Source organism: Phaenicophaeus curvirostris, chromosome 1 (assembly GCF_032191515.1).
Source record: "Phaenicophaeus curvirostris isolate KB17595 chromosome 1, BPBGC_Pcur_1.0, whole genome shotgun sequence".
NCBI lineage: Eukaryota > Metazoa > Chordata > Aves > Cuculiformes > Cuculidae > Phaenicophaeus > Phaenicophaeus curvirostris.
The window spans coordinates 194,820,176-194,892,264 of record NC_091392.1 but is presented as its reverse complement, the minus strand read 5'-3'; the positions used below and the strand labels follow the sequence as shown (position 1 = coordinate 194,892,264).

At 39.2% G+C, this 72,089-nt stretch overlaps 1 long non-coding RNA gene across 1 annotated transcript; it reads right to left on the bottom strand.

Annotated features, from left to right (window-relative positions):
* Positions 1 to 14,280: 14,280 nt before the first annotated feature.
* Positions 14,281 to 33,447, bottom strand: LOC138716860 (uncharacterized). Its single transcript, XR_011336755.1, has 3 exons — positions 33,275 to 33,447; positions 20,194 to 20,305; positions 14,281 to 14,322 (listed from the first exon to the last, which is right to left on the bottom strand). It is a non-coding gene; the product is annotated as an uncharacterized lncRNA (long non-coding RNA).
* Positions 33,448 to 72,089: the final 38,642 nt, after the last annotated feature.

The window sequence follows — 72,089 nt, the reverse complement described above, 5'->3', positions numbered from 1 at the left end:
TAGCAGCTCAGGAGAAAGCCATCCCCATGTTCCAGAAAAAAAGCCGGCAGGGGAGAAAACCAGCTTGGTTGAATAGAGAGATCTTGAGGGATATCAAGAGGAAGAGAAACGTTTATGGGCTCTGGAAGAGGGGAGAGGCCTCTTGGGTGGACTACAGGAGGGAAGTGAGATCGTATAGAGAAAAAATCAGGAGGGCTAAGGCTCAACTACAAATCAAATTGGCCAAGTCTGTGAAAGATAACAAAAAATCTTTCTATAAATATATAAATAATAAAAGGCGGACTAGGGAGACCATACAGTCCCTATTGGACACAGAAGGAACAACAGTGACAGGGGATGAGGAAAAGGCTGAGGTACTTAATGCCTTCTTTGCCTCAGTCTTTAGTTGTAAGGAGGGTCGTTCTGTCTGTGTACTAACCCAGGAGCTAGAGGAGCATAATGAGGCTCCCGTGATCCAAGAGGAGGTAGTCAGAGCCTTGCTAGCCCGACTAGACACACACAAGTCTGTGGGGCCGGATGGGATCCATCCAAGGGTATTGAAGGAGCTGGCGGATGTGCTGGCCAAACCCCTTTCCGTCATCTTCCAACAGTCCTGGAAGACTGGGGAAGTCCCACTGGACTGGAGGCTGGCTGATGTTGTGCCCATCTACAAGAAGGGTCGCAGGAAGGATCCAGGGAACTACAGGCCTGTCAGTCTGACCTCAGTGCCAGGGAAAGTCATGGAGCAGGTGATCTTGAGTGCTATCATCAAGCACATGCAAGAGAACCAGGTGATCAGGCCCAGTCAACACGGGTTTACAGAAGGCAGGTCTTGCCAAACTAACCTGATCGCCTTCTATGACAAAGTGACTCGGCTGCTGGATGAGGGAAAGGCTGTGGATGTGGTCTTCCTGGACTTCAGCAAAGCCTTTGACACAGTTTCTCACAGCATTCTGCTTGAGAAACTGTCAGCCTCTGGCCTGGACAGGCGCACACTCTCCTGGGTGGAAAACTGGTTGGATGGCTGGGCCCAGAGAGTGGTGGGAAATGGTGTGAAATCCAGCTGGAGGCCAGTGACAAGTGGGGTTCCCCAGGGCTCAGTGCTGGGTCCAGCCCTGTTCCATGTCTTTATCAATGAAGATGATGAAGGCATCGAGTGCACCCTTAGCAAGTTTGCGGACAACACTAAGCTGGGTGGAAGTGTCGATCTGCTGGAGGGTCGGGAGGCTCTGCAAAGGGATCTGAACAGGCTGGACAGCTGGGCTGAGGCCAATGGCATGAGGTTTAACAAGGCCAAATGCCGGGTCCTGCACTTGGGGCACAACAACCCTATGCAGTGCTACAGACTAGGAGAAGTCTGTCTAGAAAGCTGCCTGGAGGAGAGGGACCTGGGGGTGTTGGTTGACAACCGACTGAATATGAGCCAGCAGTGTGCCCAGGTGGCCAAGAAGGCCAATGGCATCTTGGCTTGAATCAGAAACGGCATGACCAGCAGGTCCAGGGAGGTTATTCTCCCTCTGTACTCGGCACTGGTGAGACCGCTCCTCGAATCCTGTGTTCAGTTCTGGGCCCCTCACCATAAGAAGGATGTTGAGGCTCTGGAGCGAGTCCAGAGAAGAGCAATGAAGCTGGTGAGGGGGCTGGAGAACAGGCCTTATGAGGAATGCCTGAGAGAGCTGGGGTTGTTTAGCCTGGAGAAGAGGAGGCTGAGGGGAGACCTCATTGCTCTCTACAACTACCTGAAAGGAGGTTGTGGAGAGGAGGGTGCTGGCCTCTTCTCCCAAGTGACAGGAGACAGGACAAAAGGGAATGGCCTCAAGCTCCACCAGGGGAGGTTCAGGCTGGACATTAGGAAAAAATTTTTCACAGAAAGGGTCATTGGGCACTGGAACAGGCTGCTCAGGGAGGTGATTGATTCACCTTCCCTGGAGGTGTTTAAGGCATGGGTGGACGATGTGCTAAGGGGCATGGTTTAGTGTTTGCTAGGAATGGTTGAACTCGATGATCCGGTGGGTCTCTTCCAACCTGGTTATTCTATGATTCTATGATTCTCCTTCACTGATACCCCTGGTAAGCAGCAGACCTCTCTGTGGAGCGGGTCTGGTCTGCAAATGGTTCCCTCTATTCCTTTTAGGAGGGAGTCCCCTACAACAATCACCCTCCTCTTCTTCTTAATGGAGGATGTTTTTATCTTTTTCTGTGGATAGTTATATGGAGATATCAATCCAGTCTGTCCATATTCCACTGAAAAAACTTCCTTCCCTCAAGCAGATCAGCACTCCTGCACAACTTGGTGTCATCAGCAAACTCATTGAGGATGTGCTCAATCCCTTTATCCAGATCACTGATGAAGGTATTAAACACAAACAGCCCTAGCACCAGTCCCTGGGGAACACCTCTTGTGACTTTTGTTATATTATTTGGAGCTACATAAAAGATGGATTTCATCCATTTTATGGTATTTCTTGTCAATATGCAAGGTAAAACATCCAACATAAACATTTGCAATTTAAGTTATGTAATACTTAAATATAAAATCTGTAAATATTTAAAGCTATGAATTTCTGGATTAATAAAATGTGGCAAAATGAGATGTTGCAAAATGAGTCAGGTTTTTTTCCTATACAAAATAGAGTATCAAAACATTATTGAGTTTTGCAATAGAAAATTAATGAAACATAATTAGCTTATTTGAACCTCTCAAGTCTCTCTCCTGGAACTTTTCCATTTCTTAATTTTACAGAAACACATTAATGGAATCACAGAATCACTAGGTTGGAAAAGACCCACTGGATCATTGAGTCCAACCATTCCTATCAATCACTAAACCATGGACTGCCAGCCTGAAAAGGAAAATTGGAAAGTGAAGTAAAAGGAGCTTGTGTGCTTCACCTTTCCTAGAAAGAGGAGTCTCAAACATGGCACTGTCTGAAAAGCCACCTTGACAAACACTCACAGGGAAACAGAATTCCAGCTGGAGTGTCTAATTCTGTGGGCAGAGCTGGTGAGAAAGCACAGGTAGCTCTGGACATAACAACCTTCTGGGAGTGCAGAGAGCTGTGAAATCCTTATAGGAAAGCACTGGCTTGCTCACACTATCAAGCACCACAGATGAAATTGCTGTTTGCCATAATCCACAGAGCCAAATATCTTCACTTCTAACTTGATGCAAATACTACGTGCACAAGAGAGAGGCACAACATTTGAGACTTGCAATAGATTGGTGGAAGCAGACATCCAAATCCCACTGGAAATGACAAATAATGGCTGTAGTGGCCCACAAGGGCACACTTTTTAACATACCAAGTCTGGCACCTTCTATCAAAGCTGATGCAAAGAGCAAGAGGCTGAGCAAGGCAGGGAAAGGCAAGACAGCATCAAACTCACTTGTATTCTCTACTACAGGAGAGTGTCCATTTCTTTAAATAAGGTTACCAAGCCCAATCATTCTTGACATGAGAGAAATACCTTAACCTTGACATCCAGGAAATTTCATAAACCAAGGGGGCACAGGGCTGGAAAACAGAAAAAATGCAGAAGTAAAAATGCCAGTAAAAATGCCCTTTGTGAGTTGAAAACCACACTTTATTAAAAAAAAAACAAAAAAGAAAAAACAAAAAAAAACAAAAAACCCAGGACCTGTCAAGGTCGCCTTCATCAAGAAACAGTGAAAAGTCTCTTTATTATAAACAAGTCCAAGAACCTGCTTGAACTGTTATCACATTTGAAAGTTCAACCTGACTTGTCCTCGCCATCGATTTACAAGAAGTTATTATTGACAACCTGAGAGAAGAACACTCTTCTCTTTTTTTCCTAGCATAGCTTCTCCTGTTGCCTTGATTATGATCTTGAGGGCAACTACCAGCCCTGGCAGGAAACTCTAAAGTTAAAATATTAACCAATTTCAAACTGGAGTTTTAAAATAGCCCCAGAAATTCAGTCTCAGAAGAGTTGTTGAACAAGAATAGAACTATAGCTCTCCAAGGCAGGTATTCTGCAACTTGTTTGTCCACAAACATGATGAATGCGATGAGAACAAACTTAGAAAATTTAGTTTGAAGATCACTCTTTTCAAAGCACCTGAGGAATGGAAACATAACTTTCACTTGAGAAAGCTTCGTTATGACTATGTTATTGCTACATGAAAATTACCATACATTTTTCGTCTTGTTGGATTTATATTTTGAAACAGCTTGCCAGGATTAATACTGATTCAGGGATAAATGGATTGTACATTATGTAGCATCTTGCCGAAAAAAGAAGTCATTAGAGGTCTTCAGCAGAGATGGCCATCATTATTCAGTGCTCACCCTTCATTACAAGTGTTCTGTTGCTGTTCTAGCATAAACTTTATTTATAAATAACCCACTGGAGTTTCACATGTACAACCACATTACATCTCATTAAAGTCAAAACACTGACAATACTGCATGCCAGTCCCTAGAAGGGACCAGGCAGAAAATGGGAATTGACAGGACATTTCTGTACATCCCTCTTTTTGCCCTCCCTTCTTGGGAGAGTTCAAGGCACTGTGCTCATTAAACGTCTGTCTTACAGTAAACAATATATTTTATTAATGTTACAAACACTTCACATCATTCACAAATAAGGAACAGATTATTTTTTTATGGATTCACCATGCTAAGGAATTTTTTTTGTGTTGTTCAGGCTCCTACTCATGTCTTTTCTCTCCTCTGACAAGGTCTGTTTGACAAAGGCAGAAAGCTGTCCTTCAAGCTAATAAGTCACACAATTATAAGCACAGGGAATAAGCATGTGTTCTCTGTTAGATATTTCTAATCAGCATGACACTTCAAATAAGTTACTTCATGCAGCACAAAAATGACCTTGGATTATTACTTTGACTCATACTTTATGTTGTCAGCCTGCAAAATTTTAATTAGAATTGAGGGTTCAGGAAATCATGATATTTGATCCATTGACCTATTACAACCCGGTATATTATTGTAATTTAAGTAATATCAGAACAGGAAGAGGGCTTTTGAAGTATCATTTTAGGAAACTATGTCCAGGATATTTATAATAGGCAAAGGGATACTTGAAATTCATTTTCCTCTCAAAGTATTCACATCTGATTGGAGTCTTTCTGATTCTGAAATGGTTCATACACCTGTCACAGCAGAAACTGTCTACAAAGAATTAACTGGGCTAATACTCTGTCCTTTCTTCTGTCCACAGGGCTGAATGTGCTACTCCCAATCATTCCTGATTCAGGAGTAAAATCTGCACCTAGTTGAAGATGCAGTTTTGTAGAGGTTGGGAAGGTGATGGAAGTAGTTTTTTTCCTTGGGAAGGTGATGGAAGTAGTTTTTTTCCTTGATATAATTGTTTTCAGATTGGCAATAAAGCATCCCATTAAACTCCTGCCCCCTCAGTAGGAGTTTGGTATGACTTTTGCATATCAGGATTTTTTACCTCTTCCATTACATACCACAGAATTTCAAGCATTGTCATCAGAGTGGTTATGTTGCTGGTCCAATATCCTCTGTTTTACAGAAGCTGTGGCCAGCTGTGGCAAGATACTCTGCAGGCAACCAGCAGTGGAGAGCACAGGGACGCTAAACACTCTAAACTTAAAAATGGGCCTCTTTTAGCATCCATGTGCTTATTCTCAGGTTGTCTTTTCCCTGCAGAACCCTTCCTTTGAAAAGCCCCTGAATGCTCTTGATGTTAATGTTCATTACTATAATTTTGAATAACTTTGTAATCCTGAAAAAGGGTGGGTGTTTTAAACCACACTACTATTCCCTGGCTTTTAGCTTCAGCAATATCATATGATTGTGAGTTCTACTAATGGAGTACAAGTTGTGTTAGAAATTGAGTTGGCTTTTTAGTTTTTCATCAGCTTCTTAAATGGCATGATGCTAGGACTGGCATCAACCATCTGTACCAAAGGCATGTTTCTGAGGCTACAAAATGTAAGGTTTAGTTTCCTCTCCTTTGCTCTTAGACTCATAATCTTTCTTTCTTTTTTTCAAGCATGAATAAACTCAAACCTTCCTGCAATATGAAATTAAGTTAAAAAATATCCTCCTCTGAACCTTCTAAGAACTTGTATTTCCAGTCTAAAGGTACTCCTTTTCAAAGAACGTGAGGTAATTTTCAAAATAATAATAATAAATGTGGCACTGTAAAAGACTATTGTCTATAGCTTCTGACAGAAAGTCTTTCCCTATCCTGCACTCAAGTCTAACAAGACCCACCACTTTTGTTTATCAGTAAAGACAAGCAAATGAAGAGGAAAATGTTTCTACTTTCTTAAAGGTACAGACTACCAGTCAAAATCAGGTAAGTATTTCTATGCAATCTCCTCAAGACGTTGTCTGAAACCAAATTTTTTGATCTTTCCTTGTGTATGTGTACTGTTGTGTGCTGTTGTAACACAGAAAAAGATTTTAGTCAAGGCATAATTTCATTGATCTTAGAGTTTCAAGCTATTGTTTAATTTCCCAAGAAAAAGGAACTTTGCTTTCATCTTGTACCAGCTTTCTTACAGCCATTACAAAAATATAGAAAATTAATTTGCTTTTCCATTGATTTAGGAATTAGATAAGTATCTTTAAAGTCTCAGTTCTGTCTAAGCCTAGAAAGTGTGTAAGGTTCAGCAGATGTGGACAGGCAAGATATTACAGCCCACTGACCGTTATTATGAAAGGCTTTAAGAAATGGTGGGAAAATAGAAAGCAGTCATTTTGACATTAATTGACATCAATTGGAAAACATTGAGATCAAAAGGAAATACTTGAAAAGCAATCCTAAGAACAGCCAGTGTGGTTGTTTCTTCTGCAAAATAAAGCCAATCTAATTTGTTCCAATTATTCAAATCCATATTAGAGGTGGGCAAATCTTCTGGATTTGTGAACTTCTGAAACTACTTTGTAGGTTTATAAAAACCAGTTGAGGCCCATGAATGGGTTTGTTAATATCTAAATAAAGCTGAAGCAGTTTTACTTGTAGACTACGGCCAAATGGTAATGTGACTATGGGGGGCTACAATCTTCAGCCACTGACACTTGTAGATTTTTCTTGTGCTTCATACTCAAGGTATGTGTTTAAGACACCACAGGCCATTAAGCCATCCTTATATTCCCTCTGTAGTGGCAGGTGAAGAGCCCTTGGTTTTCCACCCAATCCAAATTGCTCTGTCCCCTCCAAATTTTGTGAAGTTACCAGACTGTTCAGAAAAGAAATGCTGCAAGTCACTATCTATGGATGATATTATCACTTATTGAGCCAATACCAGAGCACTATAAGCACAGAGCCCCATAAACAGCGAGTCAGAATCCCCCTTGGTCCCAAACCTTTATACAGTTTTCTCTTGGTCTTCCTCACACAAAATTTGGTAATCATCTCAGTCTGTTCCCAAGAGATTTTATCAGTTTTTATTTAGCAAATCTGTTCTGGGTCTGAATGTCTCTCACAGTCTACACATCTCAGCATACGTGTGTCTTCCTCAGCCATTTCCCTACATCTGATACTGGCTTGTGCTTTATTTATCATGCTCAGTGTCTTTTTCCAAATAGTTGAACCTTTGTCAACATAGCTGTTCTTCTCTGAAAGCTAAGAAAACAGATCTTTATCTGCAACAGGGAAGGACCACGGTGGGGAATGTTCTTCGTAACCTCCAATGAAACCTCTCACTACTAAGTTTACCACTAAACCATGTCTATACATCTTCTGAATATCTCCGGGGTGGTGACTTCACACATCTTCAAAACCACATCTACTTTTAAAATATATTCTAGTTGTTATATTTAATTTCTAAAATTCACTTATCGTCTTTTTTTCTCGTGTTCTGAATCCAGAATTGGAAAGGCCTGGTGATGCTATCATTGTTATGATTTACAATCATCTTTCTTTTTTCCCCATTACTCAAATAATAGTGCAGAAAAAATGAGAGCAGTTCAGGACTCTTGCAAGCATTGTTTTCATGAAATATTCACCCAGAGCTAAATCCATTAAGGATTCAAATGCCCATGTCCTAACTAAGAACCTTTGTGTGTAACAAAGCCCAAAACGAATTTTGTCAGACTTCAGTCACTCAGCTGCTAGCTCATGCTGCGGCATCAACAGGCCAGGAACAAAATTTCCTGCAGTTCTGCTTCAGCCTGGGATTGTCAATGCCTGAGGGTGCTGGAGAGCCAACCCTACTGAGCCATAACCAAGGCAGTGACTGTTTTTGGCTTTTGGTCATATCTGGAGAAGCAAAATAGTCATCAGCAGACAAATGGGCTAACACTATTTCCACAAGTTGCTGCTGTTATCTTCTTACCTGTACCTCATGAACTTGGGCCAGATTCCCGTTGCATGCAACACAATCAAGTCTGAAATAAACTTTCAGGAGCTAACATTTTATTGATGAAAGCAAAGTTGTAAGGTGTTTGAATACACAGTGTTTGTGAACAGTTTTGATACTTCACATCTTTCTGTGAATGCCAGCTGCAATTCATGCTAAATCTAATTCAGATATGCAATAAGCCAAATGAAAGTCATGTGATTTACCTACAACAATGAAAGCCAACTTGAGTGATAACCTTGAATCCAAGAAGCAATCTGTTATAGACAAGATGTTTTTATTGTTGTAAATTTTCATAAGTGTATAATTGGCTTATTTTCCAAGTACATTTTCCCATTTTGTCTAAATATGACGTAAGTCTAGATTTGTGCTGCCTAATTTAGGTGTCTAAATTGACAACAATATTTCATGTTTGAGTTCAGAGGGATTATTTGTGATTTAGAACTAATTTCCAGACTGTCTGACCTTCACTCCTACGATGGCGGGAATGGACTGAAATAATTGCAATGCAGGAATTAGGCAGACTGACAATTTAAAGTCCCTACATCATCTGTCAAAGCTGCTGCTTTCAGGTCGTGTTGTGTCAATTGAATCAATTTTTTTCTTCTTTTTTAAGACAGAACTTTATTAAATTAAGTCTTCCTTTTCATCTAACTTTGTCAAATATACCTCATCAGTACAAGTTAATAGTCTTAAATTACATTTTGAAGATTAAACTACAGTTTATGTGTTCATCCTGAGAAGTATATATGTGTACTGGTTTTCACTGAGATAAGAGTTAATTTTCTTCAGAGTTTGTATAGTGGCAAGTTTTGAATTTGTGACGAAAACAATGTTGATAACACAGGAATGTTTTAGTTATTACTGAACAGTTTGTATTTTTCACACCACCCTGTCAGTGAGCAGTCTGGGGTTGCACAAGAAGCTGGAGTGGTACACAGCTGGGACAGGTACCCTGACCGATCAAATTAATATTCCATACCACATGGCATCATGCTCAGTAACAAAAGCTGTGGAACAGAAAGAGGAAGAGGGGTTGTTTGGAGTTGTGTTGTTTGTCTTCCCAGGTAACTGTTAAGTGTGATTGAGCCCTGCTTTCCTGGAAATGGTTGAACACCCGCCTGCCAATGAGAATCAGCAAATAAATTCATTATTTTGCTTTGCTTGCACATGCAGCTTTTGCTTTACCTCAGCTTATGACTATTCATCTCAACCCATGAGTACTTTTACCCTTCCAGTTCTCTCCCCCATCCCATATGGGGTGGTCATGGGATGAGCAGGCAGCTGCATGGTGCTTAGCCACCTACTAGGATTATACAACAATATAGAATTTACAGAAACTAGATGAAGGTCAAGTTATGAGTTTCTTCACAAGCTTTTGGTGTGAAATTGTGCTTCGCTATTCTAATATGAGTTTCAGCTTCTGCTCATTGTGGTTAGAGTGACACAATGGCCACTGGCCGCAAAAGCCAATAAACTGAACATATTCTAGAGCTTTGAGTTTCTCATGCATATGGAGATTTTTCTTCCTTTGACTTCCTTCGAATTACTTCTGATGAGCTGTGCCCTGGTCAAGCTCAAGTGCTTGTCTATAAGAGCTTTCAAATGCTTTTATAGAACTGCAAATCAGCACAGCTTGGACAGCCAGTTTGAGAGCACCAGTTCTCTCCCTTGCCAATAACGAAAACTGAGGAAAGTTAAAATCCTAAATCAGGAGACAAAATTCTGCGGGGGAAGATGAGGAAGCCATTTCAGACTAAGTTTCTTCCTCTTCTGCCTGTATTGTACCTCATACTTTTGAATGTCCAAGTACAAATGGTTGTAACAGCTTTTTTCATGGAGCTGAAAACGAAACAATCTCACACAAAAGAGACATGAGTTGTTATAAGTAAATAAGAATGGGGATAAATTTTACAGAGCCATTTAGCATTTTCTTATGTAATGGAAATTATCCAAGAAACTTCATAGGGCTGTGCCAACCATCACTTTATTACCTGTGTAAGTTTAAAATTCTACTATTTAACATAAGCCAATAAATTCACAGTATGTTATTCCTCATATTTCACAATTGAAGTCATAATGTCAGGCTGCTTTAGGTGCTACAGAGGAAAGTCCACTCCATGCACACATTAACTAAGGAAAAATTCCAACCATTTTTGTAAGTCTAAAGATAAATGTACAGTAAAGCCACATCAATCCCTTTTTTCCTGATGCCTTGTCCTGTCCTCTGTCACTTGGGAGAAGAGGCCAGCACCCTCCTCTCCACAACCTCCTTTCAGGTAGTGGTAGAGAGCAATAAGGTCTCCCCTCAGCCTCCTCTTTATTGCTTTTCTCTGTACATGCTCCAGAGCCTCAACATCCTTCTTGTGGTGAGGGGCCCAGAACTGAACACTGAGCCCTGGGGAACCCCACTTGTCACTGGCCTCCAGCTGGATTTCACACCATTTCCCACCACTCTCTGGGCCCGGCCAGCCAACCAGGTTTCCACCCAGGAGAGTGTGCGCCTGTCCAGGCCAGAGGCTGACAGTTTCTCAAGCAGAATGCTGTGAGAAGCTGTGTCAAAGGCTTTGCTGAAGTCCAGGAAAACCACATCCACAGCCTTTTCCTCATCCAAGATTCTAGTCACTTTGTCATAGAAGGCGATCAGGTTAGTCTGGCAAGACCTGCCTTTCGTGAACCCGTGTTGACTGGGCCTGATCACTCAATTCTCTTGCATGTGCTTGATGATAGCACTCAAGATCACCTGCTCCATGACTTTCCCTGGCACTGAGGTCAGACTGACAGGCCTGTAGTTCCCTGGATCCTCCCTGCGGCCCTTTTTGTAGATGGGCACAACATCAGCCAGCCTCCAGTCCAGTGGGACTTCCCCAGTCTTCCAGGACTGTTGGAAGATGATGGAAAGGGGTTTGGCCAGCACATCCGCCAGCTCCTTCAATACCCTTGGATGGATCCCATCTGGCCCCATAGACTTATGGGTGTCTAGCTGGGCAAGTGAGTTTCTAACCACCTCCTCTTGGATCATGGGAGCCTCATCCTGCTCTCCTTACTCCTGGGTTGTCATTTCCTTTGAGCTTGTTTCCTCTGTTTTTAATGTATTTGGCTATGGTGTATTTTCCAAACAGCAGCCATCTCAACCTGAAGACTTCAAAGGATAAAGAGTAAAACACTCCCTGGGCAGTTTTCTTTGGTGCTTAACTGTCGTCATTAAAAATATGTACCTAGTTTGAACATAAACATTTCTGTCTTCATCTGGCGTTGGAACGGTTTCTCATGACACATTTCTCTCTTACACAGAAAAGTCCTTTCATAGAAGGCATTTTTCCTGCTTCATTTACTTATTTACTATAGTTCAATCACTCCTTCCATCTTCTTTTTGATGCATGAAACAGGCTGAGCTCTTTTGATATTTCACAAGAAAGCTACTATGCTTTTGCATAATTTTAAGGACTCTGTAAATACCCCTTCCCATGACCAGTCAGACAGGTTGTGAATCCTCACTCTTTCTGGTCTGCCTTTCCTATTTCCTCGAGCTGGATGACATGGATGAAGAGTGGTTCTGCAGTTACTCCTAGCTTCACATTCAGTGTGAAACCTGGCTTACAGTATGCTTTTTCTTATTTCCTGCTTGTTTTTCCTTCAAGTCAGGCTTAAGAGTTGAACTCCAAAGGATGCTACTGTTTTTTTTTTGCAGAAGCAAAGGCAGTAGTTGCCAAGCAACAAGAGACATAGGGACTTTTTTTTCTGAATATATCTTCCTCCCTCTCATATTACTTTCCAGTCTGGAAGCTTACAGGTACAGAGTATTTGCATGGAAAAGCAGTCACCTAGTAATGTCTTTTGAACCAAAGCAACGATCAAAGACTTAAAGGGTGTATCATTAGAGTTCAGAAACATCTGGAATTCAGTGCTGTCAGATTTGGCTTGTTGGCAGTCAGAATATTCTGAATTTTTAATGCTGTTTTTCCCATCTCAACATTAGCCGGAAAATGAGACTGAATTATTGGGACCTTACTGGTAATATCCAGCATTTTTTCTTACTTGAAAGAATCCACAGTGCTAAAGTAGTTACATTGCTACAGAACCTCCATGAATACCTAAAAATGGAAAAGGTCTGTTAACCACATTGTACAGATGGTCAACAAAAAGATGATAACTTCTTTGAACCCTATGATTTTCAGTGCTTCCAAGTTTGCCAGATCACGGAATTTTATTGCTGTATGTGGATGGAAACATTACTTGACTCCTTGACCTAGGTTCATGACCAACTACATCCTGACTCCAGGTTAGGCATAGACCTAACCATGTACTGTCATCTCCTCCACACCCTGACTTCTACAGAAAGGGAGCCAAATGTAAAGATCAGGGTGGATCCTCAGTGATCTGGTCAAGTCTGCAGGCTGGATCCATGGGAGACCAACAGAGTCCAATTAGATAGTGGTTAGTGATGGGTACAGGTTCAGTGCAGGCAGAAAATCAAGTTCCTTTTTGAACCTATTTCCTATACCTGCCCACTACAGAGAGATTTCTGTGAGATGCCATAGGTGTTTTATCTGCATCTACATTTTAGATGCCTGGACTTCACTCACATTAATAAATCAAAGGCAATTCAATTATTTATATTATTAAACACTTATGTTTGTTCCCATGCCATTTAGTATTTTCCAAGAGAGACTCAGATCTAATCTTGACATGAACACATGCCAGGCATTATTCCCATTAATTGATTTGGATGCCTGTTTTGGAGAGCGTGAGAGTTTAACAAGATGGATACAAACCACTTCAGTGAAATGCCAGTTGGCCTCAGATCCAGGAAATATTCCCAAGAAAATTTAATTTACTAGTATACTGAACCCTATGATTTAGTCATATTGTGCACAGCTCATACAAATGAAATTTCCTGTAATACCTGTCTGTGCTTTTTAAACAGTTGATGGGGAGACATAGAACACTGATTTATTTTAAACACCTAAACTTGGTGGAAAGAGATGCCTCTTCACCTTTTGCTTTCAGTTTAGATGTCTGGATTTCTCCATTGATCTTCCAGACAGAATACACATTTATTCACTCCTAAGCTACCTCTGGAGTGAATGTTCTCAGCTGTTCCCAAGGTGCAGTCCAGAAAATTTTGCTCAGGTAATTTCTCATCGAAGAAATTTATTTCAGGCAAAATGGATCTGATCACACCAGTTTTGGCTCCTACATTCCCGTGCAGTTCTCAGTCCCAAGAGACCCAGCAGGCTTTGCTCCCTCCAGTATCTCCACTTTCACTGACAGTGTGTGACCTCAGTTCATGCAACAGTTTTGCTGGATGGGTTATGAAAATATTTTACTGCAGCAAATTATATATTTTCAGTCTAAACAAGCAAACAAATGAATAAAAAACTTTAATACTTAAAGGCTCAAAAAGGATGTCAGTCAGTCCCTACAAAGTGCAGTCATGGCCAATTTGCTGTACCAAGCAAAGTCTTGAAAAAAGTAGATATAAGCCACTCAGTATTACTGTACTGACCACTATCACTTGCTTTTGAAAGACTGTTTCACTAGATAACTGAAATGTCAGTGAAAGTGGGAAGATGAATGTTAGTTCTTGGGATCATCAGTGCTAAATGGTTTGTTGAATGCCATCCTATACACTTCTCAGAGGCACGGCAGGCATTCTGAGCCCCAATGTAATGAAATAGCACCTGTTTGCTATCCCTTGTTAAGCCTTGGTGAACCTTGAAGGCCTATATGGACAGACAGTTTTGTATGCGACTCTCCTTGCTAGTCCCATTCAAACTGATGAGGGGACCAACCCAGTTAAACATACCTTCAGAATAACCCAAACAATCATACTTCATTCTATAGAGAGTTCTTCTCTCCCCAAGGGACCATCAGCTCTTGTAGGACATAATTTCCTTTCTGCACCTATAGATAAGTTTCATTAGTTCTGGGGAACAAGGGCCCTCCTGAAGTTCGTACCCCTTCAAGTTACTTTGTAAACAATCCTGGAAGTAGTCAGATTTTTGACTTCAACACTGACTGCGCTGAATGTCAGTTTGAAAGAGAGTAACTCTACTTATTTAAACAGCAAGAAGAAAACTACCATGTCACAATGTGAAAATGATTTTGTGGAAAGAATGTCTTTAGGAGAAGGTTTATCTTTTTAGAACCCCAGGTGAATTAGCTGGAAAGAGTGGACAGTCTTCATCCAGTGTGATAAGAAGCAACAAAATCCAAGACTGATGGAATACAACTGCTGTTAGTCCAGCCTCATTATGTTAATCAGTTACACAAAAGAGGATGGTTAGTAGCTCTGGGTTATTGTCAGGGGAAGAGAGAACAGGAACAGTGAGAAAAAAAAAACATCATTAGGGATTGTGAAACAGCAAGGGAGCAGAGAAAAAGACTGTAATGAACTCCATAACTGGTGTTTCTGCTGAGACCATAATTCCTATAGTCAAAGTCGTTATGAATTCCTTTTCTAAGCTTGTCTTTAGAAGTTATTTTTTAGGCTTGTGTTGCACTAGGAAGTGGTTATTTTGTGGAAAATGTTTTTCCATTGATGTTCTTTCTGATGTATAATGGTTGTTAAGTGTCACCCACACAATTTCCAGGAGGACATTTTGTGCACTGCATGATGCATATCAAATTCTGGGGTAAAAGTATATGAATGATGGATTTTGCTGGTTGTATTGTAGGAGTACTAATTGCAATGGCCGTGAAGATGCCTTGGCAAATGTAACATTTGTTTTTGTATGTGCTGGATTACAGTAGGATTGCTGCTCCTAGTGAGTATGGCAGACTGGAATATTGCATGAAAGTTGGTGCTAAGAGATTTAGGAAAAAAATGTTTCAATCTTCTTTTGAAATAGACTTCTACTTCTTTGTACTTTTTTGAGTGTAGATTCTGGTAGGAGCAAACAGAGACAAAGGAGAATAATGATGACAGCACAATTTTTAACCCCTCTTCCACAAACCAAATGGTCAGTTTGGATTTCACTGAACAGACATACTTATTATCCACCCACAAAAACAAGATGCAGTCACACAGTTATGGAACATGCATAAATGTGTGTGGTAAACTGCCTGTGTATGTGCCTCCCAGACTGGATGCATCTGAACCAGGAGTCTGGTATTCTGAATGATAAGTGCACTCCTGTGAGAAAAAGACTGAGATAGCAATGTCTTTTATTTCTAAGCTTCTTAAAGAAGTACCATATTATTACAGAAGTTCTTCAAATCCAGTCCTCCACAGATAGATAAGGAAAAAAAAGGGGTGAGAGACAACAAAGCTAACTCAATAGAAATGTAGGAATGAAAAATACACTAGTATTTTAGTGTTTAGCTTCCATTGTCGGTGTTGGGAAGCATAGTGGAATAATACAAGCCTGATACCAGCAAAAAGATATTGTGAAGCTATATATTTCCAAAAGCAGTCTCATACTTTAAAATCCTGCCTTTCAAAGAAGGACGTGGATGAGTTAGAGCACGTCCAGAGGAGGGCTACAAAGATGATCAAAGAGCTGGAGCACCTCCTGTATGAGGACAGGCTGAGAGAGTTAGGATTGTTCAGCCTAAAGAAGGGGAGACTCCAGGGGAGACCTTATAGCAGCCTTCCAGTATTTAAAAGGTGCCTACAGAAAAGATGGGGAGGGGCTCCTTATCAGGGAGTGGAGTGATAGAATGAGGGGTAACAGTTTTAAGATGAAAGAATGTAGATTTAGTTTAGATACTAGAAAGAAATTCTTTTACTGTGAACTTGGTGAGGCTCTGGAACAGGTTGCCCAGAGAAGTTGTGGATGTCCCAGTCCTGGAGGTGTTCTAGACTAGATTCGATGAGGTTTTGAGCAACCTGATCTAGTGAAATCTATCCCTTCCCATCACAGGGGTGTTTGTAACTAGATAATCTTTAAGGCCCCTTCTGAGTTAAACCATTCTAAGATTTTCAGAAACGGGGGTTCATGGGTTGTTCCATTTTACATTGCCAATCTGGGTACAGTTCACTGTTTTCATTTAAATATTCCTGAAAACATCTCAGTTTATTCATCTGAAGTTAAAAAGTGCAATTCAGTTATTATTGTTACCTTATTTAAAGTATCTAATAAAACTGCAGTTATTCAAAACAGTGTAATATTTATCCAGCTATATGGACCAGTGATCTATTTGCTATTACTGTCCATTGATGATGGAGAATTTCTAGAAGGGCATGCAATGAAAAGAGAGAACATCATTAGCTAAAGGAAACATACACTCATGGTGCCTTCTTTGGGTATCTTAGTGTGACACTGCCTATCATAAAGCTGTTCCAGTTGCAATAAAGTTCTATCTTAAACCTGATTTTCTTTATCAACATGGAACAGAATCACAAATTATTGTTCTGAAAGTACTAAAACTAACTGAAAGTAGTCAAAGTAACTTCTGAGTTACTCAGATAGAATACACATAATACAAACCTTTTGGAAAGTGATACAAGGAAAGAAAATTAAAACCCAGCTTATATCTGCCTCTTATATATACTGGCATAAATGCTTACGTATATACACTCCCCACTCTCAGTTTGTTCTTAATAGAATTGCACAGCTCAAAATCTGATAACTGAGTATGACCTCTGTTGATGTCAGTCTTCTTAGATGATGATGTGATCTGAGGACTCACAACTTTGTATTGTAACAGATCTTGCGGTTCCATTCAGATTTAGATTCTTCAGATCCTCCTGCCTAGAAAGGATTCATTCATGAATAAATGAATGTCAAAGTAGTTTTAATCCTTCTACCGCCAAATTAATGGTTGTTCATATCTTGAAAATACATTAGTCTTTCAATACGATCTTTTGCTATCGTCTGTGTTGGCATTCTGATCAAATATGGTTACTTATAAATTGAGATGTCCTTGTGTTGCCTGTTAGTCTCCTTTTATAGACAGTGGGGAGTATTTGGCATTTCAGAGTGAGCCCTCTCATAAAAACATATGTGGGAAAAAAATGGTTAAACAAATAACACCCAAAGGTACCTTCATTTTCCTTTAACTGTACATTGACCTACAGCTGCAAGGCCATCTAGCTCAGGTGTAGATATTTAGAAGCAGAATTAAAGCCATAGGGTAAGACTATGTTGAAACTCTACATTTACATATATGTACATAGGAGTCCATGTGCTGAGATAGGTGTCTTGTTTCCCATAACAGGAACTGAAGACCTACAGCTCAACATGTCTGGTATCTCCTGTTCCAGAAGGGCACAGGTGTTTAACAAATCCTTTGTATTCATATGTGTACAGATACATCATGTACTTCAGAGTATCTCGAATAATGCTAGCTGTTTACATTTAAGCAACTGAATTGATCTCTGTATTAGATTCCTTCTTTGAATCTAAGGGAACCCTAACCATATAGCATATATACAGATCCCTACTTTTAGGTTCCTTAATCTGGAGTCCCCTCTCAGTTCTACCGATAGACACTAGGAAGGGTTAAAACCTCCCTCCCTTAGGTCCTGGTGATGAATAGATTCTGTGAACAACTGTGCCAGCTCTTAACTATATTGTAATCAGGTCATTAAGTTCTTTTCTGTTTGGCATACCAACACTCATATCTCAGCAAGTCCTTTGTCATGTTCAGAAATATATATATCATAAAAACACACCATTAGGTGAATACATTTTATATAATCATGTTCAATGCACAAAGGAATTATGCACAAGGCTTAGTATTATTTCTTGATTGCAATTTAACACAATGACAATCAACTGCTCTGGGAGGATAATGACTTTGGGGTTACTGAGGACATTTTCAACTTTGAGTAACACAGTAACACTGCACCTGCAAGTCATCTACCACATTTGAGGACTAGCCCCAGACTCATCTGTCCTAACTTTGGATTCACGACGGGGAAACATAAGCATGGACCTGAGCCAGTCTAAGCTTCTTCAGATCATACCTACACCTAGGGACTGTCTATTGCCATTTCTCGACTACTGGACACTAGTACTGTAGACTACGTTTAGTTGCTTAGCATAGGTAAGCGAAGTCTTGCCTTTAAAGTTTGAGTTCTCTGCATTTGGGATATATCCATATCTTTGGACTGCCTAACAACACAGGGTTGCTTGTATTGGGGCTACTACTGAGGCTGTTCATCATTACTGCAGTAAAATATTTAAGAACTAAGTTGCAAATTTTACACAGACTACATCCCATTAAAATGAACTAGGAGCTTGGCTTTGGGGGTACAAGGTAGCAGATTAATTCTGACTCTTGACTTGTCCAAGCATAAAAAATACCTGGTGCACTGGAAATGCATATTCTGGTTTTCAGGACATGGAAAAAAATAACTTGATATAACACCAAGAAATGGATGATCCTGCTGTACAATATTTACTAAGGTATTGAAACACTAATATTTCCTAGGAGATAAAGTATCAACTGTTTAAATCTGAGACATGTGCCCTGTGTAATTCCCTGGATATTTCTAAGATCAGTTAGTTCCCTGGAGTAGGACGTGAAGATACAGCTGCATTTGTTTTACTGGTTTTCTGTTCTCTGTTTTTTGATACTTTATAAAACAGTAGATTCGCCTAAATCACAGCTTTCCTGTGGAAAAAAAAAACTGCAAATAGTCTTATACTGTATTTAATCTGATAGTCATACATATTAAAATTATTTTAATCAGCGCTCATTTCTGATTGCTGCCTAAAAAAGAAAGAAAAATTTAAGTATAAAATCTAACAGGCACTTAACAATACCTCAGCTATATATATTCTTAGCTCTCATATTGGCTTACTTGGTGACTCAATTAAATTCATTATTTCTTGATTTTCAGAAGTGTTGAAAGCTATTGTTTCTATTGACTTCATCTTTATAAAGCAACAGCTTAATACCATGGAAACTTAAGCTACTAATATCTCCCTATCTCTGCTTCCCTTTTTTAAACTGGAGATATTTAGTATTTACTCAGCCTCCAAGGGTATTTGGAATACCCCTTAGTGATTGAGAGGCAATCAGACAGTTTGATTAATTCAATGCACAAGTCTATAAATAAAATAAATAACAATAGATTGTCAGATTTCTGACATGCAGAAATTCCTTCCGATATCAGCCTTTTTTAAAATTATGTCACTCCTAATAGTTCAGGAAAAAACGGTGAACACACAAACCCTAATAAAGCTCTGAGAGATCATAGAATATAATCAGTCCCTGATCTATAGATGCTGGATGTCTTAGAAACAGGCTTATAGCAGTTAATGGGGAAAATAGGAATGCTGATGTTTCCTCTGATAACCCCATTTCTTGGAAAAAAATTATTCCACTTCCAATTATTATTACATATTCACTAAGCATTAGCAAATACATATTCCTACTTTTTTAAAGCATCTAATGCAACTTTCTCTACCTTCAAAATTGTGACTATTGAGTTACCTTTTTCCATCCTTTCTTTATTTTATGTGCAAACCTATAATGCTACTAACATCCTCCTTTTGTACAAAGACACTTAGATTTTGCATTACAATGAAGAGTATCTTTGGTATTTTCTATTTTGCATGGTATCCTGGCGAAATATACAGACACAATGGCAACTCAGGGGAGATGATAGTTGTTATTCAGTGTGAGAATGTGGTTCAGTTGGCTTCTAGGAATTTCCATTAAGAACTCATGGGAATTTCCATCAAGCAGAGGATGCAGATAAAGAGAGAAGTGAACCTGAGAGACTAAATAGCATTTATTGCCCAAATTCCATGGGCTCAAAAGCATACTTAATGCATTTTGACTAGTATGAATGAATAGGTGCTGCTGACTGAGAATAGATAGTTTTCTTTATTTGAAGTTCACTTTATCTGACTGCAAATCTGGGAATGTAAAGCAACAGCGTAGAAAAAGAAAAACAAGAAACTTGAGAATTACAGTTTTAGGCATCTTTCTTTTACCTTCTCTGCCTGGGTGGATGACTCCAATCTTATCAGGCTAATAAGCAGGAAAAGAAAAATTTCTAGCATGTTGCATAACTTCTCTTCAAAAAGATGTTGGTGTAGTAGACAGCTGGAGGAGAGAGAAAGTGATCTGACAGCTAGTTTTGGTGGAAAAGAGAATAAAAACGTACAAATAAACATTTGATTTTCCATTAACTTCTCCGTTGTTGCAGAGTTTGTCTGAGTGTTTCTGCAGGAGAAATATAGTGAAGTTCTACTCCATAAAATTTATGGTCTTCACATGAATAGTGCAAATATGCTAATACATTTTTATTAATACATTAAAGCAAGAGAGAATGTGATGATAACTGTATCACAGCCATAAGCCAACTCCTTCAGACAAAACCACTATACAGTCTATCCTAGCCTCAGCAGAGCAACCACGGTGCATCGGTAAGCAGGAGAAATACAGGTCTGGGTTAAGAATGCTGGAAGTGAAGAAAAATTATTTACCTGGGGAGAACAGATCAAGAGCACTCAGATCCCAAGCTTCTACCTAACAAAACTGCTATTGGCTTGGGTAGTTCAGGATACAGACACATAGTCAAGAGACAGCATGTGGATTCCTGCAAGGTTCTGACTGTCTCCTGGCACAAGCTGTTGAAATCAGTGGAAAGATGTGAGTGATCTGCCTTCTCTGGTCATCAAGAACCCTCGAATTGTAGAGAAAATAACCCTCTTCAGTGAATGAACGTTAGACATTCATCCCTCCATTCACCTATCATTCCATCCACCCATCTCTCCATCTGCCTGTCCACACACCATCTGCTGTTAACCTCTCAACTGGCCGTGCTCAAGGCAGAACAGCCTTCCAGCATTTGCCATTCCCATCCACTTGCTGACAAAACAGCACCCTGGATGAAAAGCTCTCTTACAGAAAAATTAGCTTAGCCCTTACCGAGCCCTTGTGTTTACCTTGGGTGAGGTAATCAGCCACCTTTTATAACTGGCCAATATTTTAAAATATAAATATTTTATAGAATATATTCCTCATTTTTCTGAAGGTCAGCTAATAGCTAGTTATGGCAGATGTAAGCCATTAGAGAAACAGTACAAACTCCGTGACATTTGCTTAGATTCCATTTATTTGTTACTGTTAAATATTTGACAGACAAAGCCTCCATTAATTAACTAATTATGTATTTCACATCCTTCCTGGTTTTGTAACAATGGGAGATGTTATTAAGAAAAACTATGCCTGGAAATAGAAGCAGCTTGGAGAGGAAAAATCACGTTCTAAATATAAAAAGAGTACAATGAAATAATAAAAAGGAAGTTAAAGAAGCAAGGACACCATAAAGAACTCCTGGACAAGCTTGAGAAATGCGCCCACGTGAACTTCATGAGGTTCAACAAGGCTAAGTGCAATGTCCTGCACGTGGATTGGGGAAAACCACAGTATCAATACAGGCTGGGGGATGAAAGAGTGGAGAGAAGGACTACTACCTACATACTACCTACCCTGCCGAAAAGGACATGAGGTTACTGGTGGATGAAAAGCTGGACGTCAGCCAGCAATGTGAACCTGCAGTCCTGAAGGCTAATTGTATTCTGTGCATCAAAAGAAGTATGGCCAGCAGGTTGAGGGAGGTGATTCTGTCCCTCTAATCTAGAGCACAAGTCTTATGACGAGCAGTGCAGGAAACCGTGGCTCTTTAGTCTGGAGAAAAGGAGTCAGACAGGAAACCTTATCACTGTCTACAAGTTCTGGGGCCCTCACCACAAGAAGGATGTCAAGGCTCTGAAGCGAGTCCAGAGAAGAGCAACAAAGCTGGTGAGGGGGCTGGAGAACAGGCCTTATGAGGAGTGGCTGAGAGAGCTGGGGTTGTTTAGCCTGGAGAAGAGGAGGCTGAGGGGAGACCTCATTGCTTTCTATAACTACCTGAAAGGAGGTTGTAGAGAGGAGGGTGCTGGCCTCTTCTCCCAAGTGACAGGGGACAGGACAAGAGGAAATGGCCTCAAGCTCTGCCAGGGGAGGTTTAGTCTGAACATTAGGAAAAAATTCTTCACAGAAAGGGTCATTGGGAACTGGAACAGGCTGCCCAGGGAGGTGGTTGAGTCACCTTCCCTGGAGGTGTTTAAGGCATGGGTGGACGAGGTGCTGAGGGATATGGTTTAGTGTTTGATAGGAACGGTTGGACTCGATGATCCGGTGGGTCTCTTCCAACCTGGTTATTCTATGATTCTAAGTACTTCAACAAAAGTTCTAGATAGGTGGGTGTTGGTCTCTTCCCCCAAGTAAAAAGTGATGGGACAAGAGGAAGTGACTTCAAGTTGTGCCACAAGAGAGTTAGAATGGATATTATCAAAAGTTTCTTCACAGGAATGGTGAAGCATTGGAACATGCTGCCCAGGGTAGTTGTTGAGTCGCCATCCCTGGAGGTATTTGGGAGATGTATAGATGTGGTATGTAGGGACATGGTTTAGTGGTGAGCTTGGCAGTGTCACGTTAACTGTTGGATTTGATGATATTAAAGATTTTTTCCAAAATAAATGATTCTATAATTCTATGGTTTGATGATTCTATGATTCAATGATTCGATGATTCTATTCTGCTCTGCTAAGACTCCATCTGGAGTACTGTGTCCAGCTCTGGAGCCCTCAGCACAAGACATGGACCTGTTGGAATGGGTCCAGATGAGGGCCACAAAAATGATCAGAGGGATGAAACACCTCTTCTGGAAGTTGGAACAAGATGATCTTTAAGGTCCCTTTCAACCCAAACTATTTTCTGTGAGGAAAGGCTGAGAGATTTGAGGTTCTTCAGTCTGGAAAAGAGAGGCCTATGGGGAGACCTTATTGTGGCCTTTCAGTATTTAAAGGGGGCTTGTAAGAGACACAGGGGCAGACTTTTTAGTACGGCATGTTGTGATAGGAGAAGGGGTAATTGTTTTCCAATAATAGGGACTAGATTTAGACTACATATAGGAACAATTTTTCTTTTACAATGGTGGTGGTGAAACAGTGGCACAGGTTGCCCACAGAGGTGGTAGATGCTTCATCCCTGGAGACATTCAAGCTCAGGCTGGACTGGGTTCCAAGCAACCCGATACAGTTGAAGATGTCCCTTCTCATTATAGAGGGGTGGACTAGATGACCTTTAATGATGTCTTCTAACCCAAACTATTCCACAATTCTATGAAGCCCAGTTGTGCACATTTAGTATGATAGGCTTAATTGTGCCTGTCACTTGCTTCCAAATTATCAAGTGTATCATCAAGTGAGAAAATTTCCTGCTCAAATTAATGGATCCACAGATTAAAAAGATGAAATCTGGCTGGACGGGGGTCAGAATAAAAAAAATGTAATAATAAAACTTAAAAATTTTAGGTATTATTTATCTGATGAGGACCTGTCAGCTAAAGATCAATGCAGCTAAATATAGAAGAGTAAAATCAGAGTAAGAACTGTCATATACTTCAAGGAGCACAGGAATAGTGTGCTCTGTATACCTCAAACTTGAGGTATATGGCAGACAATAAATCTTTTCTCCATAGTTATTGTATCCCTAACATAAAGTTACAATTGGGTACTTTCAACCACAAAAATTATCCTTGTGACTCAGTAGGGTTCACAAAAACATGCACATCTCAGCAGTATGAGGAACAGTATGACTAAATCAACCTATTTCATAGCCAGCCAGTTCTTCAATACAAACATCTGTCTCCCTCCTTTTTATGATTAATTCCCCACCAAGACATCATTCTTGCAAAAACCCAGCTGTAAAGGTTTAGAAGAGCTTTTCATCTTTCCAGTAAAGAATTCAGTGTACTAGTTGAAGCAATTTTGTCACATGGAGAGTTTTGCATCATAAAAACCTACCCCTGTCATAAGATTGGTTGATATTTTCACCCATTTTATACAGACAAGGTATCCATCCATAAGCAAGCTTGGATATTGGCCAAAGGAAATTTAAATGATGCTTTCTTTTGAAAATTCAGAGTTGTCAAGTTAGGTTTTTGTATAGCATCCATTTGGAATATAGTGTTACTGTGTAGCCATGTAATACTGCATGGTTATTGCCAACAGCAGCCCACATCCCTTGCACTGAGTCTGCAGGGCCTCAGGACTGAAGCAAACCAGGCTTGTCCTCTCCAGACCTTTCTTGACCTGTCTGCAATCTCTACAACTTCATTTAATTTTAACAGCAGTTTCTTTGATCAGGTGTCTGTGGTTGATCTGCTTTACTTTTGTTATCTTTGTGTGGTATAACTGCAATTTTGCATAGATGGTACTAACAAGTAGCTATTCTGTGTGGATTGAGATATTTCTGTCCAACACAATGATGTGCTAGATGTGTTAGATGATATACAGAAATGGAGACCTGGCACAAAATAGCAGAGCCCCTCAGAAGTGGAAACATGGAATGGAGCATAGAGGAATGCAGGCATGGGATGATTAGGCATGTGGCACAGGGTGGCACTGCAGACTCCACACTATAAACAACTCAGGAAAGGTTAGTTAAAAAAAATGTCCTGGATCTGGGAAAATCAGGCTCTACTGACAATAAGGAGAATAATGAAATAGTATATAACATTCATTAGAAGGACCACATATAGCTAATTCAGATGTACTGTGAAGCTTCAGACTAAAGAAAAAAATTATGAAAGAACTCATTATCAAACACATAAAAATGTCCCTAACTGGCTGCTGCAGGGACAAAGAAGAAATCATCAATATGGCCATCATATTCCTTCTGGTGAAGGACTCTGACTGCTGTCAGCTGTTTGTAACATTCCCACCCACCAGCATGACATCACCAACCACAGGACCTAAGGAGCAAAGGAAGGGTGAGAGAAACACCAGGAAAAGGGGTAGAATCATACAATCATAGAATAACCAGGTTGGAAGAGACCCACTGGATCATCGAGTCCAACCATTCCTATCAAACACTAAACCATGCCCCTCAATGCCTCGTCCTCCCATGCCTTAAACTCCTCCAGGGAAGGTGAATCAATCACCTCCCTGGGCAGCCTGTTCCAGTGCCCAATCACCCTTTCTGTGAAGAATTTTTTCCTAATATCCAGCCTGAATCTCCCCTGGCGGAGCTTGAGGCCATTTCCTCTTGTCCTGTCCCCTGTCACTTGGGAGAAGAGGCCAGCACCCTCCTCTCTACAACCTCCTTTCAGGTAGTTATAGAGAGCAATGAGGTCTCCCCTCAGCCTCCTCTTCTCCAGGCTAAACAACCTCAGCCTTAGTAGAAACTAAGAAGTATATGTGTATCCATCGTAAACCAATTATTAGTCTGAATTATTTTCTGAAGAAATTAGAACTATGAAAGTATTTTTTCCAGGGATTACAAGTGCAAGTTTTATTTCCCAAGGGTCTGTTAGGATTTATCACAAAACTGGAACTGAAAGAATCCAAACACGCAAGTTCCATAATAAAGCCATTTGGAAGGGATTTTGTAAAGACACATTCATTGGACTTAAATGTCTAGGAGTCTTTCTTTAAATGCCCCTGGCAAATACTATTAGAAACATTACTACCGTTTCAAATTAGAGTGAAAACCTACAAAAAATGTCAAATATCAATAATAAGTTTTTCTCCACATATAATTTTACAAAAATTGTGGTCAGCTTTAAGAGACAGAGAGGAAAAAGCAATAATACTAGTGGCATCTACAGTACTTAGAAAGCTTAGGATCACTAGAGCAAGATATCATAGAATATTTTTAGTAGAGGAGGCATACAACAATGATATAAGCTAGCCAGTTGACTCTGTTCTCAGTTTACACCTACTCAGCACTGTAACACCCTTCAGAAAAAGACAGATGCAGAGGTGTGAAATGTGATGTGTCATATACATTGATGATCAGCAGCAGATTTGTCAAATACTCAGATAGTATCAGGGCACAGGGCTGAAAGGACCCTCTAGAAAGAGACAGTAAGGCAGAAATGAGAACTGGTATCTGGACAAAAGAAACACATAAAGCCCGCTATGTCACTGGTGAAAATCAATAGCAGTTTCTCTTTTAAAAAATTAACAACTTCTGCTTTAATTTACCTAAAATTGCAGAATCCATTGCTATCTCCTCCACCCCACTTTTTCCTTCTTCTAAGGTGCATTTGTATCTTAAACTATTAGCCTGTCATATGTGTGATTAGGTTTTGAAATCTGAAATTTAGCTCAGTTATTCTGCCATCTGTCAAGATCTGGTACCATCTGTCAAAATAATTCACTTGGATTCAATTTACTTGCAAACTGGTAGCAATGTGGAAGTCTCTCAGAAGTCATGGCATTCAATCATATTGTATATGTATAAATTCAGATGTGTCAAAGTTATTTACCTTATAGTCTAATGGTACTATCCATATCTGTCTCCTAATCTACCACTTTATACGGTAAAACTATCACAGGTTAAGTCTTAATTCAAAAATTTGACAGCTAGATTTTTTTTTGTTCCATGAGCTCCTACCTCATGCAAAGGCAGGACTGATCACACCTTGTGTTCCCCATTTTAAAATTCAATCATCCACTCTAATTCAGTGTTTTAAGTCCCTCCCACAGTACATCAATTCCAAAGAGTTCAATCCAATGATATAACGTGCCATATAGAGATGTCTTGTCTCTTTGCACTAACTGCTAAATCATGATTCTTCTCCAATCACATGATATGATATGGCTTTAGAGTGGGGATTTTCTTGGTTTTCATGATTATTCTAATTAACCAACTCAGTGAAAAGTCATGTAGTATCTTAAGATTGTTTAATATACCAGAGTATAAAATGGTTCAATAACTACAATATTAGCAAAATTCAAACTCAACAGTACAGATTCTAAACAGTAAGCTCAAATTGTGTTGAAAATAATAAGGAATGTGAGACTTCAAAACAAGATTGGCGATCATTCTAAACAGTTGATCACAAAAAAAATTTTGAGTTAAGATGTGTTCAAACCCCTAAAGAAACAGTCTTTTACAAGCTGGAGAAATAAAATAATCATTAAAGGAAAGCAGAAATGAAGGTGAAAAGATTTGCAAGAGGGAAGCAGAAAAAGAATTGAAACCAGGACTCTCTGATTCTGTTTTATACCTTATTCCACAGGTCAGCCTTCTTTAGTGCTGGTACTGCTGGGCTGCCTTATAATTTTTTGCTAGCCTGTGCCCTAGTCTTCTTCTTATTTGCCATCACATCTATTAATATTTGTTCTCTTGCCAAGCTTTTATCTTTTCTCATTGTAAAAATCTTTTAAAGTCATTATTCTTCTAACCTAATTTTCAAAACTGATTATGGCTTCATTTTCTCTGTCTGTATCTCATTATACATTCATATCATGTTTAGCATGTAAGATTATCATGTGATGAATCACCTCCCATTCAGTATTTATTTGAAAATTAAGTCATAAATCAAACATCTAGAGCTCTTTTATTATAAAAAACAATGGAATAGAGGCAAGTGTTCTTTATATCTTGTTAAGGCCAAACAAAGAAAGAAGTCCTAGTAGTGAGCCAAGTTGTGCTGAATCTGGCTTTGTTCATGATTATTGGTCTAGCACAGACCATTGAGCAAGGGAGGGGAAAACTAAGCTTCATATTAAAAATATCAATAGCTTCTTTTTTTTACCACCATCAGAGGTTTGGTTCATGGCTCCTGCATAACTGACCACCAAAATGTTCAGCTGAATTTTCCCAGGTCTCTCAACCAGTGCAGTTAGCAGTTTCTCAGATTTAAACAGTCATGTTGCAACCAGCACCTCGGTAAGGGATGACATTTAAGTCATGGATCTTTTCAGAGGTATAGAACAGATCAGAAGAACTTCACACAAAAATATTTAATTTCTTTTCGTTGGCTACAGAAAGAACTCAGATCAAGATCATATGTACCTGACTAAAGTTATGTGAAAGAGATTTTACTGTAGGTTTATAAACTAAACCAATTCTAAACTGTCATCAAATTATAAACAAAAATAAAACAGTATGGGAAACTATCTACTAAATGCACATTTGCCTTTTGTTTGATTACACACACTGAACAGTGAGGGGACTCATTTATTGCAGAAGTTGCAGTGGGACTGAGAGAAATCACTATTTTGGTTTTCAAGTTTTAATACTTGATTTTCTCAAGTCAAAGATATGTTATTCTTGAGAATGAAGGAATGCTCTCAGTTAAGAACAGCTAGGAAATGAATTTGGTTTTAAAAGGAAATATGAAACATTTGAACTCGTGCTCTAGCAGTAACTAGCAGAATAGCTACTTTATGTTTTTATTAAAAACTGTGGTACAATTATTAATGACCTAATAATGACTTACTGTTGACGGAGTAGGAGATTAGTTAAGAGTGATTTCAGTCCATGTGTTTTGCTGCTGCTTGATTTATGAGTGCCTCAGAGGAAGGCTTTCAAGCGTCTGTGGGAAATGATAAGTTGCTTTTGCATAGAAGGAAATTCTTAAGGCAAAGGAACCTTTATTTCATGTAAAATAGGCAATTTATTCTTCTGGGAGGCCACATAACAATACTCAGCTCAGCACTAATGATAATTAGTGTGGAAGATGAGTAGGCTGTGTTACTCCAGACCTTATGAATGGTGGTACAGCCTGGCAAGCTGACCTGTGTGCTAAAAATAACATACTTCTTTTCCTGGCTTTGCTGTTAATTTGTTGTGCTATCTCTAGGTCAGTCATCTCTGTCCCTTGCTTTTCCCTTTAACCTGCTGCTTTCTTGTCTGTCTAGATTCTCTTAAAATATATTCTTAATATGACAGCACAGCAGGATGTTTATCTTTTTGGCACTATCATATTCCAAACAGTAGTAGCAGTCCCTGCTCTTCCTGTGATGTACAAAAGTGCACTGCCTATACGTCACTTCTAAGTATGGACTAAGGTATTTGTGGAAGAATTGAGACTATTGTATGGTTTAAGAGATATGAGAATTCAAAGGCTTATGTTAGACCAGAGAAATTACTGTGGATTATACTTTTCTGTTTATAGTCATCAAAACATGTACTTTAAGACTGTCTTCTTTAATCATATTGTAGATAATTGTCACATTGAATACAAGCACAGTGACTCTTTTGCAGTCACTGACACCATTTTTTTAAAATACATTGGCATTTTCTTGTGAAAATCTGTCTAAAGTGCTGGTTATAACACCCCTTCTCATCTCTGTAGGGAGGAGCAGCAGGATTGTAGCCTAATGGACTGCAGAGCCAGAAAAGGAAAAACAGGGGAAATCACTGAATCACAGAATCACTAGGTTAGAAAAGACACACTGGATCATTGAGTCACATCAGACAGAGGAAATAAAAAAGATGAAAAATTCATCCGTAATTTAACTGGAATGACTTCATCACCATCATCCCAGGATGATTGCATGATCCTTCATCACACCCTGGCAGTTACTCAGGTTGCCTTTCCCTCTTGTAACCTAAGCTGTAAAATCGATGCTTTCCTTCTCACTCAGTTGTTTTCATCAATGAAGGTTCCCACTATTATGTGGATGCAAGAAGCACGTCTCACTTGGAGACCAAATTAACTCATGCCATGGGCTTACTTCACATGTAGTATTCACATTTTCAGTGCTTGGTTTGGGACAGGACCACTTACAGGAATGCTCTTGATATGAACATAATGGAAGAAACACTATTATCAGGTGCCTTATATCACCTAAAGCAGGTACTTCAGGGCTGGATTAACCAGAAAGTGTAGGATGAAATACTCTGGGCTCCTCAGCACTTCATGTGGAAGGGACACACATGTGGCTATTAAACCCTCTGCTGCATCGGCAGGTGATGGCTATAAGGTTAACCGTATAACGTGGTTTTTTTTTCAACAAGCCAGTATCTTCTTTACAACAGTATTTTAAGGCAGGTAGAAGACTAATTAAAGATAATCTAAAGTCATAAATACCTCACAATATTAACACTAACTCTAGTGTAACTCCTTTCATCTCCTATTTTGTACTATGTCATGCCCTTGTTCTACAACTACCTGTGACAGCTCAGTCTGTGAGGACAGACACACAGCAGTGATGTACCTTTGTCTGGTTATCACTGTGAACACATTTGTTTAAGGAAACTTGTTGGGAATTTTATCCTGATTTAATTCAGTTTTCATTATAATGGATTTCAGTGTTTGAACCTGAATGTTTTGTGGCTCTAATCATAGCTTTCTAGTAGCATGGTAGCTTCCAGCTCCTCCTGTTTGTTGCCCAAACTTCATGTGTTTGTATAAAGGCCCTTCAGCTGGGCTGTTGGTCACATTGCCTTCTTAGTGGAAGACCCTGTATTTCCTTTAAGGTGCTTTGGGAATGTTTCCTTCCTGGCACCTACTACCTCAGGAGCCTCTCACTTATCTCCACAGGACTTCAACAGTGCCATGTCATCCCCAGCACACCCCTGCGTAACAGGTGGAGGGCCCATACCAGAACCCCATCCCTCCAAGAACTGTGTGTTCTCCCACCACTTGTCGTAGCCTGATATTATCCCCCTCCCCTGTCACATCTAGTTTAAAGCCCTAGCAATGAGCCCTTACAAATTGTAATGACTTTTTTCTGGATAGAACCCTTAATCAAAGGGAAGACACGGGGCCAACAACTGGAAATGAGGGTCTATAGCTGTAGTCGGGATGGTAGTGTCTTACCCGGGCATGAGGGATGTGTGCACAGGTCAGTGGAGGACTACGGATTCCAAATTTAAATTCTTGTTCTACAGTTACTATTCCAGAACAGAGTTACTTCTACATGCAGGTTTTAAGTTCTGCCGTCATGTTTTTCCCCTGACCTCTAATGGTGCCTCTGTTTTTACTTTGTTATGCTTTTAAGACCACAATCTGACTGTGGCTGTGAATGAAACTATCTGAGAAAACATGGGGCCACTGCAAGGTGTGGTGTATCCAGAGCTGATTCAGGAACGGGTGGATATATCCATGAGAAAAAGATCACAAACTGGCCAAAAGTGGACCATGAGTGGTGTTAGAAATGTAGGAGAGGGAAGAAGGTGGTGTCTAAGCCCTGGAGCAGCTAGTCGAACTCACATTACTCACTCCTCACGGTTTGGAAATTGGGTGCTGCTACCACACAGCTGTCTTCTGATTGACACTTCCCGTGTTCCTCATAAGCTCTTTATCAGTGTAGAGCACAGGCCTAATTACACTCTCCTGAATACATGGTTTTACACTATGCCGTAATGTGCCAGGAAGACGTATCCTTAAATAACCCTTTTCACTTCTACAGACATTTGACAGCTACTAATGCACTAAATCCAGCACAGTGATGAGAAGGTTATTATTAGCCCTCTTGTGCAGAGAGGGTAAGATGAAATGCAAAAATCAAATTACCTTTCTCAAGTTACAGAGAACAAATGTGTCAGTGTTACTCTCACATCAAGGAGCTCTGGCTGAGGATTAGGAGGAATTTGGACATAGAGACCCAAGGTCTTTCAGCCCTCCAGCATCCCTGTCCTTGTATTAAAGGTATTTACAAGTTTGTACCAGTGGGTTAGTAAGAAAGTACAAACTTTGGGCTTTCAGTTGCCTCTGGCTGCTTCTTAGGAGGCAACAGGATGTTGGAGAATCTTTTCCAAGCTGTTCACTGCTCCTTCCTAACAATGCAATCACCATGGTCTTTCCAGAATTCCTGTTGATAAAAATAATTAGGCAATGAGCTATTATTCAAGAGTCTTACTTTGCAAAAATGGTCAAAAAAAGGCAGAGGAAGAGCTGATAATCTTTCAGCAGATGAATTTTTTTACCTTTCTGGCAGGCTAAATATTACTGTGGTGACAAGCAGGACTTTGTGGAGAATGGGAATTTATGTGCTTCACACATTTCCAAATAAAATATTTGAAATCTCAGTGATGGCCTAGTATTTACCTCCAAAAGAAAGCAATTAACAAAGAGGATTTTTCAGCCACAGTTCAACTGTTGCAGCACTAACGGGCAGAACAACAAACCTTTCCCTCTACTATTTTTTTCAGAATGTACATACAATTGTGCCTGGAGTTACAGGTGAGAGGAACACCTGTGCCTGCAGCTGCCCTGTTGGTTAAGAAAATGCTAAGGAAAAGCAGGGTAGAGTATCAATCTGACACCTTTTACCAGCTGTGTGTTCTTTAGAAACCATATTATGTCCAGATATTAAAGTTACCTGAGAAAAGGCTTGAATCTGGGATTTCCATTTCAGAGGTAGTAGGCACTACTATCTCTGTGTTCTGAAATGAAAACGAATCACCATTGCACATGAAGAGTGAGCCTTCCTCAGTAAGACTGATAGGATCCCAGTGTAGTGCTTCCTCTCAATTTGCTGACATTTATAAGGAAATATAACATTTATGTTATAATGTGTGTAAAGACAAGCACTGAAAGAAGCCAGTCTTGTTCTTCATAAGGCTCCAAGTTTTTGCTTAAAGCTAAGTTATAGGATTTATATCCATCTTAATACAGTTGCTGGGAAGTTGAATTGCCATTTTTGGTGAAAAAGGAACTGAACTGTAGGCTGTTTTTAGCCCCACATATAAGGTAGTGCCTCCAGCATCTACACTAATATCAGAGTGAAAAAAACATTTTAGTTAGAATACAAAGGAAGAAATTGGTTTCTTTAGTACAGTGAGAAGGCAAGATGAGAAGTGTAATGGAACAGAAATATTTGGTAAATGAAACACAAAAATAATTTTTGTGCTTTAATATCAGCTATTTAGTGCTTTGCTGCAGTGATCATTTTACGCAAAAGGCTGTAATTTAATGTACTAATGCACCACAAAGTCACAAAGGGGTTCCTATTTCCAGAGTCTATTGTTATAATGAATGACATCTATTTTAGTAAAGAAATGGTATCTTTGAATGAAGCTTGTTATAGGTATTTTTATCTTGACTTTACTGACAGATTGAGACATAAGGATTTGTAGAAAAAAAACTGTTTCAAATGCTTAGAGCTTTACTCCAAAACAAGAGAAAAATACTGCCTCTGAAGATGATTTGATGTGGTGTCTGAGGCAAGCTGATATAGATGCTTCAGCACTTGCACACCATAAGGACCACCATCTGCATCCAATCGTAAATATAAATAAGTAGGAGTTTCTTCTAATCAGCTCTTTTTTGTTAACCTTTATAGATGTTACAAGCAGGAAGTGTCTAAGCCTGTTGGATGGTTGCAATTTCTTTCTTCTGTTATCTCGTCTGTGCTTGGAGATTTACAGTTCCATAAGAACCAAGAGTTCCTCCTGCCTTAGGAAACCCATGGATGTCTCCTAGTGTATTCTAGTTCAGACAGCAGGAGGCTGAGTGAAAGGGCAGTCAGGGTAAATACTTCCAAGGCTTATCCTTCCTGCAAAAATCTCCTTCTACTGCAAGAGAAGAGTAAAACTGCCAAAAGTCTGATTTCAGGTTCTCTCAGCTTGATGCAGCAGCTACTAAAGCAAGGAGCCAGACATGGTTTGGTTGCAAAGGCAGCTCTTCACCTCATCAGTGTACTGCTGACAGGCAATGAGATGCCAGAGACAGGGTCAGCTGCAAATAATAGCAACTGGTGTGAAGCAGGGGGGAATTTTCATTTGTTTTTGAGGACAGAAACAATTATTCCAAGGCAGAGGATCCCATTGCTTCCAGAAATGTTATCATAATGCTTTATTATCAGATATTTTCCTTCTAAAACCTAAGTACCCTATTTCAGTTAGAGCTTAGGAGGGAAAACTTTTTTTTTAATTCTTATTCCAATTTGACTGTTATTCCAATTTCTATTTGACAGTATTTCTTAACAGACAAAGCCTGTCTGTCACAATGGTTTTGCAAGGAAACAGGTAATAACCAATTTCTGGCACTCAAATACAAGCTTTCTTTCAGCTTAACTTCAGAAAAATGAAATACAGAGAAGTAGAGGCTTATAGGTCAGCAAACAGGAATACTGTTTATTTACAATTTCCAAGGGCTCTTTGAGTAAAAGATCAGCACAAGGATTGGTCTCTGGGAAATGTTTCTGTCAACGCTCAAGTCTGAATATCTTCAAAGGATAGCATTTTGTGATTTCTCATATGCAGCCAACTGTAAAGTTTTCATTTCCATGTTATTTTTTTATCAATTCCTTAATTAAAAGTTATCAGAAGACTGCTAAACATGTTGTTGTCTCATATTAGAAACCCATATGCAAATTTAGCATAGAAAAGCAATTCCATTCCTTCAGTAAGCAATAGTTGTCTTGCAATTTCAGACTTGGAAGCTTTAGAGTCATTGTAGGTTTCCACAGCAATACAAAACAACCTCCTTATGGAAGCTAAGGCCGTTGGACCAAACAAGCCAGATTCTAATATCAAGATGCTTCTGGTGCTGAATTTTTATGAAAATTATCTGGAAATACACACAAGGCATATCATCCCACACAGATAGCTAGTACTTTAAGTTGAATGTACCTTGTGATCTGCCTTTTATCCGCATGCTAAGCCATGTCACTGGAGTCTGGTGATACTTTAAAGCAGGTATAATAGCAGTTGACATGTAGAAAGGATATAGGATAAGGTTCCCTACTGTTTCTTTTCAGCTGGCATGTGCCTTATTTGCAGTGGAGATAAAGCCAAAGTCCTTTCAATGGCATCTGGCACTTTCTCCATCTTCCTAGAAGAACAGACAAGAAAATATTCATAAATGTACCAAAGTTTCAGCACCCAAGAGATCCTTTTGCTGTGCCTTGAGAAGCTCTACCAACACAGGGAAGTGAACTTGTTAATATGAGGATATACCATCATACATAGATAGTGGCTTAGTTTAGCAGTGTCCCTGCACTGTCTGCAAATAATTTAGAAAAGCATCGCAGTATTTTGTATATTTGAGGATGCATCACTGCATTGCACCCCTATCTAAACTCAGGAATTTGAAGAAACAATCATAGAAAAGCTCTCTTGCAGGAATGCAGCATGACTAGCCATGGTCCTTTGCTATGTTACTGACATAAGCTTTGTTGTTGGAAAAATAGGGCTGTAGGGAAACCTCCCTGTCTACTGCACCTCAGTAAGAAGCATGTCCTGATAAATCAGTGCAGAATTGTCCTATCCATCCTTGTATAGTGCCAAAGCCCATCAACATATTTAAATAAGAACCTTATGAATCTGCAAGCTCTTCTTGTTTTTATATCACAGCTTGTACTGGACCCTGAACAGAGCACTTTTTGATGAAGTGATGTTGCTTATAGCAGGTCTACTATTACAGCTGGTGCAGGTGGCCAGTGATACTCTGGTTAGAATTTTGAGACCCACGCTGCATTCAGCAGACTAATTTCACCTCAAGGGAAGATTCATCACAACAACAACAACAAAAATTTCTAGATTAATTAATTTAAAGCTTTTCTTTTTAATGGAGAAATGGAGTCAATAAATGCTTAAAGAGATTTCAGGCTGTAGAAAACAGTAAACTCTCTTGGATGTCCTAGCAAAAAAAGAGAGCAAATTTTTCAAACTACTTTCTCCATCTCTCTTACAAGCTATGTATCCTGCTGTCTTTAAAGGAGAAGAGAGATTGGCAAGTTTATCCTGCCTGAAAATCTCACATATCTTTCTGAGCTTCTCTTGTGCAAATAGTTCTTCTCTGACTGAAAGACTCTTCTAGCACTTTACAACTCAGCTGGCTGAAGTACTTCTGATTTCCATCCTAGATAATTCTTAAGTGCATGATCTCCCACCTAACCTGGCCTTTTACCTTATCAACTCTTCTCCAGGACTGCTGTTTCCAAGATGAAACATTCTGACTGACAGACATATGACTAGCGACAAACTGTCTTCAAGTTGTTAATGGTTGAAATATGGCCAGCTCATGGGACAATATATGTCTCTAGCATCCCACCAGTGTGACAAAATGACAAAGACAGAAATAGAGAGATAAATTTATGCTTGCTATGTCTGCAACCTCTGTCACTCTCGATAGTAGTAGGATTATGTCTGTACCAGCTTGCATGAGATAATTAACATGATCTCATCCAAGCATGCAGAACGTATCTATCCGCTTAAACAGTTTGCTTCCTTCAAGAAATATTTAACCCACAGAAATTGCAGACATTGAATATTTCCAAAATTAGGCTCTTTCTTGCGTTCATGATTCATCAATGGCCTGCTTCTATGGTATCACGTATTCTATTTGAGAGCAACACATTATGTGAGTTCATATCCCATTTATGTCCCATAACTGATATTCAAAATTAAGTGTGATACAAATAAGTTACATCAAATTACGTTAATATTTGCAGTTCAGGAAAACACATGATTTATAAGATAGAGGCAGAGGAATTTGCCTTCACAAACAAAAAAATATCTTTTTTTTATGTAAAATGATCTTTCAGTCTGTGATTGAAGAAGACATCTATTACTCAGGCAAACAAACACATATTTAAGATAACCCATTGGCATCGAATGATTTAAGTATTTCCCCTAAAAGATAAGGGATGTAAGAGAGTATTAATCTGTTTCATGATTGAGGGCCTGTATTTCCATATAAGTGCTTAGAAGGAGCTTTACCCAGGAAAGTGATTACCAATCACAGATATTACCAAGAATATTCACTGTGTGAGCAAAGCTGCCTGGGCAACCTGCAGCTGTAGACTCAAAGTAGAAAAAGTTTTGCTCTAAGTTGTCTAGATGACAGTTTTTTAATATGAGCAATAGAACTAAAACATGTGGTGAAAAATTCATATCAAAATATAAATATCTCCCTAGTACCTTCTGGTGTGGAAACTACCTAACTTCTATTTCTAGGATCATTTCTTAGAGTAACATCATGAATTAAATAGAAATAAAATTTCTGACTTTAAAATGATGCTGCATGAACAATTTTAGTTACTTCTGAAGGGATAAAGAGGTAAAGCTATTTCTCTAAGAAATCTTAAACAATTTATAGCCAATAAAAGCTGCTCCGAGGGGTTGTGGAGTTTCCATACCTGGTTACTCAAAATTTACCCAGATTTTGACAGTCTCCAGAGGTCTCTTCCAACCTCAAGCTATCCTTCTCTCTTATTATATTCATGCCTGTTGTTTATCCTGAATCAATCTGATTTTTTTTTTCAACTGATGGAACAAAGAACTGAAGAAAATTTTCTTGAAACTCAGACTTAAGCACAGATGAAGGAAATCAGAATGTCAGTTATGAGTAATTATGAAGTGCTAGCTACAGATTAATTCAAAATCTAGACTCAGATCACTTAAGTTTTGTAACTGATTTTTTTGAGTGTATCTGTCTCTATTTTTTTTTCTTTTAATTGCAAGAGGAGAAACTTTTTTTTTTTTATATTTCCAATACACCTGAATGCTTTGGTTTGCTTCTAGTTCTTATCTGCACTTTCTTACCTTTTAGTATAAGATTTGTTTATTGTGAAGTTTCAGTTATTAAATCCAAAAGGATATCAAATTGCCTTAGGATTAAATCTTCATATTCATATTTTACATCACAGAGATTAGAACATGTAGAGAAAAAAAACCCAAGATCACAGAAAATTATTTGTGCAAATTCTTTTAAGTTTTGATATTATTTAAGATTAGTCTTTTTATAACCAACATTTAGATAACTTGCTATTATTGATCCTGCAAATATCCTGTTTATTATTAGTGTATTGCATGTAAATGCAGCATAGTTTAAGAACTGGAGGAACAATTATTTATATTCTTGCAAGATATATCACAAAAATGTTCCTTCTCTTTCCTTGGGTGATGGTTGAAAATTATCTAAGAAGGTTGTGGAAAGTTAAACTTCAAGATAGTTAGGGAGATGCTTTCAATCCAAGCAATTTATGCTATCTGAGCTTCTAGAAGATTTCTTCAGCATTGCTTCAAGGAAATACACTCAGTGGCACAGATACTCTGGAAAAAAAAAAGAACATAAATTCACCAATGCAAGACTGGGGATGTAACGTGGGTTACAGGTGTGCAAGCTGGAGGAGAATAAAGAAATGAGGATATTATGGAACCATAAGAAACAAAATATTTTTTTGTAATAGCAGATGAGGGAAACAGATGAAAGAACTGAAAAATATGTCATGATGAAAAATAAATTCATTTTAAAGCTGCAGGTTTTTGGCTTCTGAAATAATTTTGAAATATGGAGCAGATTCAGAAATATTCAGACAAAAGAAGTAGAAATAGTCCTTTAAAAAGTCAATCTATTTCCTATCAACATTGAACACAATATTATTTTTACATTATTAAAGAAATGTTTTCATTTTAATGTGGACTTCTTTTTTTTAAAAAAAAGCATTAAATGAACCAGAAATTAATTGAAACAATTCATTTTTTATTTAAAGGACATTTTATCTAATGTTTTGTTTACTATTAAAAACAGTTTACAATAAGATGAGCATTTTCCCTTTTTTTTTTGTTTAGCTGGCAAGCAAATAAGTCCATTATTTACAAATATCTATTGATAATATTTTGATCCCTTAAACATTTCTCATAAAAATACTGAAATGCCCTTTTTTTCCCTGATTCTGACTCAAACTAGTGTAATCAACTGGCTTCAAGAGAATGACACAAAACAAAAATTTCATTCATGTCCCTTGGTGATATTTTGTGGCCTGTGCTACAACCATCTTCATAATAAAAGAGAAGAACAGTTAAAAACTATTTATTATTTTCTCAGTGTGTTATAAAAGTCAAGAAATTTTCTCCAATGGTCCTGAAGATAATACTAGTAAAAATACCTGCCTGAAGTAAAGTGATAAAAGAGGGATTGAAGGACACCTTTAGCTCCATAATCATATAGATAAGAATCATGTAAATAAATAAATTATTATCAATTGTTTATAATTATTTATCAATTAACAATGATTCAGACATGCTCTCAGACACCTCTAAAAACAGTTTTCAAGACTGAGCAGATGGAAAACAATAAGTCCTCGAAAAGCAGGCTGTTGGGTCAAGCGCTTTCAAAAAGTGAACAGTCTCTCTGGAAGTAGTTATGTAACAGGAGACAAAACGTATGTGTTCGATAGTACAGTCACAGAGTATATTCATATACGATAAGTTTTACCAAAGTCTACCTGTGCTGCAGGAGTAAGGTATTGTAAGTAACAATCCATCTTATATTCTATGTTAGTTTATTCTAAGCTACATGGTCATTCTGCAGTTGTTAACAGGGATCTCATATATTTGGTAGAGCGTAAGATTACTTTCCTGAAGTCAAACTACATGACACGGTAGATCATGAAATCTCTAGGGAAAGTGCAAAAGATCATAGTTTGACCAGTTCATTCCTCTAAATGAAAGACTGAAAAGAAAACTAGTTTCCAGCTTAACAATATATCCAACTGAATAGGTACAAACCCATTGTTTCACTTACGGAATACAGTATCCTAAAATGTCATTTTTTTCTGCTGTATACAACATCACAATCTACTGTTTTATTAAATTAGGTAGACCTAGAAAAAAAAATGTCATTTTAAATGTGTTGAAACCCACAGAATTTAAAACAAGGGTGAATTTGACTTACTGTTTTACCTCATTCTGTGAAGAAAATAAACAACTGCCAGTCAGATTCCACACAGATATCTGTTTGTCCATGCCTCTTCAATGCCAGGATAAAATATGGTCTTATTAGACATAGGCTAGAACAACAAATACTATTACATAAAGTAGTATAGAAGGAAAATTACTTTGTAGCATTCATAGGCATTAAGATAATGAAGGAATGTCCAGTATATGCACTGAGAAAATTTAACACAAGAAATCATATTACAATGACAATGAAAATGGCCATACAATTAAATTATCTTATAATGGAAGAAGAATCACCCCTTTTCATCCTGCAGTAAAACAATATCACCCCTGGAGCAACAGAAAACAGGCTCTAAGTATATGGAAAATACATATGACTCATCAAGAAAAAACACATCAAGAGAAGTTAGCCTGGAATAGAATACTTTGTAGACAGCAGAGCAGCAGTCATAAGGCTCGTCATGCTACCTTCTACAGCATTCTCAAAAGTAAGCAAAGGCAAAATGTCCTGAGTAAAATTCTTGTCTGACAGAAAAATGATGTTGAACTAAAGTCAGAGAGTAATTACCAGGAAGTTACACAAGTAGTTAAGTCTGAAAGATTTATCTAGTGCAGTTCTGTAGGAATCTGTCCAGAACCCACTACTAACCATAATTCTGTCCCGTCATCATTGTCATTAATATGTATGAGATTGGATTTTCAGCGGATAAAAATGGAAGGAACTGGAGCTGAAATTCGACATGACCTTGATAAACTGAAAAAGTGCCCTGACAACTTGGAATATAATCCAGAAAAATATTGCACTTGAATAAGAGTGATTAGCTTTACAAGAACCAAATGGGAAAAACTATTCAGAAATCAGTACTTCAAGACTAAAGGAATCTGAAAGAACCACAAGTAGCACAAAAGTCAACACCGCAGCCTGCAGGGCACATGAAGTAATCTTTCTGCTCTCCGTAGCTTATTTAAGTTCTCAACAGGAGCTGTGTCTGCAGTTTCAGGCACCAAAATGAAGCAATAGAAGAGCAAAAGAAAGCAAAAAAAGTAATGGCCAGAAGGCAGTAAAATATTGCTCAAGAGGAAAAGGTGAAGAAATTGAGATTTTTGATCAAAAGAAGAAAAAGCAGAATAATCCCACAGTAGCGGTTTTAAAATATATAAATGATATCTGCAAAGAGGCAAGAAACAAATTTTTCAAGTCCACTGAGATTGGGAGAATTGTCAAGATCTAAAATTTGCAGAAAGGAAAATTTTATTCAGACAACAGAAAAAAATTTCTAATAGGTAAGACAGTAAAACATTGGAAAAAGATGACTGAAGAAACCTGTGGAATTGAAGGTTACTGAAAGACAAGTTAGACAAACTTTAGTGAAAATGGTCTACAACATAATTATTTGGGAGGAAAGGCAAATAAAGTACACTTTTATGGAGCTTCCCTGCCATATTTTCTATGATTCTAGGAAACCAAACTCCTGTTCTCCTGATCTGTCATTTGCCTTTACCAAAGACAAACACTTCATTCATGGAAAATTAAGTGTGGTTCTGCCACAGTATTTGTAGTGTGGGCTACAATTGTGCTGTAGAGAAAATCAAAACAGCAACGTTAGTTTTCACACCGATCCCTTAATTTCTACATCATGAAGCCCTTGACAAAGGAAACATCATTGTTTTCATAAACGAGGTATGGAAATGATGAAACTTGCCACAAGTCACTCACATAGACAGTGACAGAAAGAAAAAGGGACATCATGTCTCTAAAGTTCATATCTCATTCTCTGTTTAATGTAACAGGTAGACTGGTTCGTTCACCAACTCATTCATTTGATTCATGCTGTATATATTTGAATTCTATAACTGGACATTTTTTAAACATCTTCTCACCTTTACACCCTATCATAAGCATGCAAAGGAGACCTTGAGCAACCAAATGTTACCTGGAATTTGGCTTTGCTTTTTGTGGGGTAAGGTGAACCAAGGCACCAAAAGTACTCATCTAGCAACTCTAAATTATTCAGGATCTCTGTGGCTCTCTAATGAGACAAGACAACACATACAGATTCTGATATAATATCTCGAATGTACTTCATGGAGTTGGAGGAAGCTCATTTACAGTGAAGTGGAGATACTGTGAGATGTGGTGGTGGCAACATACACATTGCTATAAGAAGAGCTGGAAAAGTTGACCTAGAAAAATAAAGATGAACTCCAGCACAAAAACAAACCTATCTTCCCTTCTGGAGTCAGGACTGGCCTGATTTTTCATCCTGCAGAGAGAAAAAAAACCAAAACAACACACCATGCCTATCTGTAAAGAGGAATCATCTAGACCAAATGGAGAAGCTTGTTCATTGAATAAACAAGTGCTAGTTATCAAATTCTGCTACAGGTCACCAGATGAGGAAGAACAAGCAGATGAGACCTTCTATAGACAGATAGGCACAGCCTTGCCTTCACAAGCCCTCATCCTCGTTGGGGACTTCAACAAACTCAATATCTGTTGAAGGGACAACACAGCCAGCAGGGCACAAGCAATCCAGGAGGTTCCTGGAGTGCATTGAGGATAACTTCCTTCTCCAAGTGACAGAAAAATAAACGTGGATATGTGGCAGTGGTTTTCCCGCCCTATTCCACTCTTGTGAGCCCCGACCTGAAGTATTGCATTCAATTCTGGAGTCTGCAGCACAGGAAGCACGTGGATCTGTTAGAGTCAGCTCAGAGGAGGGCCATAAAGATGGTCAGAGGGCTGGAGCACCTCCCATATGAGGACAGGCTGAGAGAGTTAGGGTTGTTCAGCCTAGAGAAGGGAAGATTCCAGGGAGACCTTATAGCAGCCTTCCAGTACTTAAAGTAGGACTACAGGAAAACTGGGGAAGAGGAAAGGATGAGGGGCAACAGTTTTAAGCTGAAAGAGAGTAGATTTAGATAAGATATTAGGAAGAAATTTTTTATTATGTGGGTAGTAAGACACTGAAAAATGTTGCCCAGAGAAGTCGTGGCTGCCCCATCCCTGGAGGTGTTCACGGCCAGTTTGGATGAGGCAACCTGTTCTAGTGTCACTGCAGAGAGGTTTAGAACTAGATGAATTTTAAGATACCTTCCAGCCCAAAGCTTTCTATGATTCTATGATTATACTATACAGAGTTTGTTTCTTCAAGTTAAATAATGTGCATATAGTGAGACTTTTTGTCTTGCAATAATGACAATTGAGCTAGAACAAAAAAAAATGAAGCAAATTATTGAAACAAAAGTAACAAGAATGGCAAGAATAAAATTCTCATCCTGTGCTTCCCCCTAGAAATGTTCCTAACTACTTTGTGTGTTTCTGAAATGTTCCTCATATTCTATTTGACTTTAAAAATTGTCATGCAGAATATCTGAATAATCTCATTAAGAAAGATGCCCACTTGACATTGATTATTTTTTAAACAAATAAAATTTCAATGATTTACAAAGGCAGTAAAAATACAATTTAATCTTGGTTTAGCTTTTAAGTATTGTCAAATCAGCCATTATTTGCAATAAATAAAAGATACATCATACATCGGTAAATGTCTTCTATTGCCTACAGAAGCACACAAAATCTCTTCTTTCAGAGCATGCCTGCTTAAAATCTGCCTTGCCAATTTTTTTTGCTGTGGTCAATTAAGCATTGCTCTGTCATGGAAGGCATAGCATTACTCACAGACACTCAGCCGACTGCAAAACAAAAGCAGACAGTCACAGACTTGTGGGTGTTTGACAACCTGCCCTGCACAGCTGCACGCTGAAAATGCAGGACTGAGCACAGTCCAGTTTAGCTTCTGTGATGTGTAATTACTTTTGTACTCTTATCATAAAGATGTCATCCTTTCTATAATTAAATCTCTGCATCATTAAATAGTCACTGCTTTATTATTTACAAAACCAGTGAATTTATTTTCTCATGATACTATTCTCTGAAGTATTTTCACTATTTGACATGTCTTAATTAGCTCCAAAATAGCATTCTTCTTGTATTAGCTCTGCCAGAAATAAGTTCTTACGTTTAGAACTGCAGTAACTGCCTAGGATTGCAAGAGATGAGTGTTTATCTGTCCTGTATACTCTGAGCATGTCAAAGATGCCCATCTTATTCTTTTATATGCTGTCAAAAATGAACTGTATTAAATCATTCAGGAAAAGCATGCTTAGTTTCTTTCTTCAAACACAGATTTTTGTTCCCACCAGTTTCAACCAGTTTCAAAACTCTCTTCCATTTCTAAAATAGATCTGGAAGCTCGCTGACACCTTTAGAATGAATCCATTCAATTATTGCAAAGGCAAAGCAAAACTGCAGCCTCAAAACCATCTGACTGCAACATCAGTTCTCTATTTTCACTCCAAAACAGTGCCTGAAAATGGTCAAGAAAAGTCAGGGGTGTGATCAGCAAGGAAGTTAAAGGTGCAAGCATGTACAGGGCGTTGAGAGGTGGTCTTGTAAACACTGCTGAGCATGTCATGTGCATGTAGGTACAGCTTAAGTAACATATAAGCACATCTGAAACATAATGTTTAGGTCAGATGTGGATACAGCAACCATCCCCTGATGTCTCCATCTCTCCCTCTTAGAAAAGGTTTCTGTGATTTACTACTGCCTGCAGATTATCCTGGTCACAGACATTGAGGTTGATTTGGAGTGACAGCGTACACAAAGAGCTAAAAACAGTATCCCACTAACACTGCCTCTTCATTTATCCCTGTCTGTGTCCCTGCATATAAATGTTTATTTTCCCTAAGCTTCCGTGCAGTGGGAAACCACAGTGAGCTTCCCAGCCCAGGCACAAGTATGCTCTGGAGTGATATTAGAAACTGCTCTTGGACATCTGAGTGCCTTCTCCCACACACAGGGGCAAACAAGAGGACTGGGAGGACTTCTCTTGCCATTGTTCCTGTGCGTTGTGGTCACTAAATATACTAAATCAGGGTGCTTCAATGTGAGTTACTGTAGTTGGAAGAGGGTGACTAATTAAACCATGAGGCATGTTCTCAAATACTAATCCTCTTCCATTAGTAAATGTCCCAATTTCTGTTAATGATAACAGGAAGAGATATTAAAACAGGATCTCTACAATTAAACTCATAAGGTAGTAATTACACATCTGATATATGGTGTTTCTTTACCATGTAGCAGTACACGAGGCAAAGAGAACTCAGTGCTGACCATCCTAATACAGCAACAGAATACAGAGTGAAACGAACAGATTCTACCAAAAAAACCCCACATGCAGTGCTGCATCTTACTGCCAAGAGATGCCCACACCAGCAATTCACAAGGTTTTCCAGCACTAGGGGCCACTGAGAAGTTGCCTGCTACTGGCAGGGTAACCCAGCTTGCGTGTGTCTTGTTGCTACTTTAAGAGCTAAAGCCCTGTGACAAGGATGCCATGCCTCAATCAAGGCTGTAGTATTCTATGTTCACAAGTAACTAGCACAGAACCAAAGGAAGAGGAAGTTTTCTAACAAGAACCTTGATCTTCCCTTAACCCTGCCCTCACCAGTAAAACAAATACCAAAAGAATCTAAACAATTCAAATCGCTTTTTTATTCTATCTTCAGCTGGCCCGGTTTGTGACAGAAGAAAAATTGTGAACTTTGAGGACCATTCCAGATCATTCAGCTACAGACTTTTTGCATTGTTTTCAGTGCAAGGAGGAGCAGTAGTTATGCTGCACTCTCAATTACTCATTAAGATATAGTAGACAGGAGCATCCCCTCCTCCTCTTCCATCAACTGTTCTAAATGTTTTTAAATAATACACATGGGCTGCTCTGCCTCTAAAGCAGACAGATAGGGCACAATCTAGCACTTGGCAGACTGTCTTGCTGATGCTGCAACATGTTTGCCTCATTCTTGGGACCTCATTGAAAACAGTGAAGAATAGTAGTTTAATTTCTTTGAGCATGTGTTCACAGTTTCTTTTTGAATTATTACCATGGAATCCTGACTCAATAAAATTAAGCCAAGGTTTTCCATCCTTTTAGGCACTGGAAATTACACTGAGGCCTTAAATAAGTGTTGTGGTGCACCCATACATTTCATTCTAGTCAAGATACAGATTCTCAAAACATGGACCACTGGATACAGTGGAACAGGCTGCCCAGGGAGGTGGTTGAGTCACCTTCCCTGGAGGTGTTTAAGGGATGGGTGGACGAGGTGCTAAGGGGCATAGTTTAGTGCTTGTTAGGAACGGTTGGACTCGATGATCCAGTGGGTCTCTTCCAACCTGGTTATTCTATGATTCTATGATTCTATAGTTTCATTCGGATACTTCCACCCTTCACTACGCAGCCATTTCTGCACATGCTTAATGGGATTTGAGTGAAGTCTGAATACAGAGCTGAATTAAGCACCTAGGTAAATACAAGCCAGCTTGTGTTAACACTTAAGAGGACCAGATTTGGTCAGAATAGTTGGGTTTAGAATAAACCCAATCTTTAAAGAAGACTAATGTACCCACCTGTCCAAATGTACCCATCTGATTTAAACTAGTAAGACCTTTCTCATTCTTCACCTCCCTGCTGCAGTGTGATCCAGACCTCACCCCCCTTCTCCCATAAAATGTTTCAAGTTTCTTTTGCCCAACTTCCTTTCTATTGTTGTAGAAAATACTATTCATTAGCATAATAGGCCATACAAAAAAAATCTGTTTTCTAAATTTCAGTCACAGGGATCCAGACTACAATTAGAGCAACACCCTCAATTTTTTCTCCTCATGGCTGCTCTCAATCTCTTCTTCTCCCAGCCTCTATGGATACTGGGGGTTCCCCCAACCCAGGCACAGGACCTTGCCTTTGGTCTCTTTGAAACTTGCAAGGTTCACATGGGCCCACTTCTCAAGCTTGTCCATGCTCTTCTGGATGGAACTCTGCTCCTCAGGCATGTCAACTGCACCACTCAGCCACACTCTTATCTGCAATTCTTCAGCCTGCAGTGCGTTCAAATAACAATTATCTTTCATGATCATGCATCTGATCATTGAAGAGCAGATAGTTAACTATCTAAATGAAAAATACCATCATTTATTTTACCCATAATAAATGTAAGACATCATAATTTGTCAAGACATGGAGAGAAGAGGCAGCTGACTCCTCCCATTCTAAGACACAGACCAAGAAATGGACAACTGAGTCCTAATAACTAGTCTGCTTGGACAGACACTCAGTGAAGAAAGCTGTATGTAAGTCATAGGGCTAACCAAATGGCTATCAATAATCAGTATGATTAACCTGGGACCACTTGAAGTAAAGATCTGAAAAAAAAGATATTAGCCCGAAGACTTCATATGTTGGTAAAATAAGTTTTGGAGAGTTAAAAATGGAACTAGACAGATTCTCCCAGAATGCACTCTATCTCAAAATTTTGTGTATACAAATCTATCAGTTACTTTTATTTACCCTGAAAATCATATAAGTATCTAAACTTTCAAAGGAACAACAGAGGCAATTCTTGAGGAGTGATGAAAAAAGTAGGTGTACCTGTTTAGGAAAGATGCAAAAACTGACAAAGGGAGAAAAAGGAAGGTCAACTTCATTGACAAAAGCAAATGCATTTGGACTAGCATAAGAAAACAGAATGCGAACAGGAAATGATGGAAACATTAAGGTTAAGTGAAAACAAAAAATGAGAGTCTCGGTGATGACATGGTGAAATGTAATGTTGACAGACAGAAGCATATACCTCTGTGTTCTCTAGTGCGTGATCCATGGCCAACCCTTGTTCACTTCAGGCCACAACCAATTAGAAACAGTATTTAATAAGAAAAAATGCTTACAGAAACACACACAGACAATTCAGAGCTTCAACCCAAAATAGCTTGCATTCTGGCAGAAAATAAGGATAAGAATTTTTATTACAATTGAAATTTAAAAAAAAACCAGCAGTTTCAGCATGTAACTGGCACATTTCCCTAAAGAAAAGTACAGATTATTTTATTCTAAATCACTTACAAATATTTAAGTGAGTTTTATATTCATGTAACTTCAGTGGTGCCCTTCCTGTCCATCATTCCAGGTCTGTCAGAGTGTTGAGCCATTTCACAGGTAGTGACTAACTGATCTATGCTTTCCTTTGGATTTGTCAGTTACAGGATTTCTTGTTCTTTCTGAAGTTTCTTGAAGCACTTACTAAGCTGTACGTGGCTTTCCTAGTGGCTCATCTCAGTCTTTGCATTGTAGATCTGCTTAGAAGTATCCCATTCAATGTAGACGTGAAGAATAGAGGTGCGGCAAGCTGGCTGATACTGAAGGATCACCTACTCCAAGGAGAAGAATGATCCAACCCAACACGCAGGAAACTAGGCAAACGCATTAGGACATCTGCATGGATGAACAAGGAGCTCCTGGCTAAATTTAAACAGAGAAAAAAAGTGCACAAACAGGGTCATCTCAACCATGAGGAGCACAGATATACTGTCCAAACATACAGGTAAGGGATAAGAAAAGCCAAAGCTTACCCAGAGTTGAATCTGGCAAGGGGTGGAATAACAAAGATCCAGACAGACTCTTCTCAGTGATTTCCAGTGGCAAGACAACAGACGGTGGATAAAATCAAAATAAAGAATATTCAATTTAACATAAAAACCCCCTTATTTTTTCTTACTGTGAATGTGGTCAAACACTAGAAAAGGTTGCCCAGAAAGGCTGTGTTTGAATATTTTAGAGATACTCTGATTTTGACTGCACATGACTCTAGCCAACCTCCTCTGGTTGATCTTACTTTGAGGTTTTACTAGAGGGGTTGAATTAAAATATCTGCGGCAGTCCCTTCCCACATCATGTATTCTGTGACTGCATAATTCTGTATGAAAGCGTATTCACATCACTAATCTTTCAAGAAACTACAGCAGGACTGCAGCTATCTCTAACAAACTCATGGCCAGACAGTATACACGTACTTATCTGCACAACACATGATCTGCTGTGCCCTGGGAAAGGAGAGAAGCAGACTCACATTGCCCTAGGCAGACGAGAGAAGTGAACCAAACTTTTCCACATCTTATGTGGTTTCCTGACAAATAAACCAGAAGGTTAGTGCCAATGTAGGAAACAGGACATGAAGGAGTTTATTCCCAAGCCTATTTTTGGGTGTTCACATAAAGAGCTTGTTTCCTTCTTATTGGAGGGAGCTAGACTCTGGAGGGTGATGGAGAGCACCGTAAAACAGGCTGCTGCTCTAAATTGCCCTTGGAACAAAAAAACATTGTTAAGAATAATCCTCCTCTGGCCTAGCAGTACATGAGCTACTCTAATGAGGTTTTCCAAGAGCATTTTACAATGCCTTGAAAATTAAGAAATAGAAAGCACTACCCTTTGCAAATCTTAAATACGATTATATGCAAATAGCTTTCAGCCTGCAGACTCACAGCACCCTAATGGGCAGAAATAGCCAAAGGTGAGAAACATTCTGATCATTTACAGCAGAAGTGTGGACCTTACAGACTATAAGGGAGAATGAGCTCGGTGTTTCTGTACCAATCTGTCGTGCAAAAAGACCTGGAGGGCTTTTATGTGCTTTTGAGTCAATGGATGACAGTCTGCAGCAGTGGCCATAGGGGAACTGGAACAAAGAAAAGAAGGAGGAAAGTCTCAAGTATAGGACTGTAATGATATTTGTGACTATTTAAAAGAAGGTCAGTAGAGATTGCTGCAATCCATGGAGATTTCAGACATTTCCTCAGGTCTTAAGAGACAGAGGAAAAGCAAAGGAGATGAATTCTTTGGTTATAAATAAAAACAGTAAGGTAGCACGAAGATTACATTATTCCAATGTAAAATTAAATTATCTACATTGAATTATCTACCCTGCTATTACTGAATAGTGATTCTAATTTTGAGCCCTGACTCAAATTTTAAGAGCAGTGTGTACCAAAAATGACTAGTCAATGTTTTTACAAGGACATTATAAAAAGACATGGAAATACACTTGAACTCCAAATGGAAACAAAGAACTAATTTAGAATATCAGGTTTGATTCTTGTTTTTCTTTCAAATGTGTGTCATTGAGAAACTCCATCACACATTGACAGTATTATAAAGGCACTAAGTAGGCAGGATGAAGTCAAGTTATCCCTGAGGCTTCTGCCAAATTTCATAGCTGCCTCTGAGTTAAGTAATTCCTTCACTTTCCTCAGTCATAGTAACACTTCAGAAAAGCTTGATCTGCACTTTTGAGAACTGTTTTTCTGAAAGAAAGTGGATGAGCTGAAAAGAATTTAGAAGAGTTCATTGAGAACAATCATCTGGATGGGTCAGTTGTCCTCAAATGATGTACAAATTAGATAATTCATAGAATTATAGAATGAACTGTAGAATGTTTGGGGTTGTAAGAAACCTTAAAGATCAGCTAGTCCCACCCTCCTGCCATGGTCAGGGGCACCTTGCACTAGATCAGATTTCCCAGAGCCCCATCCAACCTTACCAAGAACACTTCCAGGGAGGGAGCATACACAACATCTCTGGGCAACATGTTCCAGTGTCTGTCCACTTTCATAGTAAAGAATTTCTTCCTTAGAACAAATTTGCATCTACCCTCTTTAAATTTAAGTTGTCTTGAGGTGATTTAAGTCTTCTTCATGTCTCCAGTGTATATAACAAAGCAAATAATTTTTCCTCTCCTTGAGTTTTTACTTGCTACAAAATTTGAAATAACATTTAGTTCACAGTCTGGGGAGAAAGCTTCAAAATGTTTTTCTGTAAAACAGACCTTAATTTCCTTGTAAGATCTTATTTTTGTATACATTACCTGTACACAAACCCTGAAAGTCACCTCACTGTTCACCACTTCTGTACCTTGTCACTGACACCAGTGGAATCAGTTTGATGCTACCAAATCCAGTGAAATCAGCTACGATACATAGGAAATATTTTTATACTTTGAATTATGATACAAAAGTTATTCTGACTGTTTTCCCCCATTCCCTGGCACCATATTTTGATCTTTTCCACTTCATCTAGATACATCGAGGTTCATATCACTAAAAGGAGATTTTGAGCTGTTACTAGACCCACAAGACAAATTGCTAATTAAGCTGGGGAGCTGTAAGGCAGTGTTATTTTCCATGGGCAGAAATGTAGCAGGATGATGAATTATACAGCTCAATTTTTTGTGTTTGTTTTCATGATGAATGCACTTTAAATTGCTGGGTAGGAGAAGGCTTTGCTGGAAAACATAGGTGACATTAACACAGTAGAGTACGAGTGCCACTGGTGGAAATGTTTGGCTTTAACTTTGTACATTCTCCTGTTTTTTAAACATCCCCATGTTTGATGTTTTTTTCCTCTTTATGCAGTTGGGAGTTTTCATTCAAATAATGTTGTATCAAATAAATAACCTGAAAAGTTACAAATAAGTAACGTGAGAAATTGTTACAGTAGAACTGGATTTAGCTTTACTGCATGAAAAATTTACCATGACATTATTTTCCCTACTTTTTACAGCACAAAGAGAAAAGGCTTTACATTTTCAGGAATAAAATAGTTCTTTGTTCACTTTTTCCAAATAGATTTTTTTAATACCTCTTCCCCTTCTTAGTATCCCTTCATTGCCCATGTTGGACACAGTTCATTCCTGTTTCTTAGCCAAACTCTGCCCCAGTGCCTCAGATGCGTCCCCTAAACCAGCTCAATAAGCTTCTTAAACTAGCATCCTCAAAGTTCCCCCCAGCCTTTTGAGTGTGAAGTAATTTCTTTCTTATTATAAAGACTGTTGTAAGTAATAAGTATGAATTATCATAATAGAAAAATACTTAGTTATAATTTGTTCATGGTGTGTTTATTGAAGAATATGCGAAACCTTAAAAAATTATCTTTTCACCAGAAATGCCCTTTACCTTGACCAGAAACTTTACACATGTAACTGTCACCAGCTGTGACAAACCTCTTTTACCTACCTCTACTTCTCTTTTTCTTGTCTAGTTTACTCGGGCTGTAGGCTCTTGAAAGGAAGGATTGTCTCCTGCTGTGCTTTTTATACAGTCTGTAGTGAAACAGCAGCTTCTGAGTGTCACAAGGTTGAACTCTCTATTCACCCGCTCCGTGTCAGGGCACAGCCTACATGTTAAACTGTTACAGGACTGAAACACGCTCTTTGGTCAGTGCACCACTGTGATGGATTAATTTTGTGACAGAAATAGTATGCCTTAAATCAGTTGGCTTTGGCCATTGGACTGCAGGAAGAAGACAATTTCATGGAGGTGCTATGAGAGACTAGAAGAACTAATGCAAATGTTTCAGACATTGCTGTTGCATAGCAGTGGATGAAGCAGATGCTATTAAATCGTAATAAGCGGGATGTGTCTGGGGGAGAGAACTCTGAGGAGATCCAGCAGCCTTGCTTGACCAAAAGCCCTCTGAGACAGTAGGAAAAAAGACCTTCACCTCATTGTCAGCCAGATGTGTATAACAGTGACATCCATGCATACGCAAATGAAGATCATTGAGGACGTGCTAATTGCAACATCTCATGTAGAGGCATATCCTTCTTCTATGATCCCATGTAGAAGCATATCCCTCCCTTAAGTCATTGACTGACTAGGGGGAGGGGGGAGGCACAGGACCATAAAAAGTACTTCCCCGAGGAGGCAAGTGCATGCCAACCAGCCTGCGACAATGCTGGAACCTGAGGTGGTGATATCTTACACTCACTCTTTCCCTTTCTTTTTTTTTTTTCTTTTCTTACTATTTCCCTCTTTACAAGTATAGATTTAACAAGCCAATGCCTATCGCATTCTTAAGACCTTGCATGTGTGAAATTTGTTTCATTTTAAGCTGATTGCCTGATATAATTTTATCTTAATTTCGCCCAAGGGAATCTACAAACTCTAGGGGCCCTGGACAGTCCAGTTTGGGTCACAACAGTCATAGGCATTCATAAAAATGGGCAGTTCAGGGATTGAACTGATCCTTACAGGGTTTGTGTATCATGGCTTTTGGCATTATTTTGGCTAAAATGTTGGCTGGTAAACAGGTCTTGGCCTATAATATTACCTTGAAAAGCTTTTTTAAAAAATAAATAAACTAGAATTTATGACCTGTCCTTTCAGTTTAAAGGCCTTTACTTTAAATTGCAGCCTAAAGAAACAAAGTTAGAGACTATTTTTTTTCAGGTGCGACATGATCAATTAGGAGATGATGATTTATGTTACTTAATGAGAGAGAGTCTGTATTGTGGCTTGTGCATGTATAAAACCATATTCCTCAACCCCCTCAGCAGCCTGTTTCTTCTGTAGGTCACTCTACCTGTGAAAAAATGTGAAAGAATGAAGTGAGATAGTGCACTCTCTGTCCAGGATGGTTTGTAATGTCTGGGGAAGACACACGATATCATCTCCAATCCTGATGCAATTTCGTAAACATGCATGTTCACAAGGTGAATGCGGTGATGAGTGGAGCTTCAAACTATTCATAGTGTAACAGGTAGAGTTTTGCCATGAGTTGACACTGTCATCCAGTGGTAAAGGATGTTTTCAAATATCGCCCAGACATCTGCCTAGAGATCCAGGAGCCCTTTTACTGCTCGGTAAATGAGCTGATAGACAATATTTCAAAAGACAGCTGAAGTAACAGGATTCAAAGGTATCTTTCTTACTCAGTAGAATTTATCTCAAGAACTGATTAGAAAGAAGATTTAAAAGGTCTTTTTTCCTCTCATCATATCTATATAAGAATGGCAATGCCCTCCATTCCTGTTTGTAGGAAGAATTTGTCCTAACGCTTGGTTATAACTTAAACTACTAGCAGTTACTTCTGACACGCAAGAGAAAAGAAAAGGAAAAATAGTGCTACATATTTGTAAAGAGAGTGAATTTTTATAGCTCCCAGACAGCTTGGGGATTATCCAGATCCGAAGGCAATCACTTATTGCTTTGTAGTCTGAGTGGAGCTTTCAATAAGACCAAACTAAGAAGACTTTCGTTGTTCTTTCTCTATTGTTTCCTAATAATAGCATTTTCAAAGGGATCTGTTTCACTTCAGCAGCTCCTAGAGCACTGGAGACTCATTCCCATTTTTTTCTGATCTTTAGTTAAGGTACAACATCTCCAGTATTATACTATGCCTTCTATTAAGGCCTTTCTTGCCTTTTAGTTTACAATTGCAAAGCAAAGGTAACAAAAGGGTTAATTTTCCAAATTTGTTGTCACGTCCTTTGTGCCAGAAAGATGGTCTGGTTATCCCATGCTGTGGTCACAGTGTCAGCCCCCAAAGCAAGAGCAATCTCATAGCAGAGTGAAAGGGATGATCTCTGTCCCTGAAATGGCACGCTGTGGGTGAGAAGCTCTCCCCAGGTGACCTAGGGGGCTCTCAGTTCCCCACTGTTTCTGGATGAATGAAAGAGGTGTGCATCTGCTTCACATGGACACTGCTTTATCTGCACAAAAAACTTCTTACTTGTCAAGGTCTTCTTCAGCCAGTTGGATGGAGGAAGATCTGCTCGCCAACAGCCCCGCTGCTTGCAGCTCAAAAAAGGGCCAGGGAGGCAGTGACAACAGACATAGTTATTCACCTGATTCACAGAATATTTCCCTGTACTCCACATATATATTTCTTAACATGTTCTGGTATCTTTCAGTCAGCTCTCAGGCACTCTTTTTTTGGATGCAGGACTGAAGTTTCATCTGCCATAGCCCAGGCCCTTTTATTTGAAGGTTAATTTAACAAAACCTTGCTTAGAAGTGCTTTTTGACATCCCTACATAAGTACATAATGCTAAATGATCAGAATCTTTCCTCTCAGTCTTTAAAGTGGTATAAATGCCATCAAGCAGTGTTGCAGAAGTTTCCCCAAGGAAAAGGGCTAGAAGTTTGTTATGAGCAGCCTACACTGCAGGGTATCTCAAGGAACTGCACTGCAGTTCAAGGCTGCAGCCAGCCAAGTCCTCATAGCCTAGTTCTGGAGCTCGTTGTTCTATCACAGCAGCCCAGAGCCATGGAAACACAAAATCGTCACCTTCCCTGTGCTGTCCCTCCAGAGAAGCACAGATTCTGCCTAAATGTCTGCTTGCACGAAATAGAGAATAGTAATGAAATATTTATGACTCTGTGGTATAAAATTAATTAGTCATTTGGCTGCCAATCTACGGTTCCACATTTTAAAAGTCAACATAATTTCTTTAGGTGTCGATTGGGGACAATATTAGTTGGATAGACCATAAGCGGTTTGGGAATTATATTAGTTGCAAGCACTTTGACTCAATTATGTCTCCATAGTAGTTGCTGTTTGTACAGTATGTTTGCTAACTCAGGATAATTATCTTTTTATGTGATTCTTAAAAATTAAGCTAATACAACACCAAGTTTATTAATTTTTACTGAAACGTTATAGAAAATCTCTTCAGGTGCTTTTCATCAGCCTAATAACAATAATATATATCCCTTTACTCTCTTAGGATCTGACATGGACAAAATAAGAATTGATAACAGATGTGATATTCAGATGAATATCTGAATGGGGTAAACCTGTAAATTCAAGAGAAATTTGAAGTCATAAAGTGCTTTATTAATTACCGTAAGGGTTGGGTTTCCATCCAAGCCACACTACTAAAAGGAAGACAGACATGCTAAATTAAGTATTGGATATCCATCTGTATCTGGCCTCTGTGGACCAGACAGAGCTACACTATCTGCCTGCTGCTGAGGCCAGAAGTTCTGGGGTCTCCATTGAAAATAGAAACTATCAAGAAGTTCAGCTATGGCCTGACCCTACCACTCAAGACCCTCTGCCAGAACAGAGCTGAAATAGCCCTTGTCCAGAGGAAATGTACTCTCTGCAAAGGTATAAATAGCTTGGACCTCCATCTGTCATTAATTGGTACAAGTCCAATTAAGTTAATGTGAAGTGGTTTAATACCAGATGATGACCTGACCCTCCACATCTTAGAGTCACTCGCATTCAATCAAAACACAATTAATTTTCTGCTTTTCCCAGGCAATTTCTTGATATGGATTGCTGCTGTCGTGTTCATCCTGTCTTTAGATTAAAAAATGTTGAGGTAAAGCCACAAATAATTCACCATCAGTCCTGGCCCATGGAGAGGAAGTAAAACAGCTTATCTTGCTACAGAATAAAATAAATCAAACAAAATAAACTAACTGACCAAAATCTCCCCATTGATTCCTTCCCAATTCAGCTGAGACTGACAAATCTCCCAGGGCAAATTCAGATGCACACAGCCAACACAGCCAAAATATCAAACCAGATACTCATTTCCAGTCCAAGCTGCAGCTTCTGAGAGTTGCAAAAACATATCTGTTCAGATCACAGTCTGATACTCTGAACACATCCAAGGTCAATAAACAAACTACAACACAATTCGGATTCCATTCAATACACCATAGTGCAAGGAAAAAAAAAGAGAAGGTACAGTAAGATAAGTAAGAAAGAAAGAGGAAAAAGTAGCAGGGGAAAAAGCAAAATAGTCACCACTCTCATGGGGCACTGCAGTTCCTCTGACAGCAACCTCTCCAGCAGCAATTCTTCCGGAACGTGTGGTCCAGTGGTTCTTCTTCAGGCCAGCTGGGCAGTCATTCCTTGGGCTGGTTCCATGGGGTGGTGGGTGTGCGTTCTATGCCTTCTTGCAGGTTCTCTATAAAGGGCAATTCCCTAACCCCATTGGCATGTGAGGGGTGGCTTTGCTGTGAAATTTCTCAAATTGGAGCTTGCACAGAAACTCCTTCAGGAAGGTTCTAGAATTGGGGCTGGGGGCTCCTGGGTCACTGGCAGTTCAACAGACCTCTGTGCGAACACTTCGGGGACACATACACAGTCAGATGGGGGTGGGGGGAGCAGCGCCTGCAGTAGCTGCCCAGAACAATTAGCCCATCTGCAGGTGAGGGGGTGGCAGGGAGCAGTGCCTGCTCCTACACCTCCCACTCTCATCATTAACCAGGAGCCACAGAGAAGCCCCTCAGGTGCATGCAGCCCTGCACTCAGAAAATGTTTCAGACACAATAAATACAAGTAGAGAAGTCAGTATTAACACAAGGAGACAAGTTCTTTAAAGCATAAGATTCACAGGGTTTGACTTTGCTTAGCGGAGACAATGTGCTTGGCCATCTCTGTTCTGTCATAGTAAAGTATGCCAGAGCTTTGATTTCATCTGAAACCAAAGTTCTTATTTTCATCAAGCCACATATTTGAAGGGAACCTCTTGAAACCACTTTATAGTTCAAGGAGACTGCATATTTTGATCTTTGCAAAATGAGATTAGACAACAGCATTTCCTGTTGGTCAAGTTATCTTTATCAGACATTGCTACTTTTATTTCAAGTCTTCACAAACAAGAAAGCAAAAATTTAATTCTTGCATATTGATATATGCTTGTTTATCCTTTAAATCTGTCCCTAGAATTTCTGAAAGGATTGCCTACAGACATTTAAAGTTTAAAGAAGAGACTTTTTTTGCATAGGTATGAAGTATGATAGCCAAGCGCCTCAGTGAAAAACATGCATCATTTATAGAGATTCCCAAAATGCAAGTAAACAGAACCTCAAAAGCTGCACAGGGCTTGTTATATGTAAACATACAAAAATTAAACATGTATTTGTTACATATTACATACTTACTATTGTATACTTACTACATATATTGCTAGCAAATATTTTTCCTAGACACAGTTTCTAGAATGTGTTTTTTGAAACAGCTCTGTATACACGTAGCCAAGTATTTCCTTTTCATTCGATTATTTTTAAATGTATTCATTTATTTGTAAATTAATGATTGTGACTAATGGGTAAATAGCAGACTCTGAAAGATAATTTTTCACTAGGGCTGTAGGGAAACAAACACAGTACAACAGGCAATATTAGGAGGGTAGAGTGATGAGGTATCAACTAGTGTTCCCTCAGGGATTTCTAGGTATAGAAAAAAAGATGCATGCTGAACAAAATAGACACGTTCATTTCTTTTTATAGTCTCATTCCAACTTCACTCTGTTTCCATAAGTATGTAGTTAAGTAGAAATGGGATTGACGCCTGACTTCATTTAATGAAGCTATTCACATAATTGTCTCCAGCAACAGCAGGATCAGAATAAGCACACAGCCCAACAGCAGAATCCCTGGTAAGCACTTTTCCGGTAAGCCCCAAATTTCTCTACAGATTTGCCTTCTCAAGGTCATTTCACATAAGCAGATTTTCAGATTGTTTCTTTCCTCTTGTGACTTGCCTAAGTCAAAGAGCAGTTTTAGGCTTTCAGAGATTTCAGAGACAGCGCAAGGATTTGCTCTTTATTTATTACCACTATAAGCACAGATATCTAACCTCAAATCTCCTATCTTCTCTCTTCCTCTGTCCATAGGCTGGGGAGCTGGGGGCACTCAGGCTGTTTCTGTTCTCTTTCTGCAACTCCCAGATAGCGAAGGAGCTCTGGGTCAGCACAGTCCCTGGATAAGCCCTGCCTGGCAGTGCAGTCCAGGAGGCCACGCTCACACCATGGAGGGATGCTCCAAGAGTAGCTGTACAACACATAAACACCACTCCCCTGCTGGAGAGAGGTGTTTCCATCACTGCATGCAGCTCTTGAATGGGTAGAGCCAGAGGAGCTGCTTTGCCAGGCTGTGTCCAGCCAACACCTACCTAGCCCTAGCCCCAGCCCCTCCCCTGTTACTGCTTTCTGCTTGACTGCCAGGCAGTAAGTACCCAGCTGTTTCGGGGCAGCTTTAAAGTGCTGGCTGTAGAAGCTAAAGACTCTTTCTCTGCCCCTTCACTGTGTGTAGACCACCAGAAGGAGTGGAGGGAACCCAGGCGACCCAGCTGCCCTCCGTCAAGCTCCTGTTGAAGGAGCTGAGCAGCTGCAAAGCCTTGAGCATCCTTCCTGTCTCTGCTCTGCCCTCAGATGCTGCTCCAGCCCAATATCAGGTGAATCAATTCTCACCTTCTGCCATTTTCCCCTTGCCAGGTGACACCACTATATGCCAGGAGACTGAAGAGGTTAGTCGAAGACCAGGCAAATGTGAAGGTCATATGAGGTGCAACCTCAGCCATCCCCACCTCTCACACATGGGTAGGGGTTGACGCAGCTCTCCACAGGCACTTCCTGCTGTGAGGCCACTCAGTGAGTGCAACACATTTCTTGCAGGCTGGTCACAAGCAACAACCACCTCTGGCAATGAAGGTGGACTCATTCCCAAATGATGCCTTCATGTTCTCTCCTGTCCCTGAGGAAGATTCACCTGACACAGAGCTTCTCTCCAGCCAAGCAATTGTCCTCTGCCCCCTGCAGGACCTGCTGGCTCTCCTGCATGAGCACAGGCCACCCTACTATTATACAGAGAAATCTGATGGTAGTGGTGTGAATCCAGAACATAGCATTCATTACAGAAACCATGGAGCTACGAAGATACATGCATAAATAAGTACTGCTGCCCGCTCAGCGAAAAACTTACAATCTCTTGATTCGTATGTAAACTGAGAAGCAGAAAATTTTATTGCTTAATTGAGGGCTCTCTGAGCTTTCCTTATAGCAGCATTTATGAATAGAGTCTGCTACCCAGCCACCCAGAATATCTTACTGAATGCAAAGCAATGCACTTTTATAATTGTTGTTAGGACAATATGCCCCAATCTCTCTTCCAATCATTCGTTTGAAGGACAAAAATCTCAGACTCAAAAAGGTAAGATGCCTCCTTCCTAGCTCCCAGTACAGCTTGATCAAGGGTTGCACTCAAACAGCTTCTGTCTGGTTTGCTGCTGCTAGTAACCTGGAGTACATGTGCCACAACCAGATACAAAAGCCTGCAGAAAAAGCCATGCCAGGATGGAGTGGCTAGGAGCCTGTAAACTGATGTTCTTTGATGGCCAACATCATGTAGGCTTCAGTAACTACTGATTATGTGCATGATTCATTTGCTCTAGCACAGACCTGCTTAAAAAGTATTGAGGTTAAGGTTGCAGTCAGAAGCAATCTAGAGGGAGAACACTATCCTGAGCTCCCAGATCCCAAGCTCCTCTCTACGAGGAGGTCATTCTTGAAGGCATGTACTGTCACTTATAACTCCTTTAGAAACTTACCTGCGGGCATGTGGTTTTCCCCAGAAAGTAATATGGAAGAATTATTCAGCTGGGAACTGGTCCTGTCTAAAACTCTGGTAATATAAGCAGCGCGCAACAGGTTGGAAATGTGAGAAACAGGAACTTAAGAGGACTGTCCATGAAGAACTCATTGTCTTCAGAGCGAACGTGCTACTGAGAACAAAATTTCTGCTTTGAGTACTCCATATACCTATTCTTTTGCATGTATGATGAACTTATTGTCTCCTTTCGTTAGCCTTAAAAAAGACTGAAATCTTTTTGTCTCTTCTCAAACCTACATGAAACACCACCAGTCCAAAGGCAAAGTGAGAACTGGGATGTTTCTGAACTTATCTCCTGCTGAGAACAGGAAAAAGTTGATGAAGGTCTTAAAAGCAAGACAGGCTGCTTGAAAAGTGGTGTCTGTATGAGATATTTGTTTTGTTTTGGTGAGGATTTTTTGGTTGTCTTTTTTTTTTGGGGGGGGGGGATAGGTTGGTTATTTTTTTCTGTAGCAAACCAGAAAGAGATAAACTTTTCCAGGAGGGAAGTTATGTCAAGAGAAATAGCATCAAATACCATCTTTTATTAAAATAAAGACATACCAGGAGTGCAAATAACTGAAGAGTTTTGTGTGCCTGAAAACTTGCCATCTACCCAAATAGGAGGTATTTCTTCTCCCTACGATCCTTCTCTTTTTTATAACTGAATAGCATCATAAGTATAACACAAATGTATATTTATCTGATATTACAAATCTGTGTGTAATAGACTAGCTAGCAGTTTTCTGGGCAATAAGGTGATTTGATTTATAAGGAAAGAGTTAACACCTTTTACTGGTTCAGAGAACCATCTTGAACTCAGATCCCCCACATTTTAGGTCTTTGCTTGGCTGGTTGATAATCTGCATTGGAGAGCTTACATTCTGTGTGTTCTGCAAGTCAAATCTCTCCAAGGTCAGAGTGATCTCTCAGTAAAAACTTTGCCACAAAAGATGCTTTCTCACAAAGAGCTAATTTTATGCAATCAACATTTTTCTGACCAAAAAGATTCTCACAAAAACATATTCATCTAGCTCTGTGTCAGGGATTGTGGAGACAAGCAGAAATAATCAGTAATGTTAAAAAGTAACAAAGATCTGGAGAAAAAATAATGCTAAAATGAAAATATTATGATATATACTTCATCACAAACAGTTTCTGTCAGCCTAAGCTTGGGAATGGGAATAAAGACAGGCTTTATGAAAGTAGAAAAGAAATTCTTAGTAGCATGTAGACAATTCGCAGGATCCACTGCTCTTGAAAATACCTTGGTTTGAATTAATGAAGGGAAAAAAGGGATTTAAAACAGATCATGACACTAGAATTTTGTCTTAGAGGATGCAGGGTGTAATTGTTGTGAGGTTATGAGAAGTGAAGGGGTATCGGTGTTATTTTAAACACAGAGCAAAAACCACTAAATGGCCCAACAAAAAACGTGGGTTTCAGCACTTCAAGAGACTTCTTAAAATGAGACTCCAACTTAATTCTAGTCATTTCCTCTCCGCATGGCTCCAAAGTATTATTACATATCCTTTTTGAGATGTAGAGTTAAAAAACAACACTGGAATGCATCACACATTGTTTGGACACCTGTAAGGGCTGCTTCCGTCTGCTGTCTAGCTCTCCTTGATAAGTCACCATCATAAATCAGTCTAATTTTTTGTGTTTAACTTTTCACCTCTTTGGTAGTAATAATAAGTTGCACCTCTTCTTACAGCCACTGCTGGGTGCCACAAAGTGAGAACTGCTGTCAGTGCATCCAGCCAAGTGGGCAGTACTCTAGGATTCAGCTAGTTGATATGACAAAGCCTGCAGCTCCAGGTAACTTATTTTGAAAACTCTGGCACATAAATCAGCTAAGGAACGAAACAATAGTGTAAACATTGGCCAAACAGTGTGGAAATGCTGAAGTGAGAAGGATTTGATTGCAGACCACAATATTTTAAATAACAATCTATGCTAATAGACTTCTTTCTCCAAATAATTTTCTAGCAAGATTATTATAGAAGGAATGTAGGAGGTGATGCGCAACCCAGACCTACTAATATCAAACCATAGCACACCAGCATCCTTTTTCAGTAGACTAGGAAAATATCACCCATACATATTTGGTTCCATCAGTGACATTTAAGACTGGTTTGTCATAATGTGGTCAAGCTTTCTATACCTTCTGTTTGCAGCAGAGATTAATTCTTTCTCAGTAAGGGTTTTTCACATCTTGTCCCAATATTTCCTGCTAGCTATCTTTGCTAATCACAACCAACTGTTTCAGCAACTGAAAAGAAAGTAAAAAGTCAGACACACAGGGGAAAGCTGCAGAAGCAGAAGGGATGAGGTGCTGACCCAAAGTTTCTCTGAGGATTCGAACAGGGAGGGATGAGAAGCATCATCCTTAGATATGAAGAAAGGAGGCTCTCAGGTGCCCCAAGGACTGTGCTCCTAGAATACAGCCATACTGGAAACTACATTTTCCAGGTCATTGCTTCTTTTCCTTAGCTTTGGGTACTGAGGTGATCTATGCAGTAGAGTTCTCTGTGGCGCAGAGAGATAAAAAAGTATAAATGTCTTGCCTCTGACTTTGAATAAGGACAATTTACCTGAATTACAGAAGTCACTATGGGTCTTCCTCTGCTCTTCTGCATCTCTCTGTTACTGACCTTAGACCTTAGTCTCTTGGGTGAGATTCGTACAACTAAAATGTTTTTAGTTAGCAGTACTGTGAACATACTTTTATTCTAAACAATATACTATGTTAGTGTCAGGCATCAAACCCAGGACACTTACACTTTTCCAGGACCAACCTCAGGCAAGTGAATCTGCAACAGACTGAAAGGCAATCCAGGTGCTGCATTTCCCTCTGCTTCCCTATGCCCAACACTCTTGTTGTCTCGGTGCCAGGTAACAGCTACAGAGGTGCAAGGCTCCTGTGGGTCAGGGTAGCATCATTGTTCTATGTCTTCTCTCTCCATTTGCCCCTCTTTTCCCCCAGCCCTGTTCAATGTCTTTATCAACGACCTGGATGAAGGCATCGAGTGCACCCTTAGCAAGTTTGCGTATGACACTAAGCTGGGTGGAAGTGACGATCTGCTGGAGGGTAGGGAGGCTCTGCAAAGGGATCTGAACAGGCCAGACCAATGGGCTGAGACCAATAGTATAAGGTTTAACAAAGCCAAATACGGGGTCCTGCTCTTGGGGCACAACAACCCTATGCAGTGCTACAGACTAGGAGAAGTCTGGCTGGAAAGCTGCCCAGAGGAGAAGGACCTGAGGGTGTTGGTTGACAGCTGACTGAATATGAGCCAGCAGTGTGCCCAGGTGGCCAAGAAGGCCAATGGCATCTTGGTTTGTATCAGAAATGGGGTAGCCAGCAGGTCCAGGGAGGTTATTCTCCCTCTGTACCTCGAATCCTGTGTTCAGTTCTGGGCCCCTCACCACAAGAAGGATGTTGAGGCTCTGGAGTGAGTCCAGAGAAGAGCAATGAATCTCCTGAAGGGGCTGGAGAACAAGTCTTTCGAGGAGCAACTGCGAGAGCTAGGGTTGTTTAGACTGGAGAAGAGGAGGCTGAGGGGAGACCGTATTGCTTTCTACAGCTACCTAAAAGGCAGAACCCCCTGTTCTATCCCATCCCATCCCATCTCATCCCATCCCATCCTCTTCCCTGTCCCGTCTAGGCGGCAAAGAAATCCTGCATTCACCACCAACTTCCAGATGAAAAAATGTGCTTTGTTGACTAGTACAACCAACATGATCGAGTACACAAGCACCAAATCATAGCTGGAAAAGACATCTCCGTGCTAAGTCTATACACAGTCCATCAGATCCAAGGCTGACTGCCTGAGCTGCTCAGTTTTATCCAGCTCTGACTTCGATATCCACAGAACTGAGCCAGTGACGTTCACTCACAGGTTAAAAGATAAAGAAACAAACAAACAAAAAAATCTAATATTCCTACCCTACTCCACCATTGAACCAAGAGGAGCTGTTAACAGATTCAAAATAATCTGATTTTAAAAAAATATATAAAATGGTTTCTGTCCTGTAGAAAGTGTTGTGAACTTGATATGGGCTGATTTTACCAAGAAGAAACATGCTAACAGTAACCATTTGACTTGGCTACACTAGCAGTGCTGTCATTTCTCAGCTAGAAGTAGATCAGTAGTAGGCAATTTTGAATGTCAGGAGGAGTTATATTTAATTCCACACTTGTTTTTATAGGTCCACACAATGTGCAGAGCCTCTTCCTCATGGAGTTCAAGCTGTTTCCATGGCTCATTTCACAACAAATTATCTGATTTCTGTTGTGAAATTATTTTTTTCAAGACAAATATCTGTATTTTGGGTACTGATTGGAAAAAGTGCCATGAGATTTTTGAGTGAGCATAATTTGTACCCCAACAACCTACCCTCTCATTTTTATGGCTTCCTGAAGTACGAATGGGAAGAAGTCCCAGCCTGTCACATGGCACTCTCCAAGGAACAAGGTACCTCAGTTTATCCCACTCTAGACTCCTCATCTCTTGGCATCCCACAGGCTGGAAGCCTCTTTCATTATTTCAGTCTATTGCAGAGCATGCACCTTCCTTATTCCTATCTATTACAAAGCATTCATCTTTTTTATTATTTCGACTATTTATTTGCATTAGTTTCCTACAAGCTCAAATTGCCATGTTCTTTCTGATCCTGAGTATAGAAGTGTACTATATGTAAATGATTATTTCAAAATTTAGATTTTTTAATAATTTTTCATATTTTTTTTGCGTAGGATTCATCTTAACTATCATTAGCTGTCAAGCTACTTACATAGGTTTTCTTTATAGGTGAGGGAGTAAGAGTACAATCAATGCCATCCAAATGCAGGCTCCTGTTAAGCCCTTGCTCTGTCTCATTGAGCACAGGGAGAGCTGAGACAGCCAGCTCAGTTGACATGCCTGAATCTTAGGCACCTCATGTTAAATCTATCTCTTTCCTCCTGGTAAAACTAATCACAAAATCTAAAAATCAGTATTTATTCAATTAATGTTTTTTAAGCTAAATTATATCTCTAATGGGCTTTTTTGTTTTCTTTAATGCAAATGTAAGAATGTATATAGATAAGGATTCGCTTTGGCTGAACTCTTCAACGTGAGAGCTCAGAGGCCCACTCTGTGTTCCCAGCTGTGCCATCATCTTTGGGTGTGATAAAACCTCACGATATGCTGTTTGAAGGAACATAGCTCTCCAGTCCCATTCACATTTTCTTTCACACTCCTTTTTGCTTTCCCTCCCTTCTCCAGCCTCCAAAGAGGAGGAGATTGCCTTTAACTCAGGTTGCAGGGTGTTGTACTTTAGACCCCAGAACTAACCCTTGCCACACCAGTTATGATGCAGTTGATTGTACAAGTAGCTATGACACTTCAATTCTGTATCTAAATAACAGGAATCCTAATTACCTTCCCCCACATAGAGACAGTGTAAGGAAAATGGCAGCGATGATTTGCAGGAGCTTAGGCACTATTCCAGTAAGAGTCACAGGTATGTACATAGCTGCAATAGGATGAATATTGTCTATTTATCTGCTGCTGATGGAGGTCAAGAATACAACTATCCCATTGTTTTTAATCACTGGATGTAACAGAAGAAGTAAGAAGAATGGGCTTGATTCAATGTGTCTTTTAAGGTCTCCTACTTCAAACTAATCAACAAAGTTGAAACATCCATTTAGGTTTCTTCTGCACTAATAGAGAGATACAGTAATCTCCAGAGGACAATTTTCCAACACTAATCCTAGATGTAATGGCCCTTGGATGTGTTTACTCTTCTCCCTTAACTGCACTGGAAGGCACAACAGTTATTTCAGACAAACTCTCTAATTTTTAAGAAGCTAAAGTTAGGTAAGGCAAAATTTAGTTGATTTAACTAGTATGCACATTCCATCACTCATGCTTTTACTACAGAAATATTAATTCCCTCAGGGCAGTATCTCATTAACTTGAATCCACTTAGCCATTTTGGACAGACATCAGAGCAGCAAGAAAAAGAGAGCTCAGACATCAAACATGTAACTGAAGAGGGACGATAGCAATAAAATTCAGAAAACATTTCCGTACAATTTTTGAACCTCAGACAGTGTCACACGGTCCTTGGGTGTTAACATCATAGCAACATCTTCCCTGTGTTTCAGCAAGTAAAATGGGAATATTTTTTATATTAATGTATTCTACATAACGGTGAGATTATCTAAAAGATCAAGTGGTTGGAGCTTGCTGCTCAATAATAGCTTACCTAACATGGAATTTTTGCTGTGTGAAACACCACACACAAATGCCTAAGGAGTTTCTGCAGTTTAAAGGATTGGGGAGAAACATGCTCTTGTTGGAGAAACTACGACATCTGCTGGTTTTTAATGAAAAAGATAGAAATACTTCATTACAGATTTCAGAAGAGGTATGTTCAGTTAGAGCAGAAATGTGATTTGGAGATGTAAATTATGGTGATAGCATTAAAATACATCAAGATGATGAGACTTCACAAATCCGGTGAAATCATCAAAGAGAAAAAGAGCATTTGAAGGTCAGCTTCACAGAAAGACATAAAATGGGACTTTACATAACATCACAGATCACTAGTCTGACAGAATTGCCCTCAAGATGTCAGAGTCCAGTATTCAGAAACAAAATTTAAGTACATCAATATCATGTGATTCTTTTTGCTCTCCTTTTATTACATACATGTAGATGCTTCAACACTGCATTCAAAAGCGTAGAGTCTTCAGTTCCAGAACTGAATGGGAGGCAAAATTATCACAGGGAGAAGCAATAGCAACCAACCCGTTACTAGCAACGAGAATTTTTACTAATACATATTTACTAATTAGACAAACCAAGGTCCCAGTGTTCTAGGAATGTTGGCCTGTTCTCAGGTACCGGTTTTTAAATAAATGATAAAACTAGAACTACAATAAATATCATCTTAAAAGGCAAGTTTCTTTCCAAAGGTAAAGAGTATCAATATGATATCCCCCAAATTGCACTACATATAGCTGTTCATGACTGACTGCTTGCACATCTTCCAGCGACTGCTGTTTTATTTCAGCCATGTGTCCATAAATCCATTCATAACCCATCTACACAGTAACAATCACGCACTACTTTTGAACATTTACAATGAAAGATAAAATGTAAATGGAGGAAGTTGTATTGTTAAGTATAAAGATTAAAACTGAAAAGAAAAGTTTTCTCTTACACTTAAAGATCAAAGGTTTGGACCCATTCTTCTCAGCTTGGAATAAGACTGAAGCAACTTTCAGTGCTTTTATCACCTCTAGACTGGCTTATTATTGCAGTATATTATATCAGACAAAGCCACAAGGAGTCAGGTACAGTCATGAATGCAGGAAAATGGATTATTTTCTTATCCATTCAAGGTATAGTGAATAGAAAAGTACATTTGTAACTGGCTATAATGTGCTTACAGACAGTGTTATTGAGGAACAGAGGGCTTCATTGCAAGCTCTGCTACTGTTTAACAGACCTCAGCAGCCTTGATTTCTAAACCAGGAAATTAATAGAAGGTGTAAAGAATTACATGTCTCCAACTGTATCTTTCAAGCACTCTAATAAATTCATCAGCATGTTCTGCTGTTATTGCCATAGACCAGCTAAAATGTGAAGACGACAATGACAGAATGCCATTACTCAAGACGTCAAATCATGTTTTTTCTGCATTCTTGTCAGCAGATTGCTTCAAATAATCCTGACAACAGGAGAAAAAATAAGGAAGATTAGAGAAAAAACTTTGGCAATGTCAATACCCAGATCTATACCCAGATGTTCAATAGGAAATCAGTCACTAGAAACCTGGAATTGGTATCATTATATTTTGATGTACAGTACAAAGTAAAATTCCAAGGAAGAACTGGCAAAGGACCAGCATCTGCTACCTGATCATTTACACTTTAAACACAGCAAGTGGCTGAAACAGAACAATGCAACCTGAAGTATAGTGGCATGCCAAACCTCACTCTGCTGGGAGGGATCTTCCTCCCTCCTCACTGCAGAATCCGCTCCAGAATCGCTAGCAGTGATCTGCATTTGTCTACTTCACTGCCTTGACAGCCAGTATTATAGTTATTTAGATATTGTGTAACTATATTAGTTAATATTTGCACAGTGCTTCAAATATATAAATGGTTATACAGCTAGTCAATGCTATTATTTCCACTAGGATGAACCTCAAAAGCATATTGAAAAACATTGTGTCCAAGCTGAATAACCTCCTTTAAAGAGGAATAGTAAATCCATCAGATCTTGTCAAGAGGTTGTACTACCTGAAATATTCAAAATCATGTCTGCTTTTGCAATAGGCATACACACATGCACATGAACATGCACACTACTTTATTTCAAAGATCTGCACACTGGTTTAACTAGACTTTACTTTTATTACAATCAAATAAAAGTTAATCCATTAATACATTAGAGATTTGACTGAGTTAAAATCAAATAGCATTTTCTTAATGACAATGTCAAGGAAACTATGCTTGGAAATCAGAATCACTGATGTTCTTTTACACCAATCTGTCTCCACTTTGCATCCTGTACAGATCAGACTAGAGTTTTATCAATATAGAACAATTAAGTAGAAGGGTGGTACAGTTATACTACTACCAGTTTAAAGGCATAAACTGTAAGTGACTTCTAATTCCAAGATAACAGTTAAGAACAGTCATGCATTTCAGTACATAACTAGGCATATGATAAATTGCATCAGTATGACGACAGTGGTATAGACTAATACTTTATGGTGGCTTAGCTTCCTGTATCAAGAAGAATTATGCTGATCTGAAAAGCTGTGTAGTCAATCAAGTGAAAAAAAAAACCAACCTCGTTTCCGCCCATATGAGCATAGATAATTCAAATCCTCCTGGAGATTTTATCTCAGAGATAACTAAAATAAAGTGTGCTAACTTAAAAGTAATCAGAACCCACTTACTCTGAAAAGAAACCTAGAGAACAAGAGTGGTGATAGCTATGGTGGATATAAAAGCAACTATGTTTGCAAAGAGATAGTGTAGGGGTTATATCAATGCATAGAAGAAAAGGACAAGCTTATTTATTAGAAGCCAGTCTATTTCTTCCAGCTATAGCTTTTCATCTAATGAAATCTATTTCCTCTCTTTACAAAGTATGATCCATTTAAAAAGATTGATAGATTAATATTACTGAGGCAATAGCTTCACAGAATATGTCACATCTGATGACAAGCTATGTTTTCTTTAAAGCTGAAATAAGATGAAACATTTACTCTTTAACACACAATCTAGGGGGCCCAGCCTACGTTCATTGCTTCAGAGAAAGTCTGGAAGTACTGGAATTAATTCGATAAACATGGACTGAGCAGGTTAACAAAGTGTGGGGCCAGCTGGGGGTTGTGAAAATATTGAGTTTGGTTAGCACATAGTCCAATTTTTATTGGACTTCAGGCTTAGAGGATTAATCAATGTTTGAGAGGAAGGATTCACCTGAGATTCATGTAGATGTCTTCATGTAGATGTCTTTTATAGTTGAACTTGATTTTAAATGATTTCATGATTCTGTTCCATGATCCTCTTGAAGCAGTCAGTAGAGCCCCTGTTGCAGCTGATAAATAAAAATGGGCACTTTTAGAGACGATAGATCCCAATGTAGACTATAAAATAAAGCAGGCAGCCCTTGATGTGGGGAAACTGGAATAATTAGTAAAATCATGAAGCAAGAAGATCCCACTTAGGTTCTGATACTACAATCAGTAATTAAGGGTCATAATCAAATGTTTAGAAGACAAAACAAAATGTATTGAACATTCTTGGGTTGTTTTCCTCTCACCACCACAATTAATAGAAACAATAGTCTTGGAAAAAGAAAAGCAGAGACCATAAAACCCTGTGGAAGGCTGTTTTGCTAAACATAGATTTACTCAGGAAAGAGAAGCTACAGTTTAAAGTCCCAACTCTGTTCTGATCCAGGTGTTTTGTAAAGCTCAGCTTAGCTATTTGACACTTTACTAAACCAAGAAGCCCTTGGGACACTGCCCTGTTTAAAGGCAGCTTCCAGGAGAACAGAACAGCCTCTCCTCTTTCTGCCTTTTGGAAGAAAACAGTAAAAAAGCCAAAAGGACCAGAGCCAAAAAGCAAAAAAAATCCACTTTGTAATGAGTAGTATTCTCTGCTTTCTCTTCCAGCCTTGCCTCTGAAGTTTCCCTTCATTAGATCAGTGAGATGGTTGATCCATACACACCGTTACTGCTTCCCTCCCAGCATGATTTCACCTACTATTGGGACCCTCTCCCCAGGTTCCATTTCTATTCTCTCCATGTTATTTGTGCCACTCATTAAATGCATCCAGAAAATAGAATTAATCAAGTCCATGACATTATGAGATGTTTCGAGCCACCCTCTTCACTCAGTTTGTTCCCTTTGCTCCCTGGACCCCATCATGTATTTGTCTTACCTGTTCAGTCTGTTGTCCTTTGGGTATGAATTGGCTCCCACATTGCCCATATTGCTAAAAAAATTAGTGTAATGGGGCAAACTCAAACCCTGGACCCCTAATCACCCACATTATGTACTACTTATTCCATGATTTCACTCTTTCAGTAGCAGTATAGATACCAGCACAGTGTCCACAAAATCCTTAGTCTGGTAATATAATCTCTCCCCAAAAAATTATTTCATGGTGCTTCTCCATGTAGGGAACTTTGCAAAGCTCCTTCTTCCCTGAAGAGCCCCATAAATGCCCGTAGATGTTTGTGTCAGGTATGACCCCTCTACCACTCTGAAGAACAAAAGTTAGTTATTTCTTAATCCTCAGAGTCTTACCTGGTGCTGTTCAGACAATATACCAACCAAACCTGTGAGATTAGAATCAGTCAAATTCCCTATGGTCCAATACACAGATTTAGGATCTTATTTTAAAATCATTTCATGGAAGAAAATCCTATTAATTGTGCAAGTTTCCTTGTGCTGGACACACGCCATTTCCCTAGTTTGACTATGAATGCATATTTTTTACACAGTCAGGAACAGATGCCAAAAAGGCTAATAAGTTAACCAGCCAAGTATTCAGGTCCATAAAAGAATATTTTGAGGTAAGTGTGTATCATGGGAAACAACAGGAATCGCACTGCCCTGCAGGCTGGGCAAATGTTGCTCTATGAAAGATTGCCTTTAGGCAGTTGTATCAGGTTGTGACAGCAATAATTAGGCTCTTAAACCTTGAAGGACTTTAATAATATTTTTTGTGCATCTTATTCTCACCTAAGAGTATAAAAGAACTAACTGGATTATCTTAAAAAGAATTTTAGTGTTAATGGATGCTCTGTACCACAGAGTGTATAGTCTGGTTTCTGCTGTGAGTGAAGGTCACATCTCAATCAATTAAGAAAGAGAATCTGTATGTTCTTCCAGATGCTTTTCATGCATGATTTCAAAATAGGCTGAAGTAACCTCTGTCTTTTATTTAGATCGAATACTCTGGAGCAGCAATGAGTTGTTGAAATTCAAGTCATATCTTCCATCCAATCTTCACTGTTTCCTCAGAAATGCCATCTGGGGGCAGCCAAATAGGAAAAGCTGTTAGCTGATCTTCTGGCACCTTCAGTGAGATTAATGAATCCATCATGGGAGAGGTCAGACAAGGTAGCTCCGCACCACTCCCGAGTCACTGCCACAGGAACACAGAAATTATTTTAATCTCAAAACTTTTCCTCCAGCTTTTCAATTTAGCAGACAGCTACCTTTGGCAGGAACCATGCAAAGGAGCCTTCAGCTTAAATAATTTAACTGTGTGGAAAGGTGAAGTAAAGAAGGCAGAGGGAGGGCCAGGGGGAGACTATGTTGCACATTTGGAGTCAGACCTTATTGCCATACCCATGATGAAAGGGAACTAAAAGGCATATGCTTAAAGGAAGGTCCTCAGAGACCAGATAGGTAGGGAGAAAATTGTAATTTACCAAGTTATGTTGGCTGTCATTGTGTTGCTATTAATTCTGGCTCAGTTCCAACACTTCTGCACCAAATTATTCTAACAACAGCCTCGTTTAAATTTATGTTTTCTTTGTTATACCAAAAAGTTACCAAATAAGTGTTATTTCTTTTTGCTAAGCATACCTTTTGAAATCAATTTCAGGGACAAGAAGGAAACAAAGGAAACAAGAGAAAAGTCAAGGTAAAATATTTAGAGATTTTTTATTAACAAAATAAACACCAAATCTATGCATGTCTAACATGAGTCCACTGGTTTGCACATGCTCATGTGTTTACATCTATTGCTATATAAGTTCAGGCTGTAGACCTTATGGTCTGCAATAAAAGGCACTGCAGAACTTTCAAAAACAATTTAAGTTGCTTTGATCCTTGTTTCAAATGCCATGGCAAATTATTAA